This window comes from Oncorhynchus keta, chromosome 4 (genome assembly GCF_023373465.1).
Source record: "Oncorhynchus keta strain PuntledgeMale-10-30-2019 chromosome 4, Oket_V2, whole genome shotgun sequence".
NCBI lineage: Eukaryota > Metazoa > Chordata > Actinopteri > Salmoniformes > Salmonidae > Oncorhynchus > Oncorhynchus keta.
Window position 1 is genome coordinate 65,100,311 of NC_068424.1, and position 62,133 is coordinate 65,162,443.

Sequence of the window (62,133 nt, forward strand, 5' to 3'; positions counted from 1 at the left end):
ACACGGGGAAACCAGCGCTCTGAAGACATGTCACAAAACAAACAATACCTCACAGTAATGGGGTGCAAAGAACTGAACTAAATAGTGTGTGATAATGACATACAGGTGTGTGAACAGATGATTACAATTCAGGTGATTGGGATCTGGAGAGTGAGCTGCGTTCAGGGGATCTAGGTGTTTGAGAGTGTGAATTGGAAGCAGACATTGCAATGCTCGGCTTAACTAGTGGTCTTACTTCAGTATTCAATGTTTGTCCAGAGAGGGATAAACATCTATGGTGATGTGAAAGTGGGTAAGGGTTAAGGTTGACGGTTAAGCATAAACAACTCGACGATTAAATTGCTCCTAGTGGATGGTTTTAAAGGCAACTCCCAATGTCCTGGGAACCTGGACAAATGTTGAATACTAAAGTCTATCTGGTGTGATTGTGTTGCAACTACAGGGGATACAAGGTGCAAGGAGGTGCAATAACTAAGAGAATGGTGCTGAAACACAAAATAAGGGGTATACGTATGATAGGCAGCCTATAGTCTCTGTGATGGATTTGTTACTATAATGTTTATACGGGTCGTACTGGTCACAATAAACAGTGTGGGAGTTTTTCAACATTTTATTTAGCAAAAGCTGTTTCCAGAAAGGAAATAGACGCTTGGCTCAAATAGAACCCTGTCTCTAATAAGCGCCGTTGTGTTCAGTTATTGAAGCCCTGGGCTATTAACTGATTTTCCCTTTCAGTCAGTCACTCGATACAACATACTATGGAGGAGTCAATGAACAATCATATTCACCTGAAGAAAACAGAAATCACGCCCAATGGGCCAATGGATGCCGAGCCCGCCCTCGGAAGGCCCGCCTTCCTAGCTATAATACCAGGGCTCGCATCCATTTCCTCAATTCTTTGCTCTTCAGCTCCCCTGAAGAAAGAACGAATCAAGCAATTTTCAAACTATTCATGCAGACGAAGACTATGAGATTTGGCTCCGGCATAGGTGTCTTTTATTGTGAAGAGAGTACTCGTCCCCCTAATTGTTGACAGTTTTGGGTCTTGGTTTCGGTTTTTGTGTTTGCTAAAAATCCATTACTTTCTGCTCTGCTTGTGGAGCAGTGCTTCTTTGCTTGAGTAAGATGGCCAGTGGTTAAGTTCAAAAAGGCTAACCAGCCAAGTTTGAAACTCCGACCGTGCCCTAGTGCTGTCCTGTTTACCTGGGGTGGCTTTGGCTCAGACCAATTGATGTGACCAATGTCGCCCACTGGGCTCAACTTCCATTGGATGTTGGGCTGACTTTGTGAGAAAGATTGGGGCTGCTGGCGAAGGGTCTTCCGGCGAAGCAATCTCGGGAATTGGGATGCCTAAGGCCGGGAAAGAGCAGCAGCGGTGGTCGGAGTTGATAGGGGTGTCATCCCAGCCGAGTGAGGCTCACTCCGGTTTCTCTGGCAGTGTTCAGAGTCCAGATTCCAGAAGGATTACTTACCCTTACTTACCCTATCCTAGGTATTCCTTGAAGAGGTGGGGTTTCAGGTGTCTCCGGAAGGTGGTGATTGACTCCGCTGTCCTGGCGTCGTGAGGGAGTTTGTTCCACCATTGGGGGGCCAGAGCAGCGAACAGTTTTGACTGGGCTGAGCGGGAACTGTACTTCCTCAGTGGTAGGGAGGCGAGCAGGCCAGAGGTGGATGAACGCAGTGCCCTTGTTTGGGTGTAGGGCCTGATCAGAGCCTGGAGGTACTGAGGTGCCGTTCCCCTCACAGCTCCTTAGGCAAGCACCATGGTCTTGTAGCGGATGCGAGCTTCAACTGGAAGCCAGTGGAGAGAGCGGAGGAGCGGGGTGACGTGCGAGAACTTGGGAAGGTTGAACACCAGACGGGCTGCGGCGTTCTGGATGAGTTGTAGGGGTTTAATGGCACAGGCAGGGAGCCCAGCCAACAGCGAGTTGCAGTAATCAAGACGGGAGATGACAAGTGCCTGGATTAGGACCTGCGCCGCTTCCTGTGTGAGGCAGGGTCGTACTCTGCGGATGTTGTAGAGCATGAACCTACAGGAACGGGACACCGCCTTGATGTTAGTTGAGAACGTCAGGGTGTTGTCCAGGATCACGCCAAGGTTCTTAGCGCTCTGGGAGGAGGACACAATGGAGTTGTCAACCGTGATGGCGAGATCATGGAACGGGCAGTCCTTCCCCGGGAGGAAGAGGAGCTCCGTCTTGCTGAGGTTCAGCTTGAGGTGGTGATCCGTCATCCACACTGATATGTCTGCCAGACATGCAGAGATGCGATTCGCCACCTGGTCATCAGAATGGGGAAAGGAGAAGATTAATTGTGTGTCGTCTGCATAGCAATGATAGGAGAGACCATGTGAGGTTATGACAGAGCCAAGTGACTTGGTGTATAGCAAGAATAAGAGAGGGCCTAGAACAGAGCCCTGGGGGACACCAGTGGTGAGAGCGCGTGGTGAGGAGACAGATTCTCGCCACGCCACCTGGTAGGAGCGACCTGTCAGGTAGGACGCAATCCAAGCGTGGGCCGCGCCGGAGATGCCCAACTCGGAGAGGGTGGAGAGGAGGATCTGATGGTTCACAGTATCGAAGGTAGCCGATAGGTCTAGAAGGATGAGAGCAGAGGAGAGAGAGTTAGCTTTAGCAGTGCGGAGCGCCTCCGTGATACAGAGAAGAGCAGTCTCAGTTGAATGACTAGTCTTGAAACCTGACTGATTTGGATCAAGAAGGTCATTCTGAGAGAGATAGCGGTAGAGCTGGCCAAGGACGGCACGCTCAAGAGTTTTGGAGAGAAAAGAGAGGGATACTGGTCTGTAGTTGTTGACATCGGAGGGATCGAGTGTAGGTTTTTTCAGAAGGGGTGCAACTCTCGCTCTCTTGAAGACGGGAGGGACGTAGCCAGCGGTCAGGGATGAGTTGATGAGCGAGGTGAGGTAAGGGAGAAGGTCTCCGGAAATGGTCTGGAGAAGAGAGGAGGGGATAGGGTCAAGCAGGCAGGTTGTTGGGCGGCCGGCCGTCACAAGACGCGAGATTTCATCTGGAGAGAGAGGGGAGAAAGAGGTCAGAGCATAGGGTGGGGCAGTGTGAGCAGAACCAGCGGTGTCGTTTGACTTAGCAAACGAGGATCGGATGTCGTCGACCTTCTTTTCAAAATGGTTGACGAAGTCATCTGCAGAGAGGAGGAGGGGGGAGGATTCAGGAGGGAGGAGAAGGTGGCAAAGAGCTTCCTAGGGTTAGAGGCAGATGCTTGGAATTTAGAATGGTAGAAAGTGGCTTTAGCAGCAGAGACAGAGGAGGAAAATGTAGAGAGGAGGGAGTGAAAGGATGCCAGGTCCGCAGGGAGGCGAGTTTTCCTCCATTTCCGCTCGGCTGCCCGGAGCCCTGTTCTGTGAGCTCGCAATGAGTCGTCGAGCCACGGAGCGGGAGGGGAGGACCGAGCCGGCCTGGAGGATAGGGGACATAGAGAGTCAAAGGATGCAGTAAGGGAGGAGAGGAGGGTTGAGGAGGCAGAATCAGGAGATAGGTTGGAGAAAGTTTGAGCAGAGGGAAGAGATGATAGGATGGAAGAGGAGAGAGTAGCGGGGGAGAGAGAGCGAAGGTTGGGACGGCGCGATACCATCCGAGTAGGGGCAGTGTGGGAAGTGTTGGATGAGAGCGAGAGGGAAAAGGATACAAGGTAGTGGTCGGAGACTTGGAGGAGTTGCAATGAGGTTAGTGGAAGAACAGCATCTAGTAAAGATGAGGTCAAGCGTATTGCCTGCCTTGTGAGTAGGGGGAAGGTGAGAGGGTGAGGTCAAAGAGGAGAGGAGTGGAAAGAAGGAGGCAGAGAGGAATGAGTCAAAGGTAGACGTGGGGAGGTTAAAGTCGCCCAGAACTGTGAGAGGTGAGCCGTCCTCAGGAAAGGAGCTTATCAAGGCATCAAGCTCATTGATGAACTCTCCGAGGGAACCTGGAGGGCGATAAATGATAAGGATGTTAAGCTTGAAAGGGCTGGTAACTGTGACAGCATGGAATTCAAAGGAGGCGATAGACAGATGGGTAAGGGGAGAAAGAGAGAAAGACCACTTGGGAGAGATGAGGATCCCGGTGCCACCACCCCGCTGACCAGAAGCTCTCGGGGTGTGCGAGAACACGTGGGCGGACGAGGAGAGAGCAGTAGGAGTAGCAGTGTTATCTGTGGTGATCCATGTTTCCGTCAGTGCCAAGAAGTCAAGGGACTGGAGGGAGGCATAGGCTGAGATGAACTCTGCCTTGTTGGCCGCAGATCGGCAGTTCCAGAGGCTACCGGAGACCTGGAACTCCACGTGGGTCGTACGCGCTGGGACCACCAGAGTAGGGTGGTCGCGGCCACGCGGTGTGGAGCGTTTGTATGGTCTGTGCAGAGAGGAGAGAACAGGGATAGACAGACACATAGTTGACAGGCTACAGAAAAGGCTACGCTAATGCAAGGAGATTGGAATGACAAGTGGACTACACGTCTCGAATGTTCAGAAAGTTAAGCTTACGTAGCAAGAATCTTATTGACTAAAATGATTAAAATGATACAGTACTGCTAAAGTAGGCTAGCTGGCAGTAGCTGCGTTGTTGACACTACACTAATCAAGTAGTTCCGTTGAGTGCAATAGTTTCTGCAGTGCTACCACTCGGGGGCTAGCTGGCTAGCTAGCAGTGTTGTTTACGTTACGTTGCGTTAAAAGAACGACAATAGCTGGCTAGCTAACCTAGGAAATCGCTCTAGACTACACAATTATCTTTGAAACAAAGACGGCCATGTAGCTAGCTATGTAGCTAGCTACGATCAAACAAATCAAACCGTTGTACTGTAATGAAATGAAATGAAATGAAATGAAAATGTGAAACTACCTGACCGGCAAAGGTTAGCTACTTTAAAGAATCTCAAATATAAAATATATTTAGATTTGTTTAACACTTTTCTGGTTTCTACATAATTCCATGTGTTATTTCATAGTTTTGATGTCTTCACTATTATTCTACAATGTAAAAAAAAAAAAAAACTTGAATGAGTAGGTGTATTCAAATTTTTGACTGGTACTGTATATATGGATTTAAAAACATGCTCACCCATGTACCCACAATACCCATAATTTCAAAGTGAAAACATATATTTTGCAAATTTACTGAAAATGAAACACAGAAATATCTCATTTACATAAGTATTCATAACCCTGAGTCAATACATATTATAATCACTTTTGGTAGCGGTTAAAGCTTTCTGGGTAAGTCTCGAAGAGCTTCACTCACCTGGATTATAAACTTTTTGCCCAATTGTTCTTTTTAAAATTCTTCAAGCTTGGAAAATTTGGCTGTTGATCAGTGCTAGAAAACCATTATCAAGTCTTGCCATAGATTTTTGGCCACTCAGGAACATTCACTATCTTCTTGGTAAGCAACTCCAGTGTAGATTTTGTCTTGTGTTTTAGGTTATTCTCCTGCTGAAATGTGAATTAATCTCCCAGTGTCAGGTGCAAAGCAGACTGAACCAGATTTTCCTCTAGGATTTTGCCTGTGCTTAGGTCCATTTTTTTCTATTTTTATCCTGAAAAACTCTCCAGTCCTTAATGATTATAAGCATACCCATAATATGATGCAGCAAAGATGATGCTTGAAAATATGGAGATGTGTAGTGTGTAATGTGTTGTATTGGTTTTGCCCCAAAAAGTGAATTGCAATGCCAAATGTTTCGTGGAATTTCTTTAGTGCATTGTTTTATACAGGATGCATGTTTTGGGATATTTTTGTTCTGTACAAGCTTCCATCATTTCACCCATTCAATTACATTAAAAAGGGTTGAATGCTTATTGACTCAAGACATTCACCTTTTCATTTTTTATGAATTTGTACAAATAAAAAAACATAATTCTACTTTGAAATAATGGGAAAATGTTTGTAGGTCATTCAAACCATTTTAAATTCTGAATGTAACACAACAAAATGTGGAAAAAGTCAAGTGGTGTGAACACTTTCTGAAGGCACTTGGCGTGACCTTACTTTCATTAATCTGATAACTGTTACTTATTTAATCATCTGACTATGTTTAATTGTTACCCAATTAAATGAGTCATGTAACAATGACCTCATTAGGATTTGGGGCACCACGGAAGAGGTTTAAGCTCGAGAAGGTATATATCTATTACATCGATAAACAGTAATCTTATTAATCATTACCTTTTATCATATCATCATTCTGAACAGTCTTAACCTCAAGAATAAAGCAAAGCAGTTCGACACATACAACAACACAGGGTTACACATGGAATAAATAAAACATAGTCAATAATACAGTTGAAGAATATCTATATACAGTGTGTGCAAATGAGGTAAGAAAGGGGAGTTAAGGCAATAAGTAGGCCATGGTGGTGAAGAAATGACAATATACCAATTAGACACTAGAGTGATTGATGTGCAGAATATGAACGTGCAATTAGAGATACAGGGGTGCAAAGGAGCAAAATAAATAAATAGAGTATGGGGATGAGGTAGTTGGATGGGCTAATTACAGATGGGCTATGTACAGGTGTAGTGATCTATGAGCTGCTCAGACAGATGGTGCTTAAAGCTAGTGGGAGATAAGAGTCTCCAGCTTCAGTGATTTTTGCAATTCATTCCAGTCATTGGCAGCAGAGAACTGGAAGGAAAGGCGGCCAAATTAGGAATTGGCTTTGGGGGTGACTAGAGATATATAACTGCTGGAGCGCGTGCTATGGGTAGGTGCTGCTATGGTGACCAGTGAGCTGAGATAAGGCGGGACTTACCTATCAGAGACTTGTAGATGACCTGAAGCCAGTGAGAGTGTATAGGTCGCAGTGGTGGGTAGTATATGGGGCTTTGGTGACAAAACGGATGGCACTGTGATAGACTGCATCTAATTTGCTGAGTAGAGTGTTGGCGCCTATTTTGTAAATTACTTCGCTGAAGTCGAGGATTGGTAGGATGGTCAGTTTTACGAGGGTATGTTTGGCAGCATGAGTGAAGGTTGCTTTGTTGCGAAATAGGAAGCCCGATTCTACATTTAATTTTGGATTGGAGATGCTTGGATTGGAGATGTCTAACCAGACACCTAGGTATTTGTAGTTGTTCTATTCTACATCAGAGTAGTGATGCTGGGTGGGCGGGCAGGTGTGGGCAGCGATCGGTTGAAGAGCATGCATTTGGTTTTACTTGCATTTAAGAGGAGTTGGAGAGTTGTATGGCATTGAAGCTCGTCTGGAGGTTAGTTAACACAGTCTTCAAAGAAGGTCCAGAAGTATACAGAATGGTGTCGTCTGCTTCGAGATGGATCAGAGAATCTCCAACAGCAAGAGCGACATCATTGATGTATACAGAGAAGAGAGTCGGCCCGAGAATTGAACCCTGTGGCACTCCCATAGAGACTGCCAGAGGTCCGGACAACAGGCCATCCGATTTGACACACTGAGCTCTGAGAGAAGTAGTTGGTGAACCAGGCGAGGCAGTCATTTGAGAAACCAAGGCTGTTACGTCTGCTGATAAGAATGTGGTGATTGACAGAGTCGAAAGCCTTGGCCAGGTTGATGAATACGGCTGCACAGTAATGTCTCTTATTGATGGCAGTTATGATATCGTTTAGGACCTTGAGCGAGGCTGAGGTGCAACCATGACCAGCTCTGAAACCAGATTGCATAGCGGAGAAGCTATGGTGGGATTCGAAATGGTCGGTAATCTGTTTGTTAACTTCGCTTTCGAAGACCTTAGAAAGGCAGGGTAGGATAGATATAGGTCTGTAGCAGTTTTCGTCTACAGTGTCTCCCCCATTGAAGAGGGGGATGACCGTGGCAGCTTTCCAATCTTTTGGGAATCTCAGATGATACGAAAGAGAGGTTGAACAGGCTAGTAATAGGGGTTGCAACAATTTCGGCAGATCATTTTAGAAAGAGAGGGTCCAGATTGTCTAGCCCAGCTGATTTGTAGGTGTCCAGATTTTGCAGCTCTTTCAGAACATCAGCTATCTGGATTTTGGTGCAGGAGAAATGGTGAGGGCTTGGGAGGGATGCTGTGGAGGGTGCCGGGCAGTTGACCGGGGAAGAGGTTGCCAGGTGTAAAGCATGGCCAGCCGTAGAGAAATGATTATTTCAATTCTCAATAATAGTGGCATCTCGGCATATCGGTGACAGTGTTTACTAGCCTCAATGCAATGGGCAGCTGGGAGGAGGTGCTCTTATTCTCCATGGACTTTACGGTGTCCCAGAACTTTTTTGAGTTTGTACTACAGGATGCAAATTTCTGTTTGAAAAAGCTAGCCTTAGCTTTCGTAACTGCCTGTGTATATTGGTTCCTAACTTCCCTGTAAAGTTGCATAACGGGGGCTATTCGATGCTAATGCAGGATGTTTTTGTGCTAGTCAAGGGCAGACGGGTCTGGAGTGAACCAAGGGCTATATCTATTCCTGGTTCAACATTTTTTGAATGGAGCAAGCTTATTTAAGATGGTGAAGAAGGCACTTTTAAAGAATAACCAGGCATCCTCTACTGACGGGATGAGGTCAATGTCATTCCAGGATACCCCGTCCATGTATATTAGAAAGGACTGTTTGCTGAAGTGTTTTAAGGGAGCGTTTGACAGTGATGAGGGTTGGTCGTTTGACCGCAGACCCATTACGGATGCAGGCAATGAGGCAGTGATCGCTGAGATCTTGGTTGAAAACAGCAGAGGTGTATTTGGAGCGCGAGTAAGTTAGGATGATATCTATGAGGGTGCCCGTGTTTACGGATTTGGGGTTGAACCTGGTAGGTTCATTGATAATTTGTGTGAGATTGAGGGCATCAAGCTTAGATTGTAGGATGGTGCATACCTGTATAGTAAAACAGAACTCTGCAGGCAATCTCTGCAGTAGATTGCAACACCGCCCCCTTTGGCAGTTCTAACTTGTCGGAAAATTTTATAGTTAGGGATGGAAATTTCAGGGTTCCCTCAAGATTGCTCTGAATGCTTTGTCCAAAATATGTAAAATATACATTTCTTGAAATTAACTTTTAATTCCTAACTCATTTTTAACTGTCGCCAAGTATGAGACAGAGCCCCACAGTGGAGGTGTCATAATAGTCACCTTGAGGTCAAACAGGGAAATGGTTCCGATTTTTCCACCATTCATTTTTCCTATAGGGGATTTTAGAAACACTTCAAAAAAGGGCCGTGTTTTGTTTAGGCTTACCCTGGCGTGACGTTTTGATAACCATGTGCTGTAAATCTCTCTCGGTCGATATGATTTTTATCAACATTTTCGGCTCTATTTACTTTCAAAATCGAAAATGCTAATTTGCATCAAAGTAGACTTCATGCAAAACTACAAATCCCTGCAAGTTCCTGCATGTCATCTCTAGCTGACACCTTTGCTGACAGGTATTGTGTCAACAAGACAGTTCACAAAATTGTTAATTTGAAGAAATGTAGCAAATTTTTTCGTTACTACATTTAGTAACATTGATAATTAATCCAGAGATTCTTACCTTTGTCTCGATTCGCCTATGTCTCGATTCGGCAGTCTCGTCCAGATCGCCATGGCATTTGTAGTTCTTTATGATAGCCTTCACGAAACACAGCCCTGATTTGAAGTGATAAAAATGAATGGTGGAAAAACTATTGGAACCATTTCCCTGTTTGACCGCTAGATTTTATGGGTATTATGACTCATACTGTAGTACTCTATTATCATTCCCTTATACAAGATATCAGAAAAGATAAGATATCAGAAAAGATATCAGGACACCTTGCAATCATAACACAAATGTGCCTACAAATACTTGTTACAAAGTTACAGAAAGCTAAGCCAACAACCACACAAAACCACAGAAATTTGACACATTCAAAACGCTGGTCCAACGAATACATTATTATTTATTTTTTTCACTCACCACGTACTCAAACGTGGTGAGTGAAGAACATTAATTTCTCTGGTCCCTACTGTTGCAGTCATGACACATGTGGAGCTATGCTGTCAAATTCTATCTTGACCACCTGTTTTCAGCAACTGGTATTTTAAAATTTGGTTGTTATATTAGCAGGTTTTTTAGCAACAAATTCGGGCAGGGCCGACTTAGATCTTTACGCATCGAGAGAAAACGCGCATTGTAGTCTGTTCTTCTCAATGACGGGTCTGGCCGCTCCGTTGGGAACCAGTTGCCTTGAACCCTTTCCTCCCAGTTGCCTTGAACCCTTTCCTCCGGTGGACCTGATTCATTCCACCTTGGAGAGGGTCTGTCAGGAGGGTGTGTTGTTTATTCTGGTGGCGCCACTTTGGCCCAGACAACGCTGGTTCCTGGATATCATCCACCTGTTGGGTGGAGACCTGTTCAGTATTGTCAGAATCTATTGTCTCATGCACAGGGGAGAGTTTGGCACCCACAACCGCAGCAATGGGATCTGTGGGTTTGGCCCCTGAAAGGTTGCATTTGACGGCTAGGGGTTTACCCTCGAACCTGATTATGACTATACAGTTGGTGCATGTGCCTTTTATGAGAGGATTGCATACATATAAGTGGAGAACGTTTGAGGGTCGCTTTATGCATGAATGGATAGGACCAATGATATCCGTGTTTGTGAGCATTTTTGTCTGTTTCGCTAATCCAGCTCGGGATACAACGTTTTCAAAGCAACGTCTCTCATTGAATTGTGGAATCTCTCTCTCTGACGTATGACAGCGAAGCACAAGGGTTGCCTAGCGGTGTGTGTATTCACACTAGAGGTGTGGAGGCTGCTTGGGCATTATCCAGGGCATAACAATTGGTGAAATCTCTGCTGCAGCGAGGTGGGGTTCGTGAAATATCTTTGAGGTTTTATCGCTTGCATGTAACTGCTCCAAGTGTGGCTCATAGTGTTCGTATTGCTGGGCCCGGGATTGGGTGTTAGGCAGGATGCAGGTTGCACATTTATCCAGGTTACCACAGTTCCCAGTAGGTTTGAGCCTTCAAATTAAAGTTTATTCGCCACGTGCGCCGAATACAACAGAGTGAGAGTGAAATGAGTGAAATACTTACTTATAGGCTCTAACCAACAGTGCAAAAAGGTATTGGTAAGTAAAGAAATAAAAACAACAGTAAAAAGACAGTGAAAAATAACAGTAGTGAGGCCATAACTGTAGCGAGGTTACATACAGGCACCGGTTAGTCGGGCTGATTGAGGTAGTATGTACATGTAGATATGGTTAAAGTGACTATGCATATATGATAAACAGAGAGTAGCAGTAGCGTAAAAGAGGGGTTGGCGGGTGGTGGGTGGTGGGTGGCGGGTGGTGGGACACAATGCAGATAGCCCTGTTAGCAAATGTGCAGGAGCACTGGTTGGTCGGGCCAATTGAGGTAGGATGTACATGAATGTATAGTTAAAGTGACTATGAGTATATGATCAACAGGGAGTATCAGCAGCGTAGAAGAGGGGTTGGGGGAGGGTGAACACAATGCAAATAGTCCGGGTAAGCATTTGATTACCTGGTCAGGAGTCTTATGGCTTGGGGGTAAAAACTGTTGAGAAGCCTTTTTGTCCTAAACTTGGCACTCCAGTACCGTTTGCCATGCGGTAGTAGAGAGAATAGTCTATGACTGGGGTGGCTGGGGTCTTTGACAATTTTTGGGACCTTCCTCTGACACCACCTGACACTGGCGTGTCTGTGTGCATTGCCAAGTTGCAGCAGGTTCTGGTTCCTTATATGAGGCTGTGACAGTTCAGCCCTCGTGAGGCTCTGACAGTTCAGGTGTCTTGGTTAAGTATTAGGGAACAAAGTGGCTTCTGGAACCCTTTTTTGGAGCCGGTGGAACTTGTATGTGTTTGGGCTGCCATGGGTACCCTCTGAGCCGGCTTGGGGCGTGATTGTATTTCCCCATAGAATGTTATACAGAGTGACCGACTGAAAGGAAGAATATGGTTATGAATATAACCACTGTTCCTTGAAAGAGGGAATGAGGTGTAACATATTTTTGCCCAGCGCTGTCAGGGGATTTATGCTCGCTGAAATGGGTGCAAGCCTGTTGGGTGTGATTTCATGTTTGATTGGTCGTTGACTCCCCTATAGTATGTTATAACTCATTCCCTTCTTCAGGGAACAGTAGTTATATTATAACCGTATGTTTTGCGGTAATAATTCTAATGTATTGTTGCTTCAGGATTATTTTCCTGCTGTAGCAAACTGTCTCAAATTAAGATCTTATATCTGGATCCTAAAGATGTGGTTCTGTTTTGTCTTGAAGTGGAGCAGAATTTATCACATCAAAGGATCTGAATTAAAAGTTCTGATAAACTGTCAGTTATTAGCATACTGTTGATAATACAAAAGTATTGTACAATTCAAATGACTCTTCAATCTGGTGTTTTTTGCAGATTGTGTTCTTGTCTTAAGTCTGCCCATCCATGTTCAATGTATCGTGGTTTTCAAACAGGATCATTTAATCAATTGGACTTTTTCTACAATGTTGTGCTTATGAGTTTCTGTCTCGAAATAGCCAGCATTGACGTAGGCATACGAGAACAGCCTGTGTATGGTAATTGTGAAGGAGTTGTGCGGTAGTATTGTTCAGTTTCTTTAACACTGATTGCTGCCTGCCAGCATGGAAGTTCTGGAATCACATTTCTATTCCTCAAAGATGGGATGTCATCCAGAACCTATTTGAGGTTCGTAATTCACACAAACGTTTGAGCTGTATATGTTCACTCACCTAGTTTTATTGTCAATTTATCTTAAGTGAAATCAAAGTTTAGCTATTGATAGGAGTTCAAGTGTTTTACAATTCCATTAATGTAGAACTCCAGAGTGGCTCAGTGGTCTAAGGCACTACATCTCACTACAGTCCCTGGTTCAAATCCAGGCTGAATCACATCCAGCTGTGATGGGGAGTCATATAGGGTGGTGAACAATTGAGCTGTATATGTTCACTCACCTAGATTTATTGTCAATTTATCTTAAGTGAAATCAATTGTAGCCGTTATTGTAAATAAGAATTTGTTCTTAACTGACTTGCCTAGTTAAATAAAAGGACTGGAATTCAATCCAACCGCGCTATGTCAACACTGAACATTTTATAGGCAATGTTGGTAAACACTGCATATGTCAATCCACATTTTTATTATGTTTTTTCCACCTCATAATGTGGAAATATAATTTAAAAATACAGGGAAATTACGTTTTTGACTGCACTTCCCTTAAAAAAAGTCCACTCTACTCTGAAGTGTTGAAGGCAACACAATTTATCTGACACAGCTGTGATCTTTAGGGAACAGTTTGTTCATAACACCTTTTGAAATGTATACATTGGCTTTAAAAGCAGTGACACTAGAAACCACTGCAAAGAACATCTGACAAGTAACAAGTCTGATAATAAGACTACACAGAACTCTCCTCTGAAAATCCAGGTTTAGGTTATTCTAGGTGAGTTTATAGTGCCATCTATTGGGAGAATTGTACAGCGTGAACTCTCTCACAGATCTGCAATGTTGTGAAACTATCAACCAAGAACTCGAAAGGGTTCAGAATGAGGTAATACAGTACAGAAAGTGAGCAATATGAACATGTTAATCTGTCGCAGTGTGATTATAATTAAATACAAACATTCAAGTCATTTAAAAGGCTTTATTCGTTTGGTAACAGCTTAAACAGCAGGAAAGCAGTATACTGTGCAACATATTTGTTTGTTTTACGTTAATATCCTGTATGTTACTTTGTAATTGCAGAAGTTATGGCACAATTGCATTGCAATCTGGCCAATTCATTGTGAATTGATTTTGTATAAGTAACCAAAAATATTGAACTATAAACAACCATGACTATCTGCAGATCCCAGCCTAAAACCAAAACAATGTTGATCTTTCTAAATGTTTACCTTATTCATATACAACAATACAATGAGCTTAAACATGTTATATAAAGGTAGGATGTGGGTCAGGGGCAGAATTAGATAATGCCTTGTGTTGTGCAGAATTTCTCATAATACAATAAGAAGAGAGGTTAAAGAGTATGTTAAATATTTTAGCAACTATATAGATAAAGCAACTACATAGATTAAGCATCTACTGTACGTCAATCAATCACATTTATTTATAAAGCGCTTTTTACATCAGCCGATGTCACAAAGTGCTATACAGAACCCAGCCTAAAACCCCAAACAGCAAGCAATGCAGATGTAGAAGCACGGCTTATACGTAACAAAATAAAAAAGGTGAAAATTGTGGTCCATCTAGATTTCAATTTCAGTCAACTACCGGTTGCAACCCAGTCACAGTCTAGTACTCTTGGAGTCAAAGGGCCTTAACATGTACTGGGTCAAAGACGTGTAAATTTGGTGTCCGAAGGCCATTCATTTAACAGAAAAAGATAAATATGTATGAATATAATATTAAATCACTCAACTCTTACCCTTCTTTTCACCCATAAATATTTGTGTTGCAAACTATTAAATTAAGAGTTATTGAGCTCTAAACTGTCAAAATGTCCTTCAGTGTAACTGTCCGGGTAAATATTGGAATTACAAAAGTGTTTTTAAAATGTAAAAATTCATCCTAAAAATATAAATGAAAACCCATGGCATAATTGTGTTAGTGTTTGCAACAATATATAGAATAATGGGTGACATACTGTATCTAAAAAATATTTAAAAACTTTAATAACTTTTGTCCGGAATTTTGAGTTTCATCAAAGTCATTCAGTATAACAAAGGTAAAAAGCCATTTTTAAGCATATCACATGATGGTAATTATGTGACAGTGTGTGACATCACAAAGAAGACCCATTGAAGACCCTCTATCAATGTGATGAGGTGAGTAAATCTCTCTGAAATATTTTATGATTTCACCTTTCATTGTAACGAAAATGCATGTCCTTCAGTACAATACAGAAAATAACATTTTAATGTTATTATTTTATAAAAAGCTCTATTAAATATAAAAAATAAGAATAATCTTTATTCAATGTCATTAATTTATATAGATGGCCAAGGAACTGCCTGTTAAATATGTTTATTTATGAAATCCATCCTTAAGTATCACGCGTTTGTTCTTCAGCACAACAAAAGTTTCATGTTATACCACATTGTCACCATTATGCTGAATGACAGTAGCTTTGTTATCCCATGTTTTCACTAGTTTACAACATTTAATCATGCAATTGATATTTACTTGATGTTTGAAAACTGAATATTAACATTGTAAACAAATGTATGACATTTTAAGGTATTTCAAGGCACATTATATTTATACTGTAGATGCCGTTGTCTAATAAGAAGAGGGCTGCACGGCACAGACAACAGATTAATGCAGATCCAGTTGCTAGGGAGGAAAGACTAGCCAGAAGAAAAGCAAGGTATTGTTTTAATTGTTTCATGCTACTGTCAGCAACAGAATAGGATACAATAGCATATAAAACTGGGTGGATAACGCTTAACATTAAGTTGCACTATTACACTGTAGTTAATGTTTTATTGCACTGCAGTTAAGGTATAACTGATGGTGTATATTAGTTAATATAATATTACAAACACACACACGATTATGAATTAAAAATGGATTTTTGTTTTATTGCTGCTTCACATTTGGGGAATTGAAGTAGTTTGATGGCCATTTTATGTAGCTATTTTGTGTAGGTATCTTGGAATTACATTTGTGTACCTGCATTAAATATACATTCACCAGTTACAGTGTAACAATGTATAATTATAACATGAACTATTATGTAATAATTGTGTAATAATGCAATTTAATGCAACGTAAAGTGTTGCCACAGGCTAAAATTATAGTAAGGTGATTATTATTAACATTAGCAATGAAATAGTAACAAAACATGTTTGAAAGAGAAAAGGAGAGGGAGTTGATTTAACTTTTAAACTTTGATTAAGTGTTATCATTGTATTGCCTACTTTTAATAGACTACTAATAACATTTCATGGATGTGAATCCTATTCTGTCCCAGTGTCATAACTATTACATTTTAGTTTTTTAGCTATCAGAGAAGAAAGAAGGATGTCTATGCTGATCATCCACCGATCCATACAATGACAATCTCATGCTGAAAAAGAGGGAAAATGTGAGATTAAATTAGAGAAAGCACCGTGAAAGAATCGAACAAATGAATGTGGTGATGAAACTCTTTTGAGCAGCCCCCTGAACAACTTGTACATGTACAACATGAACCTGCACCTCCAGAACTGGATCAACCATCTGAGTCCTTGAAAAATACTATTGTGGCTACTAATAATCATTCATAGGATCATTATTGTTGTTGCTAAAAGGAATCACATTTCATCAATATTTTTGGGCCGTAGTGATGTGTCATTCAGGGTAACAAAATATTGTCGTACAGTATAATACCAGTATATTATATTAAAATGCAATAACTTAACTCTGATAGATAAAAACAAATCTCAAAGGATGAAGTAAAAGATATTTTCGTCGATTTTACCATTTTTACAAAGTTTTTGTAAAAGACCTTCAATAGATTTTGAGTTGTACCTGTGACACATAAAATATGTGGTATTCAAAATAAAATAATGGTCATTTTTTCTGGGTAGTTATATTACTGCCAGTCTAAGCATGAATATAACCTTGGGATTATGAAAAATGGGCATACATTTTTTTTAAACACTTAGTGTTATACTGAATGACATTTTACTAGGGTACATTCAAATGAATCACTTTTTAAAAAATTGGCTTTATTCTTGAATATAACTAATATAAGGGCATATATGACACTCCTATGAACATAAAAAGGATTTGAAGGGAATTGTAATTGCTGTTTTATTTTTTTGCTCCTTTGAAAACCTTATACGTCTTTGACCCAGTTTACAAAATAGATTTTGTATTTTAGGGGGCTCAAATCAATTCATAGAGCTGAAGATTTGCACTGTAGTGCGATTTTAAATGAACGGTAATTTCTGATCGAGCCTTCTTTGAATGCAGTCTCCGCAAATGCGGGAACATTATCTTTAAATTTCTATTGAGCTTTAGCGTAGGTCTTCAACGCTACAAATTGAATCAAGGCCTTGGTATCAGTCCTTTTAGAGTTCTCCCTCCGTCTGTCTACATGTGCTGAGAATCCATGATGTCCAGATACTTCGCCTCGATTACCCTTGGCAGCAGGTTAGTCCTGGTGAAGAGATACAGAGACACACATTAAACCCAATTAATTCAAAATCAAACTCACTACTGTAGTAAGTGTCATTGAACTACAGTCTTGGTTGTTTTCAATGGTAAATACACCTGTTATAATCTTTGTTAATAGAAAGCCACAACAATCAATTATTGGTGATCTTGAATATTTAACCATGGAAATCAACCAGGCATGTTTTTCTAACCACTAGAGGCTACTGCTACCCTTTGTTCAAAGCCAAAAGCCCCTGGTTCAGCTTCCCAGTTTTTTGTGGACGTCTCTGCCCCCTGCTGGTCAGGAGGACTATACCAATTCAATAGAGGTACAATAAAATGTGTTCTATTTAATTATGTGACTGTTACCTGATGGGAATGAGCAGGATCATCAAGAAGGGGAAGATCATCTTAATATAGGGCAGAGGGTACATGCCAAACGCACACAGGATGATCAACTGCAGTATCTGCAGGGCTGTGAAGAAGTGCACCTTCTTCTGGGGCACCCTCCGAATGTAGTGGGTGGGAGGGTAGGAAGTCTGAGGGGAGGGAGAGGAGATGGTTTAACATCATGGTTGACTAGGACGTCTGAGGGGAGGCAGAGGAGATGGTTTAACATCATGGTTGACTAGGACGTCTGAGGAGAGAGAGAGGAGATGGTTTAACATTGTGGTTGACTAGGACGTCTGAGGGGAGGCAGAGCAGATGGTTTAACATTATGGTTGACTGGGAGGTGTGAGGGGAGGCAGAGGGAGAGGAGATGGTTTAATATCATGGTTGACTAGAACGTCTGAGGGGAGGCAGAGGAGATGGGGGAAGATCTTCATAGGCAAGTGATTTATTTTATCGCTATTTCTGACTTTTGTGACACCTGTGCTGGTTTGGAAAATGTTTTTAATGCTTTTGTGTGTGGGGCGCTATCCTCAGATCATCTCATGGTATGCGTTCACCATAAAGCCTTTTTGAAATCTGATATGGCGGTTGGATTAACAAGAAGTTAAGCTTTTAAACGATGTAAAACACTTGTATGTTCATGAATGTTTAATATTACTATTTTTGTATTTTGAATTTCGTGCTCTGCAATTTCACTGGATGTTGTCGAGGTAGGACGGTAGCGCCCCACCTATCCCTTAACATCATGGGGGACGGAGAGGAGATGGTTTAACATCATGGTTGACTGGAAAGTGTAAGGGCAGGCAGAGAGAGAGGAGATGGTTTAACATCATGGTTGACTAGAACGTCTGAGGGGAGGCAGAGGAGATGGTTTAACATCATGGTTGACTGGGAGGTGTGAGGGGAGGCAGAGGGAGAGGAGATGGTTTAATATCATGGTTGACTAGAACGTCTGAGGGGAGGCAGAGGAGATGGTTTAACATCATGGTTGACTAGAACGTCTGAGGGGAGGCAGAGGAGATGGTTTAACATCATGGTTGACTGGGAGGTGTGAGGGGAGGCAGAGGGAGAGGAGATGGTTTAACATCATGGTTGACTGGGATGTGTGAGGGGAGGCAGAGGGAGAGGAGATGGTTTAACATCATGGTTGACTAGGACGTCTGAGAGGGGGCAGAGGGAGAGGAGATGGTTTAGCATCATGGTTGACTAGAACGTCTGAGGGGAGGCAGAGGAGATGGTTTAACATCATGGTTGACTAGAACGTCTGAGGGGAGGCAGAGGTGATGGTTTAACATCATTGTTGACTAGAACGTCTGAGGGGAGGCAGAGGAGATGGTTTAACATCATGGTTGACTAGAACGTCTGAGGGGAGGCAGAGGAGATGGTTTAACATCATGGTTGACTAGAACGTCTGAGGGGAGGCAGAGGTGATGGTTTAACATCATTGTTGACTAGAACGTCTGAGGGGAGGCAGAGGAGATGGTTTAACATCATGGTTGACTAGAACGTCTGAGGGGAGGCAGAGGTGATGGTTTAACATCATTGTTGACTAGAACGTCTGAGGGGAGGCAGAGGAGATGGTTTAACATCATGGTTGACTAGAACGTCTGAGGGGAGGCAGAGGAGATGGTTTAACATCATGGTTGACTAGAACGTCTGAGGGGAGGCAGAGGTGATGGTTTAACATCATGGTTGACTAGAACGTCTGAGGGGAGGCAGAGGAGATGGTTTAACATCATGGTTGACTAGAACGTCTGAGGGGAGGCAGAGGAGATGGTTTAACATCATGGTTGACTAGAACGTCTGAGGGGAGGCAGAGGAGATGGTTTAACATCATGGTTGACTAGAACGTCTGAGGGGAGGCAGAGGAGATGGTTTAACATCATGGTTGACTAGAACGTGTGAGGGGAGGCAGAGGAGATGGTTTAACATCATGGTTGACTGGGACGTGTGAGGGGAAGGAGAGGAGATGGTTTAACGTTGTGGTTGACTAGGACGTCTGAGGGGAGGCAGAGGAGATGGTTTAACATCATGGTTGACTAGAACGTCTGAGGGGAGGCAGAGGAGATGGTTTAACATCATGGTTGACTAGAACGTCTGAGGGGAGGCAGAGGAGATGGTTTAACATCATGGTTGACTAGAACGTCTGAGGGGAGGCAGAGGAGATGGTTTAACATCATGGTTGACTGGGACGTGTGAGGGGAAGGAGAGGAGATGGTTTAACGTTGTGGTTGACTAGGACGTCTGAGAGGAGGCAGAGGCAGAGGGAGAGGAGATGGTTTAGCATCATGGTTGACTGGGACGTGTGAGGGGAGGCAGAGGGAGAGGAAATGGTTTAACATCATGGTTGACTAGGAGGCCTGAGGGGAGGGAGAGGAGATGGTTTAACATCATGGTTAACCATTTTTGCTGCTCTGCTATTCACCATTACATCACTTATTGCTAAGATAGATACAGTGGGGAGAACAAGTATTTGAAACACTGCCGATTTTGCAGGTTTTCCTACTTACAAAGCATGTAGAGGTCTGTATTTTTTAAATCATATGTACACTGTGAGACTGTGAGAGACGGAATCTAAAACAAAAATCCAGAAAATCACATTGTATGAATTTTAAATAATTCATTTGCATTTTATTGCATGACATAAGTATTTGATACATCAGAAAAGCAGAACTTAATATTTGGTGCAGAAACCTTTGTTTGGAATTACAGAGATCATACGTTTCCTGTAGTTCTTGACCAGGTTTGCACACACTGCAGCAGTGATTTTGGCCCACTCCTCCATACAGACTTTCTCCAGATCCTTCAGGTTTCGGGTCTGTCCCTGGGCAATACGGACTTTCAGCTCCCTCCAAAGATGTTATATTGGGTTCAGGTCTGGAGATCAACTAGGCCACTCCAGGACCTTGAGATGCTTCTTAGGGAGCCACCCCTGTTTGTCCTGGCTGTGTGTTACGGGTCGTTGTCATGCTGGAAGACCCAGCCATGACCCATCTTCAATGCTCTTACTGAGGGAAGGAGGTTGTTGGGCAAGATCTCGTGATACATGGCCCCATCCATCCTCCCCTCAATACAGTGCAGTCATCCTGTCCTCTTTGCAGGAAAGCATCCCCAAAGAATGATGTTTCCACCTCGGTTGTACTCCTCCTTCTTCCTCCAAACACGGCGAGTGGAGTTTCGACCAAAAAGCTCTATTTTTGTCTCATCAGACCACATGACCTTCTACGATTCCTCCTCTGGATCATCCAGATGGTCATTGGCAAACTTCAGACGTAACTGGACATGCGCTGCCTTGCGTGCGCTACAGGATTTTAATCCATGACGGCGTAGTGTGTTACTAATGGTTTTCTTTGAGACTGTGGTCCCAGCTCTCTTCAGGTCATTGACCAGGTCCTGCCATGTAGTTCTGGGCTGACCCCTCACCTTTCTCATGATCATTGATACCCCACGAGGTGAGATCTTGCATGGAGCCCCAGACCGAGGGTGATTGACCGTCATCTTTAACTTCTTCCATTTTTTAATAATTGCGTCAACAGTTGTTGCCTTCTCACCAAGCTGCTTGCCTATTGTCATGTAGCCCATCCCAGCCTTGTGCAGGTCTACAATTTTATCCCTGATGTCCTTACACAGCTCTCTGGTCTTGGCCATTGTGGAGAGGTTGGAGTCTGTTTGATTGAGTGTGTGGACAGGTGTCTTTTATACAGGTAATGAGTTCGAACAGGTGTAGTTAATACAGGTAATGAGTGGAGAACAGGAGGGCTTCTTAAAGAAAAACTAACAGGTCTGTGAGAGCCGGAATTCTTACTGGTTGGTAGGTGATCAAATACTTATGTCATGCAATAAAATGCAAATCAATTACTTAAAAATCATACAATGTGATTTTCTGGATTTTTGATTTCGTCTCTCACAGTTGAAGTGTACCTATGATAAAAAATTACAGACCTCTACATGCTTTGTAAGTAGGAAAACCTGCAAAATCGGCAGTGTATCAAATACTTGTTCTTCCCACTGTATATATTTCTACAACAAGGACGACGCACAAGATATTCTCCAAACACCCCACAGGGCCGACATCCCCGTTATTTGCAAGAGGAAGTGACGCAGGTACAGAGGACAAAGAGCCGGATGCCTGGTCAGGACCCGGAGAAGGCGACAGGGAAAGCTGCCATTACTGCCAATACTACTCGCCAATGTGCAATCATTGGACAACAAATTAGACGAGGTACGATCACGAATGTCCTATCAATGGGACATCAAAAACTGTAATATCCTATGTTTCATGGAATAGTGGCTGAATGACGACATGAATATTCAGCTAGCGGGATAAATGCTGCACCGGCACGATAGAACAGCACACTCCATTAAGACCGGGGGGGGTCTGTGCATATTGGTAAACAACAACTGGTGCACGAAATCTAAGGAAGTCTCTACATTTTTGCTCGCCTGAAGTATAGTATATTGTGATAAATTGCAGGCCACACTACCTGCAAAGAGAGTTTTCAGCTATACTTTTCGTGGCTGTTTATTTACCACCACAGACACCACTAAGACCGCACTCAGTCAGTTGTATAAGGAAATAAGCAAACAGGAAACCACTCACACAGAGGCAGCGCTACTAGTGGCCAGAGACTTTAATGCAGGGAAACTTAAATCAGTTCTACCAAATTTCTATCAACATGTTAAATGTACAACCAGAGGGGAAAAAAATTCTAGATCACCTGTACTCTACACACAGAGACGCTTACAAAGCTCTCCCCCTCCTCCATTTGGTAAATCCGACCACAACTCTATCCTTCTGATTCCCGCTTACAAGCAAAAATTAAAGCAGGAAGCACCAGTGACTCGGTCTATGAAAAAGTGGTCAGATGAAGCAGATGCTAAACTACAGGACAGTTTTGCTATCACAGACTGAAACATGTTCTGGGATTCTTCCGATGGCATTGAGGAGTAAACCACATCAGTAACTGGCTTTATCAATAAGTGCATCGAGGACGTCGTCCCCACAGTGACTGTACGTACATATCCCAACCAGAAGCCATGGATTACAGGCAACATTCGCACTGAGCTAAAGGGTAGAGCTGCCGCTTTCAAGGTGCGGGACTCTAACCCGGAAGCTTACAAGAAATCCTGCTATGCCCTGCGACGAAAGATCATACAGGCAAAACGTCAATACAGGGCTAAGACTGAGTCATACTACACCGGCTTCGATGTTCGTCTTAGTTTGCAAGCCTTTCCACATATCACAGACTACAAAGGGAAGCACAGCCGCGAGCTGCCCATGACACAAGCCTACCAGACGAGCTAAATCACTTCTATGCTCGCTTCGAGGCAAGCAACACTGAGGCATGCATGAGGGCATCAGCTGTTCCGGACGACTGTGTGATCATGCTCTCCGTAGCCAACATGAGTAAGACATTTAAACAGGTCAACATACACAAGGGTGCAGGGCCAGACAGATTACCAGGACATGTGCTCCGGCATGTGCTGACCAACTGGCAGGTGTATTCACTGACATTTTCAACATGTCCCTGATTGAGTCTGTAATACCAACATGTTTCAAGAAGAACCCCATAGACCCTGTGCCCAAGAACACAAAGGCAACCTGCCTAAATGACTATAGACCCGTAGCACTCACGTCCATAGCCATGAAGTGCTTTGAAATGTTCGTAATGGCTCACATCAACACCATTATCCCAGAAACCCTAGACCCACTCCAATTTGCATACCGCCCAAACAGATCCCCAGATGATACAATCTCTATTGCACTCCACACTGCCCTTTCCCACCTGGACAAAAGGAACACTCATGTGAGAATGCTATTCATTGACTGCAGCTCAGCGTTCAACACCATAGTACCCTCAAAGCTCATCACTAAGCTAAGGATCCTGGGACTAAACACCTCCCTCTGCAACTGGATCCTGGACTTCCTGACGGGCCACTCCCAGGTGGTGAGGGGAGGTAGCAACACATCTGCCATGCTGATCCTCAACACTGGAGCTCCACAGGGGTGCGTGCTCAGTCCCCTCCTGTATTCCCTGTTCACCCACGACTGCATGGCCAGGCACGACTCCAACACCATCATTAAGTTTGCAGACGACACAACAGTTTTATGCCTGAAAACCCGACAATGACGAGACAGCCTATAGAGAGGAGGTCAGAGACCTGGCCGGGTGGTGCCAGAATAACAACCTATCCCTCAACTTAACCAAGACTAGGTAGATGATTGTGGACTACAGGACAAGGAGGACCGAGCACACTCTCTTTCTCATCGAAGGGGCTGTAGAGGAGCAGGTTGAGAGCTACAAGTTCCTTGTTGTCCACATCAACAACAAACTAGGATGGTCCAAACACAGCAAGACAGTCGTGAAGAGGCCACGACAAATCCTATTTCCCCTCAGGAAACTAAAAATATTTGGCATGGGTCCTGAGATCCTCAAAAGGTTCTACAGCGGCAACAACGAGAGCATCCTGACTGGTTGCATCACTGCCTGGTATGGCAATTGCTCGGCCTCTGACCGCAAGGCACTTCAGAGGGTAGTGCGTACGGCCCAGTACATCACTGGGGCTAAGCTGCCTGCCATCCAGGACCTCTATACCAGGCGGTGTCAGAGGAAGGCCCTAAAAATTGTCAAAGACCCCAGCCACCCCAGTCATAGACTGTTCTCTCTACTACTTCATGGCAAGCAGTACCGGAGTGCCAAGTCTAGGACAAAATGGCTTTTCCCCCAGGACATAAGACTCCTGAACAGGTAATCAAATGCATACCCGGACTATTTGCAGTGTGTGCCCCACCCAAACCCCTCTTTCTACACTGCTGATACTCTCTGTTTGTCATATATGCATAATCACTTTAACTATACATTCATGTAAATTGGGCCGACCAACCAGTGCTCCCGCACATTGGCTAACCGGTCTATCTGCATTGTGTCCCGCCACCCACCACCCGCCAACCCCTTTTTTACGCTACTGCTACTCTCTGTTTATCATATATGCATAGTCACTTTAACCATATTTACATGTACATACTACCTCAATCAGCCGGACTAACCGGTGCCTGTATGTGTCCTCGCTACTGTTATGGCCTCACAACTGCTATTTTTTCTTTTTACTGTTGTTTTTATTTCTTTACTTACTAATTGTTCACCTCATACTTTTTTTGCACTGTTGGTTAGAGCCTGTAAGTAAACATTTCACTCATTTCACTCTGTTGTATTCGGCGCACGTGACAAAAAAACTTTGATTTGATTTCACTTCAGATACATACAGTTGAAGTTGGAAGTTTACATACACCTTAGCCAACTACATTTAAACTCAGTTTTTCACAATTCCTGACATGTAATCCTAGTAAAAATTCCCTGATTTGTGTAAATTAGGATCACCACTTTATTTTAAGATTGTGAAATGTCAGAATATCTAGTTGAGAAAATGATTTATTTCAGATTTTATTTCTTTCATCACATTCCCAGTGGGTCAGAAGTTTACATACACTCAGTTAGTGTTTGGAAGCATTGCCTTTAAATTGTTTAACTTGGGTCAAATGTTTTGGGTAACCTTCCACAAGCTTCCCACAATAGGTTTGGGTAATTTTGGCCCATTGCTCCTGACAGAGCTGGTGTAACTGAGTCAGGTTTGTGGGACTCCTTGCTTGCACACGCTTTTTCAGTTCTGCCAAGGAAATCTTCTATAGGATTGAGGTCGAGGTCAGGACTTTGAGATGGCCACTCCAATACCTTCACTTTGTTGTCTTTGAGCCATTTTGACACAACTTTGGAAGTATGCTTGGGGTCATTGTCAATTTGGAAGACCCATTTGCGAGCAAGCTTTAACTTTGACTGATGTCTTGAGATGTTGCTTCAATATATCCACATAATTGTCCTACCTCATGATGCCATCTATTTTGTGAAGTGCACCAGTCCCTCCAGCAGCAAATCACCCCCACAACATGATGCTGCCACCCACGTGCTTCACGGTTGGAATGGTGTTCTTCAGCTTGCAATCCTCCCCCTTTTCTTCCAAACATAACAATGGTCTTTATGGCCAAACATTTATATTTCTGTTTCATCAGACCAGAGGATATTTCTCCAGAAAGTACAATCTTTGTCCCCATGTGCAGTTGCAAACCGTAGTCTGGCTTTTTATTGTGGTTTTGAAGCAGTGGCTTCTTCCTTGCTGAGCGGCCTTTCATGTTAGGTCGATATAGGACTCGTTTACTGTGGATATAGAAACTTTTGTACCAGTTTCTTCCAGCATCTTCACAAGGTCCTTTGCTGTTGTTCTGAGATTGATTTGCACTTTTCGCACCAAAGTACATTCATCTCTAGGAGACGGAACGCATCTCCTTCCTGAGCGGTATGACGGCTACGTTGTCCCGTGGTGTTTATTCTTGCGTACTATTGTTTGTACAGATGAACGTGCTACCTTCAGGCGTTTGGAAATTTCTCCCAAGGATGAAACAGACTTGTGGAGGTTTCCAATGATTTTTCTGAGGTCTTGGCTGATTTCTTTAGATTTTCCCATGATGTCAAGCAAAGAGGCACTGAGTTCGAAGGTAGGCTTTGAAATACATCCACAGATACACCTCCAATTGACTCAAATGAGGTCAATTAGCCTATCAGAAGCTTCTAAAGCCATGACATCATGTTCTGGAATTTTCCAAGCTGTTTAAAGGCACAGTCAACTTAGTGTATGTATACCTCTGACTCACTGCAATTGTGATTTAGTGAATTATAAGTTAAATAATCTGTCTGTAAACAATTTTTGGAAAAATTACTTGTGTCATGCACAAAGTAGATCTCTTAACCGACTTGCCAAAACTATAGTTTGTTAACAAGAAATTTGAGTGGTTGAAAAATGACTCCAACCTAAGTGTATGTAAACTTCCGACTTCAACTGTATACATACATACATACATACATACATACATACATACATACATACATACATACATACATACATACATACATACATACATACATACATACATACATACATACGGATGGATGGACGGACTTATGTATGTACAGTATGGATGGATGGATGGATGGAATAGACACACATTCACACACGCACACACACACACACACACACGCACACACACACGTACACACACACACACACACACACACACACACACACACACACACACACACACACACACACACACACACACACACACACACACACACACACACACACACACACACACACACGTACACGCACACGTACACGCACACATAAACACATACATGCCCCTATTTTCCTCACTCTCACCTGTTCTTTGAGGAGGAGGAGCATGCGGTCAAACATCTGGTTGCCGTCGAGGGAGGTGGCTGCTATGTAGAGGAAAAGGCCGTAGAGGACAGGCTTGGGGATCCACTGCAGAGGGATGGGTAACAAGAACACTGACAGGCCGATCAGGATGTTAGCCGTCAGAGCCGTGATCCGCGTCTCCTTCACATTGACAATGCTGTAAACCGACAGAAACAGAAACAGGCATTCTTGAAGAGAGAGCCTCTTGTTTAGTCTCATTAGAAACACCCACCCATAATCTTGTTTCAAGGGCCATTGAAGAATAGATTCCAAATAGAATATTGGAGATTGCACAGACTACAGGAATAAAAATGTTAAATGAAAAATCTTCATTAAAGTAGGCTTAAGTTGTCTTCATCTGGGACTGTGCAACCGTCCTTGTAAGTAACTGCTTCAAAAAATAATAAATATAAATAAGTTATGCAGAACACTGCCTCTAAATCTTTGGTCAAGCTGCCCTCACTCACGTTTCATAGAGGTGTCCCCCCTCCACGTGCAGCTCCACTTTGGCCAGCTGACGTGCGTGCAGGGAGGAGTGTGGGAATGCTGCGTGCATCCACGGCAAACCCAGGCACGACATGAGGATGTTGATGAAGCCGGTCAGCATCAGGTCCCAGTGGAATGCAGTTCCCTTCAACAACCTGAAACATTACCACATAAACACAGAACAGTTTGGCATTATACAATTCAGACAAACATGGACTAATCGTGGACCATGGATGACATCGCGCTGGATAGGCTACCAACATACTGGCTGGATAGGCTACCAACATACTAGCTGGATAGGCTACCAACATACTGGCTGGATAGGCTACCAACGTGTTGGTTGAGCTGGTCAAAGCCAGTGCTTAATTTGTAAATCGGGAGGGGCCGGAACAAAAAACTGAGCAAAAGAGTGGGGCACCGAAAAGCATTGCATGCATATCATCATATTTGTGTAGTGGCATAGAGCAGTAGAGTAGAGGCACTTACAGAAGTAGCACACATGGGACCCTAGGCCACATTTTAGTGGCCTATGGTCCAGGACATATTGGGCCTTTAATAAACTAATTTCATGCAATTCTACCTCATTTTACATGAATGTAGACTTTGGCATAATCTTTTTATAGAAATCTCAGACTTCTGACTTTAGTGCGACTTTAGAACTAGGTAATGGGGGAATTTAACACGGAATTCCAAATGGGAACTCTGGATTCTTTCTAGAGCTCCAATTTTCCAATCTGAAGATCACTGACATCATGATTCGACCTTGTTTTTTTCAGAGTAAAAAGCACCATAATACCTCCAGAAGCATTCACGCGGCTCTAGAATTAACCAAGAAGCAACTCGAATGAACTTTGATCGTGTTTGTTAGAATTTTTACATTGCAAAAAGTGACAATTTTTCATGCAACGAGAGGTACCGAATCCACCTCAAATTAAGCACTGGTCAAAGCCTTACGACAAAGTCATATTTAATGAAAACCAAATATTATATACAGAATAATAGAGTAGCGTTATAGAGTATACTATACAGTTGAGTGTGTTGAAAAAATGCATGTGCTGTGCTGCAGCAAAAGTACATCATTGTGACAAACTCTCTTGCAAGTTTGTTTGCAATCATCAAACATTAATGTAATGATTCTGCAATATTCTCCTGGCGGTGCAGTTATATCCACTTTGCAGCACACGTTCTTTACCTAGAGTATAAAGTAAAAATATGGAAGATCCTACTTTGCTTCGGGGACGTGGGTGAGTGATATGACAATATTCTGGTCGATGAAGATGAGCAGCGCCAGGAGGAAGCCTAAGCCTACAGCACTCAGACAGTTCATGCCCGTCAGCTTGTCAAACTGGGCCAGCCTGAAGATCTTCCCGTTGTGGAAGTTGAACACAGGAACTGTTTTGAAATGTTGGGAACAGTTTAGAAAAGTGGCAAGATTAGTCTTATGGCATTTATCTAGTCTTTTTCAAGGCTTGCTTGAAACATTTTGATCAATGACAAATTGGTCATTTTAAAACAGACAATTCCCTTTTATGAACAATAATGTGTACTCACGCTCTACATCAAGGAAAAGGAAGGAACCAATGAAGGAGAATATAACGACAGCGATGGGTAAGGCACAGTCGGACACCACCTCTCTCACTTTGGCATGCAGATAAGGACTGTGGGAAGTAAACCAAGCCACATAGCAGTATGTCAACTATGCATTGGGTACACAATAACATTTTGCTACTCTAAATTATATAAATTGAATTTAGCAGTAGACGGTTCGACAATGAAGTGATAGTGCTGGGCTGGAACAAAAACAATCAGCAGACTGGAGTTGGAGACCCCTGAGATAACGTGTGTCCTTTAGCCACCATTGAACGGGCAGTGGTCAGCCTGGCAGTGGTCAACCTGGCAGTGGTCAGCCTGGCAGCGGTCAGCCCACATATTAGTGCAACTTGATCTGAACTTACCTCCTTCTCAGCTGGTAGAGGGCATACCCCAACCACAGAGTCCCCAGCATGAGCAGGAGACAGAGGATAGGCCTCTCCCTGGTACACAGGACCAGAGACTCGGGCAGAAACACATGCGTGACATCCTTCACCACAGGGGCCCCATCGCTGGTCCTACTCCCCAGCCTCTCTGTTGCATTTGCAGCCTTCTCCATTAACTCCTTGATCTCTAGAAGCACCCGAGTGCTGTTATTGGTTGCCAGCGTGGGCCCGTGGTAGAAGTAATTAAAGACTATAGGGAGAGAAAGAAAGGGTAGAAATAGGGATAAGAGCAGGAAACTAAAGAGTTAACCGGGCAGCCCAAGGATAAGAATGAGACCGCAACATATGTATACGCTCGTCTGCCACTTCCTCAGCCACTGACTTGTGCTTAAGTCAAGGGCGTCCTCCGGAACACATGTCAGTTCCCTTCAGAGCCTGCCCAGGGGAATGGTTTGATTGCATGCTTCGCTAGCCTCTTAAAAAAACTGATGGATATATGCTGGGTACATTTACTGTGTAGATGACGGGTAGCCCGCCAAGGTTCCTCTACATTTACACTAAGATGGATTTCCCCGGCGGGCGGAACACCTGAATATGTTGTGTAAATGTAAGCCCCCCATCCCAAGACTCACTTTTGACAGTGCCTTTCACCGAGTCCCCAACAAAGGCTATTGAAATGAACAGGGCTATGATTTCCTCTGATGAGCTGTAAGGAAAGGGTATAAAAGAAACACAGAGTATACCCCTTTATCTGAACAGAATAAACCACAGACCAAGACATAACAAACCAAGGCAAAGTCACAACACTGATTACAAGTGAGTACCTTCAATGAAATGATGAGTACCTTCAATGATGTTTATGGGAAAAATGAAGTCAAAACAGACAGGAATGTCACATGTTTAGTGGGTTCAGTAGTCATGCTGTCAAGGTCCTTTCCTAACTACAAAGTTGAGCCAAACAGAGCTGAACCAAGCTGTACTGCAATGGCCTGCACTGGTCTGGCTATACATCCAGCAGAAGCCTGATTCACTGAATGGCTGTTTGTCCACTGACCGTTTGAAGAGCTTCATGAACAGACTGACATTCAAAAGTGCTCCCAGGATGAGAAAGAAGCTGTTCCACAAGCCAATGCAGGCATAGAAGGCAGGGAAGTCCAAATCGTAGTCATCACAGATTCCCCGGATCACTACAAACATAAAATATCAGACAAATAATTCAAGTCTACAGGATATTGATGTAGTATTTATGTTGTCCAGATGTTTCTCTAAGATCATCTTCCAGTGTAGTAGACCTACCGCTAATAAAGATGGCCAGGGGTGCAGTAGTCAGTGGGATAACCAAAGGAGCACCAGCAAACAGAGAGTAGATCACTCCTCCGATGCTCTGGCCAACGATGACTTTCCGGACATCTATCAAGAACAGACCATTATAATGTTAGTGTAGGGAAAGATTTTATATATATATATATTTTTTAAAAGATGCAGTGAGTGACTATATATATTTTCAGGATTCAATCAACAGAAAATATCATTTATTTGACTTTAATTGAAAGCTGAATTATTCAAACATTTAAGTCAGGGTCATTCAGGCTTTGACAGATAGACAGGCACAAGACAGGGGGATAGGGAGACATCCAGATGATTGTACCTATCTCTCCCCGCGTGCTCTCATCGTTCAGCGAACCAAAGGCGATGTTAGGAAGTAGAATTGCAATGTACAGGAAGATGGCGGTGGTGGTGTACTTCAGCCAGGAGCGGTCTTTGCCGTACATACCTGTACGGACCAACAGGTGAGCAGTTTAGAACTTTGCCAACCAACCAGAGAGCAGTTTACAACTCTGCTAACCAACCAGAGAGCAGTTTACAACTCAGCCAACTGTAAATACAGGTACAATCTTTGATATGAACTAGCTGTGATAATCGTAATGACAACAGCAATTGTAAGGTGAAAGATTGAGCTTTTTTCACAACACATGTGATGTGTTAAATATTATTTAAAAAACTGTATTATCTAAAATAATTATCCATGACCGGTCTAAATAGAGAGGCCGTAACGGCAAAGTATCTTTTAAAATGTAGTGACAAGAGGAAGGCTAAGCTTAAAAGTTATACCGTCTGTGAAGTCTGAGGGATAGAGTGGTAGTCGCCGACGAAGATCCTCATAGATACCTCGGCCAACTTTAAAGAAATCTGCACACTGTGGAGAAACAAACGTTTTATTGATTGGTTGAACTGTCCTGTACTATTGTGTGGTCTGTAGGTCTACTGCAAAGCACGTAGTCCTTTAGGGATAATAAAGTCTATATACAGTAATACAAGACACTAAACCAGAGGGGCCACCAACAGTTGTGTTTGTTAAGGCACACAGAAATAAAAGCCCTCTCGAATAAGTATTTGACCTGGATTATTGTGGATGTGTTGGTTGGTTATTCAAAATCATTTTTACTAAGGTACTTCAAGCGCAACTTTTCTTTAACCGAGCAGGCATTTCTGTGGTTGCGTCTCTACACACTAAGTCTAGAAATTTCCCCTTGATTAAAGAAGGCTACATAATGAAGTACTTTGTCGTTACAAGAGCCTAGATGCAGTCTGCTGCCAGGGAAATACAACATTTTGGCATACAGCTGAATGTGCAGTCCAGCTGCTTACCATTCCTGAGGACTTGATGATAGAGGGGGGAAAGGGATTAAATAAATTGGCTGAAGTATTACTACATAGTGGAGCGAGTCTTTATATGTCTGGATAAAGGAAAACCTGAGGGTGGTCCATCTCCACATGGGGGAAATCTCATAAGGGGACCACACCACTAACAGGGAAAATACTTTTATCATGCCGCTTTAAAGGAATAGTTACTCAAAGTAAAAGTAAAGTAATGCTCTTTATTTTATTTGCGTTTTAGCTTATTTTTGACTTAGTGTTTCATCCAAACCAAATGTAAGATTGTTAGCTGGTTATTTACATCCAGAATCTTTTGAATGAAACAACCCACACCCTGTGTCAAAAATAAGATTGAAAAACAGTGAACCATCCCTTTAACTAACAGGTAGTGACTTCGGAACGTATTCAGACCCCTTGACTTTTTCCACATTTTGTTACGTTACAGCCTCATTCTAAAATGGATTAAAAATACAAAAAATACTCAGCAATCTACACACAATACCCCATAATGAAGAAGCAAAAACAGGTTTTTAGAAATGTTAGCAAATGTATTAAAATAAAAAAACAGAAATACCCTTTACATAAGTATTCAGACCCTTTGGTATGAGACTCAAAATTGAGCTCAGGTGCATCCTGTTTCCATTGATCATCCTTGAGATGTTTCTACAACTTGATTGGAGTCCACCTGTGGTAAATTCAATTGATTGGACATAATTTGTAAAGGCACACACCTGTCTATATAAGGTTCCACAGTTGACAGTGCATGTCAGAGCAAAAACAAAACCATGAGGTCGAAGGAATTGTCTGTAGATCGCCGAGACAGGATTGTGTCGAGGCACAGATCTAAGGGTACCAAAACATTTCTGCAACATTGAAGGTCCCCAAGAACACAGTGTGTTGATTGATGAGGGGAAAAAGCAACTTAATACATTTTAGAATAAGGCCTAACCTAACAAAATGTGGAAAAAGTCAAGCCATCTGAATACTTTCTGACGGCACTGTGTTTCCAACTGAACAGTGAAGCTGCTACATGTTGGCCATGTCAGTCCCCGTCAGATTGATGAGGTAGTCCCTGCCTACTTTTAGTGTTTTTTTGCTGCGTGGGTCCGTTTCTGCATGGATCATCTGCTTCTCTGTAGCTGGTTTCTCATTGACTATAGAGAGATGATGACGCTGGTGCACCAGCTCTTGTTTGAACTCCTCCTGGGTCTTGGCGTCCAGCAGTTTCTGTCTGAAGGAGATGTCTGAGAACATGGTGGCGAATGTGCGGCCCAGCTCGATAGCTGTCTTGGTGCTTTTCTGGAGGAGCGAGAGAATACTTAGAGAATATTTGAGGAACATAATAGAACTATTAAGATATTAATCAGTTGCCAGTAACTTTCTCAACTCACAAAACACATAAATATGGGCATTACTGTAATATTGCCACAGACATATTGGTATTAGTGTAATATCATGTTCTGCTTGTTAAATCGTAGATGGGTCAAAGGGAGCATTACCGTTCTAGGTGGGGAGAGAATGAGGATGACATATCGAGCCTCACAACAGTTGGCTCCCCAGTTCTGTGGTCTCTCCAGACGGGCGATGCAGACGTGGCGTCTCTGGAGGCTCTTCACATTGCATCTGGACAGACGTACACAGACAGACAAATTCAGTCAAACCTCTTGTCCCTACTCAGAGGTTTGACTGTGTTGGAAACATTACTTACGTAAAGTAATAACAAGTAATGACCGATAATGCAGTACGTCAGCTGTTACTCACAGGACACAGAGCCAGGACTGCTGGTAGCGGACTCCAGTGGCAGAAGCAGTCACACCCTGAATGGTCTCGGACAACAATTGCACTGGAGAGAGCAAACAGAGGGTACTAATTACAACAAGTGTATCTTTTTCTAGTACATTGAAAAACAAAGCTAAATCATGATAAATGTTTTCACTGAGATATTAGGCCTACCTTGATATAATATTCCATCTCATTTATCACCAATACCTTGTGTGCTTCAAGGGATACTGCACGATTTTGGGGATTCTACTTACCCAAAGTCAGATATAAGTTTTATGTCTGTATGTGGAATTTAAAAAATAATTGAAGTTAGCTTATTGTTAGCTTAGCACAATTGCTGTAAGTCTCCGGGCACAGTAGCCAGCTCCTCTCAAAAGCATAGAAATTGACCTAACTATTCCAAAGCTGGGTGGTTGGTCATTTATAGTCTAACAATGCTTTACGTAGTGATCTATCATTTTTACATACGGACATTTTTACTGATAATCATAAGAAACGAGATTCTATCAACTTCCTCATTTTAGAACTACATTGGCCTCTTCCAGCAATTGCCATTTGCAAACTGCACTTTGCATTTTTTTCCCCGATGCACACCATTGTCCTCATCTCCTCCTGTGTCTGCGAACACAGTGTTCATGACCTCGTCCATGTCACAGCCCCCGTGGCCGTCTTCTGTTACATGGGTCAGCATGCACCTTAGCACCTCGTCTAGAGTGGTTGCCTTATCATCCAATAGGATACTGGCCTGGGCCAGGAAGCCATCTAGGTCCCGGTGGCCGCGCACTTCCTCCTGGAAGTTCATCGGCTTCACATACTGGTGGAGGCAAAGCCAGGGAAGATGTTGGTAGGAGTAGACTTGTAAAGGGTTCCAACACCATACAGATACACTATGCGAATCTCAAACCTTCTCATGCAAACATCCCATTGAAGTTAGTACTCGGTCTGGGTGAAAGTTTGATTTCAAATATGTCATAATTCCACTGGGATTCACTTCTCAAGTTCCTTTAGCTAATATTAGAGCTCTACAGAGAGTGTTGTAAAAGAGTAGCTTACTTTTCTTGATGTGTTCAGGAGCCCAAACCCAGGGTCATCCCCAGGGTCATCTGGAACTACGGATTAAAGGTTTTTAAGTCGGCATCGTTTTCAACAAACCACATAGGCACATAGCTCTGAAGAGCTATTATATTTATAAATAGTCAGTTCTGACAGCAGGTGGAATAGTAGAAGGACACACAATGACAGACTGTTTATTTCCTTGACTTCTGAGGAACTCTTGGCACTGACTAGTACCTCATTACTATAACAAAATGTCAAAATATGGAAGTTAGAAAATAAAGGAGAGCCACACACTCTAGGAGCTCAGATGCAAAAATGTAATATCCAACGTTTCTACAGCCAAGCTGTCTTCATCACGTTTCTACCCTGATGAAGACAGCCTGGCTGTCGAAACTTTGGATATTACATTTTTGCATCTGAGCTCCTAGAGTGTGTGGCTCTCCTTTATTTTAAAATGTTCTACTCCGCTAGCCAGCACCTCGCCTAAATAGGTGTGCGTTTCTTTTTCTTCTAAAATATGGAAGCTAGACAGAGAATAGTGGTTGTTGGCAGCCCTTGGTAAATACTATTTAATTGATTAGTATGATGCACACACACGCACACGCACACACACACACTGACCTGAAATCCCTGTTTGGATCGGAGTGTCATGGTGGTCCTTAGGTGTATTGTCATGGTTCCCCACTTTGCCATCAACACATTCCTCCCGCTCCACGTCTCGCAACTCTGCAGACACAACAACACAGCAAAGGTCAGATGTCAGGGATTAGGATACCCTCTCCAATGTCATAAATTACCATGCAGGTTCTTCTATCTCGCTAGTTTACTTCACTGGAGTGCCTTGCTTGATGTTATGGTACATTCATATATGAATGATGGAAAAGTACAGTTATATTTTCAGAACCTTGCCCTCCAAAGACAAAGCTGCAGAAAACGCATAGTGTTAGCCTAATGGATGTAGCTACTACAATATTGATTGATTCAGTCAGGACGATAACCCTGTTTTGGTCTCAAGGTTAATATTAGACAAGGTCAACACTATTTAGAGTATGAAGCTATTGGTCTGCCCTCTGGCTGTATTACCATCTGTTATAGAACACACAGTACAGAACATTGAGGTCCTATAAAATAATCCCCCTAAAACCAGAAATGGCACAATATAACAATAGACGTCCCCTCGTAAATTCTTTCATCGTATTGAAGAGAAATATGTGTTGTAGATTCATGCATGTTTTATGAGAGAGAAAGAGGGCACGAAGACTGTATCCATGAACAACAATGCAGCTTGATCTGGTAATTAGCTTGGCTGAGCTATAACTTTGCACACATGTGATATATGAGTATTCCTCCATGGCATCGGCTCATTTGTCATCTACCTAGTTATTTACTAGTTTGTTTTCTTTGTTATTACCGCTAAAGGCCTGACGGTGCTCATTGGTGTATGAAATGAAGGATTAGCAGAGGTAACCACTGCAATCAGTGCATATTAGCTTTGCTCAGAGTGATCTACAGTACCTATTCAAAATTGACACATTTTGTCAAACAAATATGAAATATCTCATCATGTGATATGTCATGTCACATCCTATCTATCATTCTATGATGTCATGTCACATCTTATCCATCATCCTATCATGTGATAGAGACCACAGCAGATGAGAGCACCGCTGAGCAAAGGGATCAAAGTCAACAATGAAACTCTGTTCCATACTCACCCATCTCCTGGAAAACATATCCATTCTTTGACCTCCCAGATGATGGAGCCTCTGTGGGGAAAAGAGAGAGAAATATGGGTATTAAAAAAGAGGAAATGGTCTGAGTTTTGTAATGTCAAAGAGTGTTTTCGATATTTTCACTTGAATCGATAAAACAATCGGTCAAGCCAGCTATAATGTGTACCAAGAGACTGAACAAATCAATGTTGTAAATGTTTAATTACTCATGACATATTTGTACTCTGGCTGTACAACATAGATAGCATAGGCCTTACAGTATACAGATGTAGGATCTTCATTTGATCACCCTGTTGAAGGAGAACTTTCCTGCAATGCTGGAAATATAAAATGTGTAGTGTAGTTGAGGTTTAAAAAGGCTTCTGAAGTTTGTAATTTCCACTTAGAAATGCCATACTTGATTTTCCCTTAAGAAATATGTATCAACCCCTACAAAAATGTTCATTAATTATAATCCACCTAATAATTCACATTTCCTTTTGCTGCAGGATTATTTTCCTGTTGTAGCAAACTGGCTTAAATTAAGATCCTTCACCTGTATTGGCTATGCTTGGTGAGATGTATCAGCAAGCGTTATGATGTCCCTTCTCTTTATACTGTATGTAAACGACTTTGTTATTTCCACATGGGATATCCTGTCCCCTACGTGTTACTAGGACATAGTGGAACCTGGCACCATACAGTGCAAAGTAAAAGGTTAAGAGTGTATGTCCCCAGGTCTCAGTGAAAATGGATCTGACACAGAGTCGATCTGACACAGAGCTGACACAGGGTGAACCCAATGTTCTTGGCATTAGCATGCCTTCAAAAACAGCTCACAGAATGCAGGCGACAACAATAAATGTCGTTCGTTAGCTTTCAAATCCACCGGCAGGCTCGTAGCACTGAAACGCCTGACAGATATACAGCAGCAAGTTGTGTGTAAAGTCATAGCATTGCAAATGGCATTGCTAACATGGTTGAAGTAAATTCCATTTAATCTGGAAGGTTTTTATTTCCTATGAATTTATAGTTTTATGTATGCGTCTGTAAGGAGAAATATTGTATTTTGTAGAATGCCAGAGCACTATGAGAAGATATTTAGGACATTGAAAGAGGTGTCTTCTCATATGTCTCTTATTTGTATCATTGAAAGTGTCAAAACATTTGATCCCCAAAAGAAACACATGAATTCAGTTAAGTTACCGTGAACCTGACCCCAGATGGTGTTTGAAGGGCATGAGGAAATGTTTGTGTGTGTAGTCAGGTATCTCATAGAGATAGTCTTGTTCCGAGCAAACTACTGGGAGAGAGTAGCCTCACAGCCTTTCTGCTATAGAAATAAAAGGACTAGAAGAGAGAAAAAAATTCAGACCATAGCACATCGACTTGAATGGGAGTGTCCATTCAATGACTTCTATTTCTATGGCTCCAGTATACTGTATCTCTATGGTGATTAGAGGGAAGATTCTCATGCCTCTCCCATTTCACAGGGTTTCACCTCATCAACTGACTGTGGACCTTACGTAACAGGGCCCTTATGTGACTGTGAGCAATGTGTGAGGAGACCCTGTGATATTTTATGCCAGCCTTTTTTGTGTGTTATATAGACGACCACTTGGCAAGTTGAAGTCTTCTGTCAATAGTGTATATTTTAGGTCATGAACATCTATAGGTATAATTATTATTATTTTATTTTTTTATTTTATTTAACCTTTATTTAACTAGGCAAGTCAGTTAAGAACACATTCTTATTTACAATGACGGCCTACCAAAAGGCAAAAGGCCTCCCGGGGATGGGGGCTGGGATTACAAACAAAAATACATGAAATTATGCATAATGATGTATGATCCCTTACAGTGTGTTATTGTCATCTCAGAAAGACAGTGACTAAATAACAGCCATTTAGTCTGTTGTAGAAGTTTCCTACGTGAACAGATGTAACAGTAAGGTGTACACATGCAGTAAAGGATGATCCCTGTGGGCTGGTAGTCTTACCAAGACATGTCAAAAACAAAATGTAGTACCAATTGAAGCCTACTGTACACCTCCCTCCACTACAGCATGTCTCCTCCCCAGGGCTTCTTCATGTGCTTGTGCTCGTGGATGTCCTGTTTAGAAGGCTGTCTGACTTCCTGAGGGCGCTGTCTCGTGGTATTGACAGAGATATACTGTCCTGCTGCAGGCCGCATGGCAACTTGCCCATTGAAATCAATCCCCAAAATAGTTACCTTCCACTGTCCTGCTCCTGGTTGTATTCAGTTGCTAAAATGTGTATCTTCCTGTTTGCTTTGGAAGGTGACATTTTTTTATTTTGTTTTTATTCAATCTGCTTTTAATTGACCACATGATCTATTTTACAGTCACATTGCGCTCTGAGGCAGATTCTTGGACTAGAAATAGAGTTTTAAATTTGACGGTTTGATATTCCCAGCATGTTTTTCATGAAAATGGCTGTCTTGTTTCCAGAAAGCCATATGGGGTCTGAGCTAACATGTCTTCAGACAACTCCTTTTATATTTCTATTCTAATGATGCTGTTTGGTTTGTATTGCCTTCCCATGTATGATAACATGTCATTCCTATGTTCTCTTTGAGGTACACAGTATGGTAAACTGTATGGTAAACGGTAGGGTTAACTGTACCGTTAATGGTATGGTAAACTGTATGGTAAACGGTAGGGTTAACTGTACCGTTAATGGTATGGTAAACTGTATGGTAAACGGTAGGGTTAACTGTACCGTTAATGGTATGGTAAACTGTATGGTAAACGGTAGGGTTAACTGTACCGTTAATGGTATGGTAAACTGTATGCTAAACGGTAGGGTTAACTGTACCGTTAATGGTATGGTAAACTGTATGGTAAACGGTAGGGTTAACTGTACCGTTAATGGTATGGTAAACTGTATGGTAAACGGTAGGGTTAACTGTACCGTTAATGGTATGGTAAACTGTATGGTAAACTGTATGGTAAACGGTAGGGTTAACTGTACCGTTAATGGTATGGTAAACTGTATGGTAAACAGTAGGGTTAACTGTACCGTTAATGGTATGGTAAACTGTATGGTAAACGGTAGGGTTAACTGTACCGTTAATGGTATGGTAAACTGTATGGTAAACGGTAGGGTTAACTGTACCGTTAATGGTATGGTAAACTGTATGCTAAACTGTATGCTAAACTGTATGGTAAATGGTATGGTAAACTGTATGGTAAACTGTATGGTAAACTGTATGGTAAATGGTATTGTAAACTGTATGATCAACTGTATGGTAAACTGCATGGTAAACTGTATGATCAACTGTATGGTCAACTGTATGGTAAACTGTATGATAAACTGCATGGTAAACTGCATGGTAAACTGCATGGTAAACTGTATGATCAACTGTATGGTAAACTGTATGGTAAACTGTATAGTAAACGGTATGGTTAATGGTATGGTAAACTGTAAGGTGAACTGTACAGTTAATGGTATGGTTTCAACTCTCCGAATGACAGCTAATGAGGGAATATTTGTGGTTTGGGGAAAAGTTATTACCTTGAATAAGGACAAGAAGCTAGGTTCATACCTGGGGCGTGGCTCGGAAAGCCTCACTATCGTTGTTTTGGGAAAAGGCTATCAGCTTGAGGCAACTGGCCTTGGGAGTTTAGAAACAGAATAGCCTTGTCCTAGTTAAGTCTTTTCAAATAGTACATTCAGCTAGTTGCAAAAAGTGGAAAATGTTATGAATTCTTTATTCTGTTTGAGCAGTTTCTTTTACCCCCTTTGGGATAAATATTATCAAGGTCATAACCCCTCTGGAAGAATGGGATACATTTGGCTAAATCAAATGATTATCTCCCCTTCTGAAATACAGTCTCCCCATATTGTATAATTTATGTGGATGAGAAATTAAATTAATGAATAAAAAATGCAGGACTACCGTAAACATGAAAAGCAACCGGCAGAAAAAATAGTCGTACTGCCTCACATGTACAGGGTGTAATAACATTAACGGCAGGTTGTGTTGTGTAATGTAGACCATGTCACTACGCCAGTGTGAAAGCAAGACATACAGCTCTTTCTACCACAATACCTTACACCGGTGAGAGTGCTTTTGCATGCCAGGTGGAGTGATTACCTCGTCAAGGTGCACAATAGGTTTGTCTCCGTAAAGATAACCGGACCAATAGTGTATGATTGTGGGGTTTCTGGCATCAGAATCTCAGATGCCAACTACTGCCATTGTGCTCTCCCATTGTTTCAATGCACTGAAGCCCTACCCTGCAGCTGTGCTGACGTTACAGATATGCACACACATGCTGTAGAAGAACAAGGAATTCAGTCAAAGTATAGCAAGTTCCAGCTTGGTGCCAATACATGAATAGTAAAAGACAACTTCAAACAGTTGCTTCTCCTTGACACCAATTCTGTGTGGCAACGAGGGATAATCCTTTTGGAGGCAAAGAATGTAACGACGAGAAAAATCAAGCTAATTATCTTCTGTTTTTAAGTGGATTAAATAAAACTCTATCTCAAGCAACTGGTTCAAAGTAAGGCCACAGGGAAGAGCGTCTTATCCGCTCCATGAAGTGCCTTATTAAATCATTCCGTATGGTCATGATATTTGTATTATTAAATAAGTCTCAACAAACCATCCCAGGTCTAATAATACATTCAATGAGTGGAAACCTTGAAATTTACCAGATTAGAACATGTGGCTTTTTTCTACTGGATAATCTTACTTAATCCCTTGCCTGAGAAAATACAACCAGAGCACATTAACCCATGAAGACCACAGAAGAGCCAATACAGGAAGTGGAAAGGGGTGGATGCCTCAATGATAACTACAGAGATTGTCTGAGCTACCTGTGTCATACATATTTTTAGTAAAAGGCTGTGCTATTCATAACTTGCCTGTTGTGCTATTCATATAGAGTGCCCTACATACTGTAACTAATTGGTTGGTGGCATGCAGCCGTCTACGTTGTTTGTACAGTGAGAGGTTTGTGTGGTGAAGGACTTGAGTTGGTAAGACGTTATAGTTCAAATTAAATCAAATCAAATGTTATTAGTCACATGCGCCGAATACAAAAGGTGTGGACGTTGTGGTTGTATGTAGTCTATATGTAGGAATAAGTAGGAGGTTATCTTGGTGTTTGGGAGGACGACTGTTACAGAGGCACATCTTCTGCCCTAAGAAAACCCATAATACTATTCACCTCAGGCAAACAGTCCTGCGCCTCAGACAAAGAGTCAGTCACCAAGCAAACAACCCGAGTCATATCAGAAATGGTCAAATACGCATCAGATGATATCCTTCTTATGTTCACCCATGGGCAACCAGATTAAATGTGTCAGCCCACTTCAGAATGATAGTTAACGGGTGCAGCTGTACTTCCCATGGCACGGCCAGGGTTCCATTTACAGTCATATTGTAAATATTGACACACACCATTTGCTTTTGAAATGTCCAGCTGTCCAGGCCAATAAAGGCATCTCATTTAGCATGAATGGTTTCAATATCAAAATGCTGGTGGAAAAATATCAAACATGATTCATTCAGTAACCAGTTGTAACAAGTTGTAAGCACACGTAGATAATGCCACAGATTCATTTAAAAACAATACTCACTCACACATTATACATGTAAAACTAGACAAAAATCAAGGCAAGTCTTGTTGAAGTGTAAAAGGACAGTCCTACCCTAAAATTCAACTTATTCACTAAACATACAAGACTTCCCTCCGGGTTGTCAGGTGTAAAGTCTAGAAGGCAAATGGTACACGCTTGCACGTCTGGCACAAGGGTTCTCGGGTTGCACAGCAGGGAAACCCTCCAATCCTGGGCAAACTGACTTACCAGATGGCACAAAATGAAGGACCTTTATGGCTTCCATAATTTCCAAGTTTTCAGGTGAGAGACCCTCCCAGGTCAACCCATCATCCTCAGAAGTTCTAGTGGGATCACCTCAGCTATACTCCCTATGCCCACAGTCTTCACTGGAGTTCACACTCAGGAAGGGAGGATATCAGTACCTCCCCTAGCACATGGGGAAGGGGGGGAGGGGGCTGTCAACTCCTGGGTCCTTGTGTCTATCTTTCATGTACAAATAGTAACATGCCCACTTTTTTGATATTTGGTAAACCTGGTTAATTTCAATGTCTGTATGGCCTTCACTCATAAAAGGTGCCTATTCAATCAAAATGGATTTCTGGGACAACGAATAATGAAAGCTTGGAAGTTAAAGGGACGTTGCATTTTATTTTTGTGTCTTCCAAAGCATGAATTTATGCAATTTGTTTCCACTAGCATTACTACATCCAAAAATAGCAGCCAAGTGACTCAAGAGATCGGTAATTAACCAGCTAACAATTTGAGGAAAATAAGATCAAATAAACTATCACTTTAAAGCTAGAATCTGCATTTGGAACATGAAGGGCGTTCGATTAAGCTGAACCACTGTGCACCGGTCTTTGGCTCATGACGTGAACGGACAAAAGCTGTGAGGGAGGAGCACCCTTCTTTAATCAAATCGTAATCTGAGTCACTCTGTCATGTCGTCAACAAGGCAGCATAATGCATTGTTCAAAACATACAACACCTTTTCCATATAACATACATTTTCATAAAGGTAGGGTACAGGGGGAAGGTAGGGTAAAGTGTTTTTTATCAAAAGCAATCACTTTTGCATGTGAAAACACTGAATACTACTCATTACTCCACATGCTTAACCCATGTCACTTTGGTTTTGAGCCGACTTTGCCGTCAGCCAGAGCAGGGTAGCTATGATTTGTCAAACGAATACGTATTGATCTTAGCATGTATGGACTATAAGAAGATAGACATGATATTTACTATCAGATTACTTTGAACCTGGTAAGAGCATTGAGAGTCTGCCTGTAAATGAAAAGTGCTCTACAAATAAAATTAATTATTGGTATAAATGGATTAGGATCAAATACAAAAAAAGATTAAATGTGACATGCAGCTTTGTACACCTGATACAGATGTTGTTGTTGTTCAATATGTCCTAGAACATCATATTGTATAAACATAGGAAAATAAAAGACAATATGCATCCCGCTACTGCAGTTTTAATTTGTTGGAATGGGTTTATATAAAATCTCCATTCAGGGTATGGCCTGAATAGGCTTACTCATCAGGGAGTGGAAGGTTGTTGTTGTAACACTGTGTACGATTGAAGACATAGAAACCGTTTTGGGCCTTGAGACCATATCTACTGGCTGGGGCCAAGAAAACCGACCTTGATAGGAAAAATAAATAAATGAAGCAATGAAATGTTTTACGCCATAGTCTGAATTTGTCTAAAGATGCATCAGAATATCTGCAGAGCCTCGTGTTTTTACTGTAGGTGCTTTGGATGCATGTGTTTTACTGATGACCAAATAGCATAATAATGAATTACCCTGTTCTGTTGGGCTGGTTGGTTATAGTTCCTCCTCCTCCTGGGGTTTGTCCAAGATGAAAAATAGATTTTGGAGTCAGTTTTGCATATCCTTAATTCCTTTTTACTTTTTGAATTTGATACGGTAAAATATTCTCAGAAAATAGTTTCAGAGGGAAAAGATAAAAGGATGGGGGACTTCAAAACCATTTCCCAACCAAATAATGAGCTTAGTGATTTTATGCTCATATTTTTAAAATAGGTCTGCTCTGTTTGAATGACCCTGTGTTATATTTCCATGGATACCTTCCATCGAATTCCTCCTATCGGGATGTAATTACAACTGTCGTACCTGCTTGTTATTTCTGCAAAGGTTACAAACCTTGTAAAACTTTTAAAATTGACATCAAAGGCAGTTCTACACACCGTAGGCTCACAGTAAACTTTCATTTCAGATAGTACAAAGATAGCATGTGTGTTAATAGACAGATGCCAAACAAGTCTAGATAGTAAAGCCTCTCGCTGAGATGCTATAGGCATCGTAATAAGGTGGGAAAGGCACTGTGTTACCTCTGTGCATGTGGTTTCATTGCTGGTTTCTGTTGCCAAGTGGGATGTAGCCTGAGGCTAAAGCCAGGGGTCGAGAGCAGCACCTTACAACGGTAGCTCTGAACTATACAAGCTGTCTGAGCATGAGAAGACAAGGTTCTGCAGGATATACATACACTTCCGGCCCGTCCTTGGACACTGTGCTATCTAACCTCCAAACGAGCTTCAACGCCATACAACACTCCTTCTGTGGCCTCCAACTGCTCTTAAACGCTAGTAAAACCAAATGCATTCTTTTCAACCGTTCGCTGCCTGCACCCGCACGCCTGACCAGCATCACCACCCTGGATGGTTCCGACCTTGAATATGTGGACATCTGTAAGTACCTAGGTGTCTGGCTAGACTGTAAACTCTCCTTCCAGACTCATATCAAACATCTCCAATCGAAAATCAAATCAAGAGTCGGCTTTCTATTCCGCAACAAAGCCTCCTTCACTCACGCCGCCAAACTTACCCTAGTAAAACTGACTATCCTACCGATCCTCGACTTCGGCGATGTCATCTACAAAATTGCTTCCAAGACTCTACTCAGCAAACTGGATGCAGTTTATCACAGTGCCCTCCGTTTTGTCACTAAAGCACCTTATTCCACCCACCACTGCGACCTGTATGCTCTAGTCGGCTGGCCCTCGCTACATATTCGTCGCCAGACCCACTGGCTCCAGGTCATCTACAAGTCCATGCTAGGTAAAGCTCCGCCTTATCTCAGTTCACTGGTCACGATGGCAACACCCACCCGTAACACGGGCTCCGGGAGGTGTATCTCACTGATCATCCCTAAAGCCAACACCTCATTTGGCCGCCTTTCGTTCCAGTTTTCTGCTGCCTGTGACTGGAACGAATTGCAAAAATCGCTGAAGTTGGAGACTTTTATCTCCCTCACCAACTTCAAACATCTGCTATCTGAGCAGCTAACCGATCGCTGCCGCTGTACATAGTCTATCGGTAAATAGCCCACCCATTTTTACCTACCTCATCCCCATACTGTTTTTATTTATTTTATTTTCTGCTCTTTTGCACACCAATATCTCTACCTGTACATGACCATCTGATCATTTATCACTCCAGTGTTAATCTGCAAAATTGTAATTATTCGCCTTCCTCCTCATGCCTTTTGCACACAATGTATATAGACTCTCCTTTTTTCTACTGTATTATTGACTTGTTTTAATTGTTTACTCCATGTGTAACTCTGTGTTGTCTGTTCACACTGCTATGCTTTATCTTGGCCAGGTCGCAGTTGCAAATGAGAACTTGTTCTCAACTAGACTACCTGGTTAAATAAAGGTGAAATTAAAAATAAATTTTAAAAAAGTTTACGGATTTATAGAAGAGCGAATAATGAAAACCCCTTAAAATATAGATAAAGATCTCTGAATCTCTTGAAATATTTTACGTGTAATGGTTGCTGTCGGTTTCACGCTTATGGGTGGCACAAATTGTGAGGGGATTGGGAATAGCATATACAAATCAAATACTGTATTATTTACTATAGCTAAAGCAGGGTGTTTTTGTTGACTGTAGTGTTTTTGCAGATATTACTGTAATATTTACTACTGTGCTTTTTTTGCTGATAATACTATTGTATAACATGGTTGAGGGATACTACAGTGTGTATTATATTATTCTACAGTACACTACAGTTTACTATATAATTCTGTAGTAAGTACTGTAGTATTCTATAGTAAACTGTAGAATGTTTTCATGTGGGAGATCATTCAAATGTAGGACTGTATGACGAACAGTTGATTTACACAAGACCTCAGGGCATGGAGAATTTTGCACCCTCCAATTTTTGTTGACGTGCACTTGAGCATTCAGACTTAAGAATTTTGGATAAATGGGTAACATACCACTCCCAGTCAGAGTAATCAATTAAAACAAGCTTTCATACAGAGGCTCCCCTCCTCCAATCCGAACACTAACCATTAGTGGGGAAAATGCTAAACTGACCCAAGATCAGGCTCGAGAGGCAATTTTATCTGACACCCATATGCAGCTGAGCTGTGGAGTCGGACTGTGTGCTTAGCATAAGGTGATGGAGGGAAAGGGAGGCAGAGTTCCCAATCACATCAACACAGCACCATCTTGTGGACCAATAGGGAACAGCCTTACTAGAGTGTGTAACTCATCTGTCGTGATCTTAACCAGAAAACTGGCTGTTCATTACTCCAATTAAAAAGTATTCTCTGCTCATATCTGGCATGTCTGTATGGATATTAAATGTTACCTTCATATAACCTCACCCAAAGTGGGATACCGCTAGGTCCAAGATCAGCTCAAACACATAAATTAAAACATATACATGACTCTATTTGCTAACATACAGTGAGAATTATACTGTTTACAGTAGTAGTTGCAGGGTCACATGTACAAAGGCTCTGTGCAGGAGCCTTAAAGAGCCACTGAATTCTGGCTAAGCTATTAGATAGATAGAAATGACCGCAGCTGTTCAGCCCATGTTAGTGGGCTGATGGACATCTTCAAATCAAACCCAACCTTAATTTACCTGTTGTGACACATGGATGTTCCAAACTCAATTTTTGCAGGGTGACTTTATGATCAAGTTATCCTATTTACACTATGTACTCAATTTTGACACTGGAATAACTGTTTCTGACTCATAGGCTGTTTCCAAAGGGGTTCCTTGCTTTTTAAAGGCAGTCGCTCTTTAAAGGTGCAATATGCAGAAATTGCTCTGCCATTTCCTGGTTGCGAAAATTCTAATAGTTCTCCTGATTTAATTTTATGTGACAAGATAATCATTGTACCATCTAAACCACTGTGAAATATATTTTCAAAAACTGCAAATATTGTATTTTCAGCTGTTTGAAGCTAGTGTACCAAACCCCAAAGCAAAAGACGCAAAAACTAAACATAACGAAATTGGGGAGAAAAAAGGGGGTAAAGTTTAAAAATGTAAAATAAATTAAAAATAAGTTATTCTAAACGGACCGTGCTGTGGTCAAAGAGGCTAGATAGCCTAGCTTGTGCTGACTAACTTCAGCTCGCATGCTTAACTTCCAGCAAGTGAAACTTGCAAGATTTCCCCAAGCGTTATGGCAGTGAAGGAAACGGGGTTGGCATGCACCTCTGATGAAGAAGCAGCCCCCCGAGCACTTGGCTGGGCTGACCCTGGAGCAAGAGGCCTTGGCACGGGTCTGAGTGATCCGTGCCCCCCTCCGGCAGAAAACAATGTGACAAAAATGCCGCCCATGTTTGGCAAACAAGGTACTATGTCAGCCATTGCCAGAGCCCCCTGTGCCCGTAAAGGTGCCAGGCTTCATGCAGGCTATACAGTCTCATGGAAGCACAGCGTATGTTGGATGCTTGTCCATGTTAATTGCTACCCCCTCTGTTCCTCCACATTCCACAGTCTTCACAGGGTTCACAGTTAAATAAAGGTTAAATGAAAAAATATACTTAAAAAATTCAAGGGGTATATCATTCTCCCCAGAGTGAAAGTGACAAGTTGGGTCACTGTCCACAAGGGGGCGCCCCTCCCCCATGGGTGGCTCATTATTGGGATTCCTTGCTGATTCCTGCCTGTAGCTCATTAGTCCCTATGAGGTGTCTAGTGGTACAGGTTATTGGCTCTATAGGCGATTAGTTGTTGGTAGCGGAGTTGAGGAAAGGAGCAGAGTTGGATACGACCACCCTATTATCCCACACGCAGTCTCTGTGGTTATATGAGCCCCCAAATAAGCTGTCTGTCTCCAGTTCAACGCTTAACCTCCATAATAAAGTTTTTTCTCTGGGTCTATTTTTAATGTGTGCGGTCCAGCACTGGGTTCCAGCCGGTTACCTGAATGCATCTTACCAACTAAACTGAGTGAGGTTAGTTGTGACAACAGTACCCCCAAGTGGCATGGTCAATCGGGGTACGGCACTGATCGCCGGAGCCCGTGTACCAAGAGTGGGCCGGGCTTTAGGCAAACCTTGCCACATAAACACAGTTGATTCAACTGAGTTCCACAGTGTTCACAGGTGTTAAAAGTGTTGTCTCCCGTATGTGAGTTCTATGAAAAGTGTTCCTTCTCCATGCTCTGACACATGGTTTTCAAGAGTGGTTGAAATGGAAGAAGAACCAATCTCCCCCAGTCCACAAGGTGGCATCCCGCCCCATCAGATAGTACTTCACAGGAGTCTCACTGTCTGCTCCGACCAGTGGAGCGCATGCGCAGTGTGGCCCTGGATCATGCTAACAGTGATGTCAGGGTACAGGCTACAATTTGTTGTGTGTCCCGCACACTTCGGCAGCGTCATCACATCGACTGTTCATGAGGCGTCAGTGCCTGTTTTGAGGAAATATCCTCCCTTCTCCAGAAGCAGGCAATCCAAGTGGTTGCTATGTGGAAGATCTGGAACTGCTGGTAAAGCCGGTATTCCTGGTTACGAAAAGGGGCGGGACTTTGCGTTGTGTTCTAGACCTACGAGCCCTCAGCAAGTACGAGCCGCCGGCTGTTACAGCGATTGGCTGGTGGCGGTGGAGTCGAGGGGGCAAGCATTGTTACACACATCCATGCTACTGTCCCATATTTAGTCTTTCGGCTTCATAAGAAACCAGAATAAGAGCTGTCTGACTCCAGCACAGTGTATTCTGTTTCTGGGTCTCGAGCTAGACTCACTCGCGTATCACACTTTTCTATTCCCACGGAGGGTGTCCGGGTTATTGCTTTGCTTAGCCATATTTTGGCTGGGTAACACTGTGCGCTTACGCCACTGCCTATGCCTACTGGGGAAGATGGCTTCTGTAAGGAAGTAATTCCCGTGTGGCTATTGTTGATACTGTGCTAGCCCCTCACCTGGACGCATCTCGCAGCCTTAGCCGATCACTTCGGGTGTCTCTGTTAGGCCTACTGGCCATGACCCAGTGGTGGGACCCTCTGTTATTGTCAGGGGGCTCCTATGGGCTGAGTTGTATCCTGCAAGGTGATCACGACAGATTATTCAGAGTTTCTGGCGCTCAAGCGCATCCCCCTGATTTTGTTGGGCCGGCTGGTGGCATGCATCAACAGATGGGGAGAGACTGCCTCCCTCCTAACCTTGGCTCGCTCCCTATTGCTGGAGAGCAGTGTGCACATGCTTTCGCTTTGGAGGATGCAGATCTTTTATTTAGGTTGGACCATCTCTCTCAGGAGTGGAAGCTCTCTCAGGTATGGGACATTATTGGCAGGAGGCGATGTAGATCTTTACGGATGGGAAATGCGGTACAACACATGTTTAGCCCCTGGGCTTGTCGAAGAACGGTATTAAATTGAAGGAATGAATCCAAGCCTCACGCTTATCACCTGTGGAAGGTGGGCTTCCAGTGAGGTGCAGATTTCATTGGCCTTGTCAGGCATGATTGTAGATCCTTCAACCGTGTGACTCCAAATAGTATGTTGTACCTCTTTTCCCTCCTTCAGGGAACAGTAGTTCTAGTCATAATGTTACGATCGGTACTTAAAACATTTACATTTTTGTCATTTAGCAGATGCTCTTATCCAGAAGTGCATTCATCTTATGATAGCTAGGTGAGACAAGCACATATCACAGTCAAATATGCAGGATATGAACCATGTATTCCAGCTAAACAATGGATATATAGCGTTTTGCAAAAAACACATACAATCAAAAAATCTGTCATATTTTACACACACACATGAAGGTAACCATAAGCAATTATAAAAAAAAAATGGTGAATATCACGTTTTGGAAATAAAGTTTTCATTTCCAGGTACAAACCAAGTGTGATGGAGAGAGAGGGTGGGTGAGTGAAGGCCGGTATATTTCTGCTTGGGAGAGAGGGTGGCCCGGAAGGGTAAGAGCGTAATTACACACACCTGAATATAATTAGCTTGGAGGTTAGGTGGTTTTAACCTGGCTTCGGCCAGATCAGTTTTTTGGTCTGGAGCAGCAAGAGCTGACATGCAGGGCCCTCCTAATACTGGGAGGGAAATTAAACCCAACTGGACAGGAACCTACCGGATGTTACTTGGCCGTAGACCTGATCCCAATAAGGGCAAGTCTGTTGGATCTCTGTTCTCTTTTGTTGGATATGCCGGTAAACAGCTTAGCTGTCCATTAGCAGAGAGGGACCGGAAGACCCATGTAGAAAGGCTCAAAGTGGAGCTAGGTGTTGGTTTGGTTTTATTGTTACTGTTACACTCCTCGTTTGGAGAATGACCGGACCAAGGTGCAGCGTGGTAGGCGTACATTTTCTCTATTAATGTTCCACCAAAAAACAATAAGCAACACAACGAATGTAAAACTTCATACTGCTAAACCTGCAACAAACAACAACAAGCGCACAGTTCTGTAAGGCTAAGAAACTATACAGAAAACAAGATCCCACAAAACCCAAAAGGAAAATGACAACTTATATGTGATCCCCAATCAGAGACAACAATAGACAGCTGCCTCTGATTGGGAAACACACACGGCCAAAAGCAAAGAAATAGAAAACATTTTCCCACCTGAGTCACACCCTGACCTAACCAAACATAGAAAATAATAAGGAACCCCCCACCACCATTTTTTGGATTGATGACACAAACCAAAATATATTTTTTATATAAAAATAAAACTATGAAAAAAGGTGACTGAGCCTTTAAGATAATTGTTTTTTGTTGTTGTTGCACAATGTCTCTGTGCATTTTACCAGTAGGCCTATGGTCTCTTAACTACCCACTGTGGATAGGCCAAGTACCCCCAGGGGTCCTAGTACCCTGGTTGGGAACCACTGTACTATAATGAGCCTTTAGCTGATCAGTGGACAACGGCCGGCCCCCCTACCAAGATGGGCCAGCTGAGCTGAGGTCATGCAAACTCAAATACAGCATCAGTAAAGAGACCTGCTGGGCCTCTGTCATTGGAAAGGGTGCCTGTAAACGTTGAAAAAATACATTCTACATTGTCACCTCACTCAAAACTTCCTTTTTTTGGGATGCTAAAACCATGATTTGGTAAAACAGTCAAGTGCATTATCCACAGGATTCCTGTAATGAAAGTGTCTGCCCTGCCCCTGCGCCCTCCCCTCCTCCCCCATCCATGCACTTGAAAGAAAAATGTGTTCCGATCATGTAACCTTTCAAAATGCAATTACAGGAAAAACACAGCCTTGGAAGCTTCGCCCCCATGTCCCTGTCGAAGAGAGGAGGGCCTCAGCTTTCTGTAGGTATAATTTGCATTTCCCAATATTCAACTCAATAGCAACTATTTTAAAACCAATATATTTTCTATGGCTTTGAGACACAGTATGTCCCAGTCCACCACTGAACATTTATCAAAATACTTCAAACTCAGTCCAAATGTCTAACTTGACTGCTGACAATTAACAAGCTTTCATAAATAACCCATATTCAGTGTTTCATAGTGTTAATCATCATTGTACTTGAACCATCATCAAGTCGTTGTTGACCGTGAGATACACAATACACTCTCTTACCTTCCAAAACACTATTCGCTGTGATGAGTACGACCCCCGGCTCCTTCTCAGTTTTCATCTCACCGTCAAGGTTGTTGTTTTCTCGTTTTGTCAGTCACTTCAGAGTCAGAGGTTGCTGGACACAGACCAGAAATGCTATGTGAAGCTATGAGACGGTGTGACAGAGACTCGTAAAGGCTTTGTGGGATGTGTAGCATGAGTGGTTACTGTCACAAAGCCAGCCAGGCCCCACAGGTAGAGGGTACAGGGGACTATCAATGAATAACATTTCACAGTCTTCTTAACCAATCACAGTGGAGTTGGTCACTTATGCTTGAGGTAAGAAGGGGGGGGCACCTTTGATATTTAAATGTAGATGACAGGTTGAACGAAGGACCTTCCACTTACCAATGGATTGTCTCGCTGTTATACTGAATGTTCTGCAATGGACCACCTTGGTTGTGGCTGCAGCACCAACTGCTGCAATGGCACTTAGCAGCCTGTGATGTAACAACTCCTAAATTCCATCAAAGACACGGGGGGGGGTGCAGCCATATATATTGAGCAAACAGTAACACCTTCAATGGCTAAGATGGCATCAAGAGATGGCACATCGCCTAGAGCTGCTAAAAAACATTATCTTTTTGTCTAGTGCTTTTCTCTAATGTGCTTACTCAGTTTGTTTTGTGCATCACTTCATACACCTGGGCAGAAATATTGGAGTATGAATATGAGTATGGGTACTCACTTTCCACCCGACTGTAACAAATTCCTGGAGACAGCAGAATAATGGTCACAGTTGTAAATATGTATATATTATAAGTATTGTTATTATTATATTTTATTTTTCTTGTTTCATTCACACCTCCACTGTTGGAGCTTGGATCTTAAGTATTTCACTGTACACTGCAACTACATTGGTGACCCTGTGTGTGTGACTAAATAAAAATCTAATCTAATGCTTTCAACATACTTATGTTGCCACCCATGGAGTTTATCTCCCACACGTGGAACATTTCTCAGATAAAACTACAGCTCTGTCAGCCTTAAATACAGTACTTTCAAATGTACCACAATTGAAGTAAACAAACAAAAAAATGTATTAGCATGAACCCAGTTCACCTCTAACCTCCTCAAAATCTCCCACCTTTCCCAGAGCCCCCCCTTGGCTCCCTTCTGCAGCCCCAGACCCTCAGCCCACCCCTACCCCTGGAGGGTAGCGCTCGTGGAAAGTTGTGCCATTGGTCTCTATCAGCTGCTTTGTAGTATTTTTAGGTCTGTCATCCCCTCGCCGTGGAAACCCTACACATCCCAGCCCCGAGGAGAGACACACAGAGTATAAAACAGACACAGGTTCGGGAGGTGAGATCTGTCAAGACATAGATGGAGAGAACACAGACAGACAGCCAGACAGATTTACCATTGCTGACAAAGCATCAACACCAGGTAGGAATAATGTATCTTTATTGGGATCCCATTAGCTGACACCATGAGGAAAACTAATCTTCCTGGGATCCATAAACGCAACAAAAATACATTACTCTCTTACCAATCCATTTTTTAGGATTTATTGAGAATATCACTTGAATATGAGGCATGGCGTGTGTGTTTACTTCTGGGCATTATTACGATTCATTTGCAAGTTATTATCTGTATAGTTCAGTTTGAGGTTATCATGAAACTCTGCAAGCAGCTGCGATAAGACAAAGGGCTCAATTCAATCTGTTGCGCTGAAGATCCACTTTATAGTGCAATTGACAAAGGCAATGAAACTGCATTCACGGTAAACGCTGCATATGTCAGCTCAATCGGAAGTTACCAATACATTTTAATGTTGATCTTCCAGGATACCTCGGCGATATGGATTGAATCCAGCCCTAACTTAGACTAACATAAGACTAACTGTACAGACTGCTGCTACTGTATATGATTAACATAGCACACACTAAGACAACATCGTCTGCACATAGCACAAATCATCTGCAACTCACATATTGCTGTCACATTTTCAGAAACACACAGAGAAAACTTGTATTTTACCTTAATTAACATGTCAAGTGCAATAGCATGGTCTCTCTTTGTAATGACTTCGTCTGTCATTTATTTGATGTGTTTACAGAAGTATATTTGTGTGTATGAAGGGCATATGAGTACAGATGTATAGAGGAAGTAGATATCATAAAGCTACTATTTACCCACACTATCAATAGCAACCATCTGTTTTCAGGTATAATTTGATGCTTATATTTTTTCTCCAGCAGCATTGCCTTGAGTGTGAACCTTCTTTTTTACACCATTGTCTTTTTTGAAAATACCAAGTTTCAGTCTGAATTTAGAATTATGTGCCCTTCACTTCACAGTGCAGAGGTGCAGATTCAAATAACTTTCACTCTTATTGCAGTGTTATTATTTACAGCTCTGTGTCCCAGGATCAGTTTTAATTGGTTTAATATTGCGTCTTTAATTAACAGTTATTTTTCTCTCTCAGTTTTCTGCTCCGATATAACCAAAACTGGAAACGATGGGCAATGTTCTTCATATGAGGTCTGTAGAGGTCCCTTTCCCAAAGAGATCCCTCAACCTCCGCAGCGTCCATTGCCCCCTCCCTACCAACAATTACCAACAGCACTACTGCTACAACAGCAACAACAGCAATAACACTAAAGTGACCGAGGAGGAGTCCTACCCTCAGGCCACACAGCAGGCCTCAGGTCAGGAGGTCAAAACTGGGGAAAGTGGTGAAAAGAAAGCCTCCAAACCCCAAGATGGCCACTCTAAAGACACCTCAAAAACAACGTCAAATGACAAAAAAGGTTCGTCAGTTGTCCAGCAAGAGTGGAAGCTGGAGGTTCTGTCACTAAATAACAGCAATATCATGAAAAGCCACAAAACTGTAGCGTCAACCGTAGCAACCAAAACGACAGTGGCAACTGTTGCCGGTGCGGCCCAGTCCAAGACTAGTTCTGTGTTTCAGAAATGGGCTGCCATGGAGTTGGAGGTCCAGAGACCCATGACCAACCGACAGCTGTCAGATGAGTGCGCTGCTTACTCCCTCAGGGTGGTGAAGAAGAGTACAGTGAGGAGGGAGGAGGGGGACATACAGAGGAATGTGGAAGGACGAGCCCCGGTGAAGCCCAAACTCCAGCCAAGACCAAGGGAGAGCTCCAGTACAGTGAGGAGTGGAAGCGTCTCAAAAAAAAAGCTCAAAAAGGAACTCTTTGCCACCACAGAAGTATTCAGCAGTGTGGATAACCATGCCATCAATACTGGAAAAGTCTGTTTCTAATAGTGTATTATTTTTGTGTGTGCATGTAGGATACCACTGTGTGTGTGTGTATGTGTATGTGTGTCTATGCATATATTTGTACATCTCAGCGTGCGTGTGTATATTTGTATATGCTTTTGTATATTTGTGCACTTAAATGCTTGAGTGAGTGAGTGTGTGTGTGTGTGCATTTAAGTTTATTTTTCTCCATAAATCCTGTTTGTTTTGCAGTTGCTCAGTCAAAAGATCTTAGTTCCGACCATCACCCAGACCATCACCCAGACCATCACGCAGACCATCACAGAAGGAGCACAGAATGAGCTGGAGAAACTGAGAGCCATCTGGATCTGGCTCTGCCACAACATCGGTCAGTAACACACACACACTTTTAACAGCCGTACACTCCTACACACCTTCTCAATTGTCCAACCCACGGCTTACTCACGACAGCGCAGCGACACTGAAGCAACCTGCCAATAACATAACACCACTTAGAACACTGTGCATCAGAGAGCTTTACTCTAGAGCCCCATACTAAAAGGTAAGAGTTGGTCTCATTAGGCTCTTTACCATACTAGATATACATCCCAAACTTTCCATTCCTACACAGCTGTCCTAACAATGCTACCCTAAGGTCTTTCCACTGCGTATATACAGGGATCAGCTGTTGGTGGATGGGACCTTGCGGTTCAACCTAACGAGGACAGACGTTCATTAAAATAGACATTCATTCATCTCACTCTGGGTCCACTGGAAATGTTAATGAAATAGCCGCACAGTTTCAGTCTGACGTGATAAGTGGCCTCGTTATCTAATTAAATGGGCAAGCAGTCCCGTGGTTATAGTGGGGGATTAAATCCTTATAATTCAATTTAAGTTACACTGTGTCTTTTTTCATATGTCCCAATGTTAGACATGGAGTCTTTCCAGGGAAGTTGATTGCAGAATACCTTGATCGTGACATTTTGAGTTAGTGGCATAATTCTCGACATATCCTTCCCTAAATGTTATGGGGTGGGCGGTTCTTTTTGCAGAGTACGACGTAAGTGGCTACCTTGGCCTGACGGACAAGTTGTGCTCCCCAGAAAGGGTCATTGAGACGGGTCGGGGCGTGTGCTGTGGGTACTCCAGCGTCTGCATGCAGATGTGCCAGTAAGACAGCATTTGGTCCATTGAAAAATAATTTGTAAAAATCAAATAAAAACATCAAACACATTGACAATTGAGTGGTCTAAAATTGAATGCCATTGTCAGTAATAAACACATCAGGCACTCCACCCTTACATGTTTCCTGCTTCATTGCAGGGAGGCAGGAATCGAATGCCAAGAGGTGTCTGGCCATGGCAAAGGTATTGGGTACAGGCAAGGCCAGAGCTACCAAAACACCAAGTCCCTCCACATGTGGAACGCAGTGAAACTGGGAGGCCACTGGTATCTACTGGACGCATGTTGGGGAGCAGGGAGAGTAGACATGGACAACAAAGCCTTTATTAAGAGGTGAATATGAGTTCCAAGTAAAGCAATTGGCCTACATGATTGGTAACTGTGCTAGCACAGAGTTAAGTACATGCTATACTGTTGAGCACAACATTTATTATGTTGACAAGCTGCCAATAGATGCAATTGAATCACTAAGAATAGCAAAGAACTAGTGTCTGATTAGCTATTCTAAAATAAACCCTATGGGTTATTCGTGCATGGAATGTCAAGAACCGTGTTACTTGATAATGATGAAAACAAGTAATGATGATTGCCACTCATTACAAAGGTTATTTTTGTAATGGACCAATTCTAACAAGGTGGTCTACAGGACCATACATACAACAGTACTAGTGCCAAATACGACTGGAATTATCCCACTACAATCATATAAAAATAGAGTTCCAAAAAGGATTCTCCGGCTGTCCCCATATGATAACACTTTTTTGGATCCAGGTAGAACACTTTTTAGTTCCAGATGTGTGGAAAGGGCTTTACAATGGAACCTAAAAGAGTTCTACCTGGAACCAAAAAGTGTTCTTCAAGGGGTTCCGCTATGGGAACAGCAAAAAAAAAGACTTTTAGGTTCTAGATACAATCTTTTTATCAAAGAGTGGACTTGTGGAATTTATTTTAAAAACACTACTACAACATCTCCCAAATGTTGTCACTTTCGATTAGCATTAGCTTTTCCGCTATTAAGCCATCCTCCTTGTCGTCCAGGTACGATGACTTCTACTTCCTGACAGACCCTGAGGACTTCATCAACTCCCACTGTCCAGATGAGAAAGAGTGGCAGCTTCTGGACGATCCCATCCCACTGGATGAGTTTGAGAAGAGGGTTCTAAAGACCTCGGAGTTCTACAGACTGGGTCTGACCCTCCTCCATCCCAAACACTTCCTACTGGTCACAGGTCAGTCCCGCATCCATATAAAACTAAAATGGCGGCACAGTCCATAAAGAACTGGAGACTGGTGCTCAAGGTTGAATTATACAACATAAATGGTAGGCTAACACGTTGTTGAAAGTGGACACTGTTCACAGAAGTTATTCACAGTTAGTCATAAAGTAGTTGTAGATGAATATGTAATTGAAGAGTTACCATTGAAGAGGTACCATCATTCAGGCCTACACTGTACAATATGTTGATTTTGCTAATTGCTGTTTCTGTTTCTGGTCAGAAAATGGTGAGGCCTCGGTGTCCATGAAGTTCACCAAGCCTGTCGACTTCACCTACCAGATCTCTCAGCGGAGCGGCTGTGAACCCAAAGCGGTCAATAGCTCATCTGGCCTGCTCACTGTGACCCGGGAGAGCATGAGGTTACGACTGCTGCCCCCTACAGGTGGCACATATGATGTCATGATCTTTGCCCGGTCAGGCAACAACTCAGGGACGTTCAGCTGGATCTGCTCTCTCCTGGTGGAGTGTCCAGAACAGGAACCAACTGAAGAACTCCCTGAGAACCCCTTCTTGTCCTGGGGTCTGCAGCGGAGCGCAGAGAGCCTGGGGGTGAAGAAGTGCAGCAACGGAGCAGAGGCTGCGGTGTCGGAGACTGGCTCCTTCGAGCTTGTCCTGCACACCTCCAGACCACTCATGATGCTGTGTGAACTGACCCAGAAAGACCTTGACCCGTCCATAGCCAAGAGGTGTCTGGCAACTCAAATCCAATCTGACCGCCTCACCTGTAACGTCCTCTGTCCCTATCTAGGTTACTATCGGTTGTCTGTGTTTGTTCGGAACTACGAGCGAACCCAAGACGGCTTCCAGAATGGAGGCAACTTCCTCTTGCACTGCACAGGAGGCGCTATCAACCTCAATGAGCTCTTTCCCCCTGCCCTTAGCACTGCTTGTGGGCCTGGCATCCGGACGCAAGACGCTGGCCTCTCCAAGTTCAGCCACACGGGGGCGCTGGTGAGCACCCAGCAAGGAAAATGCAACATTACCTTCCAAAACCAACAAGACCTGGAGCTCCACGCTGTGCTGTTCAAGGAACAACGCAAGAGACTGGGGCACCCACTCTGCCGGCACGTCTTCTTCACCTACAACAGCAGCAAAGTGACCATCAGCGTGGCCCTACCCGAGGCCGGAGTCTACAAGCTGGGCCTTTACGCCAAAACCTCCACTGACCAGGACTTCAGTCTGCTATGTGACTTTGTGCTGTGCAACAGCTCAGGGAGCAGCTGGCCTCCGTTCCCCTGTACCTACACAGCCTGGCAGAGGGGCAGCGTGCTATTCGAGCCCCGCGGGGGTCTCCTGGAGCCCCTGTCCTGGGTGCTGTTCAGGGTCAGGGTGCCTGGGGCCCAGAGGGTGAGCGTGGTGGGAGAGCAGCTGATGGAGCTGCAGCTCAGTAAGAGCCGTGTGTGGGAGGGAGAGGTGTTCACCGGGGCCAGCATGTCCCAGCTCAAACTGGCAGCCAGCGGGGGTGGAGGGGGCTCCACTGACATGGCCATTATCATGTCCTTCGATGTGCTGAGCCAGCAGAACGAAATGTAAAGCGATAAGCAGGTGGGCGGGGAGGCGAGGGATTAATAAGAGACTGTATAAACAGGTCTTTTACCATAGCCTTGTTGAAGCACAGTAAAGCACGGATGGGTTAGGCTCAAGGAATAAGGTGCTCCATCAGAAATACCTTGGTTTGACAGAGGTACTGAATGGCATAAATGTGAAATTATTTGTAGCTTTCGTTTCTGGTTCTGATTTGTTTGTTTGTTTAGTTCATCAGAAAATTATATCTGACTATGCCTCAAAGTTTCCTTGCAAGGTGCTGTATGAAACACAAATGCAATCTTCCTGTGTATAATAATTATTAGTATGGACATTGCTGCTCTGTATAAAAATGCATTTAGAATCATTACAATTTGTCAGAATCCTATTAAATTAGTAGTAACATGAATTGCTGAATGCTTTATGAGCTGTGCAATGATGGATGAAACCGTTATTATACTTACAGTACCAGTCAGAAGTTTGGACACACTCATTCAAGGGTCTTGGGTTGAGGTCGGGTGATTGTGGAGGCCAAGTCTTCACTATTATTCTACAATGTAGAAAATAGTAAAAATGATAGTTATTTTATCCTGTGCAATACTTTGATCCTATATTGTCTGTTATACGTTATTGACTTGTGTTTTTACTGCTAAAGAAGGTGCTAGTGGTTAGACTTTCAAGTTTTCAAAAGGTTCTGTTCTCTTGAAGGTTAATAAAACCCTTTTAAATCACAAATCATTGTCATTTCCTTTTTTATTCAAGTCTTTTTTGTCTAGATGGGTGTTTATCTCTATATTAGTGTCACGCCCTGACCTTAGTATTCTTAGGTCAGGGTGTGATGTGGGTGATGTATGTGTTTTGGTGTGACGTGGGTGATGTATGTGTTTTTGTACTGTCTAGGGTTTTTGTATGTTTATGGGGTTGTTACCATCTAGGTGTTTTATGTATGTCTTTGGTTGCCTAGATTGGTTCTCAATTAGAGGCAGCTGTTTATCATTGTCTCTGATTGGGAACCATATTTAGGCAGCCATCTTCTTTGGGTATTTTGTGGGTTATTGTCTATGTCTAGTTGCCTGTGTTTGCACTCAGTATATTATAGCTTCACGTTTGTTTAGTGGTCTTCGTCTTCATTAAAGTATCATGTATTCACATCACACTGCGCCTTGGTCACCTCTGTACAACGAACGTGACAATTAGACTCCCGTTGTATATGATTTTTTTCATTATTGACAGCTTATATGAAGGTGAAATCAGTGTCTAAAGCCCTTTATACCTTTAGCTTGTACTTGGCCTCTAGCACAGAAACTCATTTCTTAATGAACACTATGTACTGATACTGTATGTAATAATAATAATAATAATAATATATGCCATTTAGCAGACGCTTTTATCCAAAGCGACTTACAGTCATGTGTGCATACATTCTACGTATGGGTGGTCCCGGGAATCGAACCCACTACCCTGGCGTTACAAGTGCCATGCTCTACCAACTGAGCTACAGAAGGACCATGTCTAAGTAATGCAACACTATCTCATGAACAGTCTTCTTTATAAGCTGTTATGAAATCTGAAGAGGTATGAACCCTGGCTCTGTGGACATTGTCACCACCTCACCATCAACTTATTTTTGGTTTTATTTTACATCTGGGCTGTGGATCTCACCTTCTTTACTGTTGTGTCAGTTGCTATGTCAACAGCGAGCTCAGCATATTTTCCATTAGTCAGCCTGCCTGCTAGATGATGTCACCCCCTGGCTAAAGCCAGACATAGTCTTTTAAATGTGTAGGAGCTTAATTTGAGCCATTTTGCTATACCAGTGAATTATGTGGATTATAATAAATTGACATTTTTGTAGGGGTTAATATTTAATACTTTTAAATCTCAGATACACTACATGTTTTAAATGTTTAAAGTTCTACTGCAACAGGGTGATCAAATTAAGATCCTACACTTGTAGGCACGGATCATGTTCATCCCTGTTCGCAACATTCCCTGTACCTGCTGCTCGCTCACGCAAATCAAAGACCCTTTTTCCCCTCTTGCACTTTGCTTCACACCTTCAATATTTATACACCAAAGAGAATGACAAACATTTGTTCAGCCAGTCTGTAGTTGTGAACATTGCTTGGCAACATCAAAGGTAGAGGCTAAGGCAAGGAGTATGAGACTGCATGTGTTAGAGCCGATTTGGACATATTTGTATAAAGACCGAACATATGGAGCTCCATGTATATTTGTGTAAATATATTAAATATGAATGTAAATGATGAAATATTAGGTACGTACCGTTATGATTTACCTGAGATATATTCATTTGTTTTTAGTGTAACTCAGTTTTTGCCCCCCCTCTTGCCTATTCATTGTATTGTGGTAAGTGTGTTAGGATAAAGGCAGGAAGTTGGGCCTTCGGGGGAGGGAGTCCTTGCAGTCCTTGCTAGATGCGGGAGCGGTATAGTTTTTTGACCATACAGACATACAGACAGGTCATAATATGTATTTTCCATATCAAGTATTCTATGCTTTAAGTTGATTGGAGAATCATTTATTTGTTAGATATAAGAAGAATAAACATTTTTGTTGCACCATATCCCTGGATGTCATTGAATGTTTGGTCGTTTGGAAACCTTGAGTGTGGACTGTATGCTTACCAAACAACCCCGCTTCAGGCTTGGGCAGTGGCTATGGTAAAGACGAAAGGAAGCCACTACAGCATGTTTGAGACCTAGCAATACACTGATCTCCATGAAATTGCTATTTTGGTACACAAGCAGACCATTCATGTCTAAGAGTGGTCTAGTCAAAGCCGCACAGTCCATTGTGATACACATCCAAGACTCGATAACAGCCAATTACAGGAGCAACATGTAATATTTAGTTACACTTTCTATGAGATTTACACATATAATGCCTTACACAGTAAGTCAATTTATAATGCCGTATAATACACTTATAGTTCCTTATAATACTCGCTATAATTTCTCATAAGTAGTTATAGTATCATTATAAAACATTGATATACATTATAAGTGCAGAAAGCATAATTCATT

General features: G+C 42.6%; 2 protein-coding genes across 5 annotated transcripts; one reads left to right on the forward strand and one right to left on the reverse strand.

The window, feature by feature from the left end:
* Window positions 1-13,567: 13,567 nt before the first annotated feature.
* On the reverse strand, window positions 13,568-52,061 carry slc4a11 (solute carrier family 4 member 11). 2 transcript variants are annotated; one of them, XM_035767638.2, is made up of 20 exons: window positions 51,878-52,061; window positions 36,457-36,507; window positions 35,363-35,467; window positions 34,739-34,794; window positions 34,280-34,499; window positions 33,665-33,746; window positions 33,403-33,526; window positions 32,984-33,202; window positions 31,358-31,442; window positions 30,894-31,019; window positions 30,542-30,655; window positions 30,300-30,432; window positions 29,878-29,951; window positions 29,225-29,495; window positions 28,821-28,927; window positions 28,496-28,661; window positions 27,251-27,424; window positions 26,745-26,940; window positions 17,451-17,620; window positions 13,568-17,085 (listed from the first exon to the last, which is right to left on the reverse strand). In XM_035767638.2, the coding sequence occupies exons 1-20, from the start codon at window positions 51,933-51,935 to the stop codon at window positions 17,019-17,021; spliced, it is 2,598 nt and encodes an 865-aa protein (XP_035623531.1). In that variant the 5' UTR covers window positions 51,936-52,061; the 3' UTR covers window positions 13,568-17,018. The 2 variants fall into 2 exon arrangements, with proteins under 2 accessions (XP_035623531.1, XP_035623538.1); XM_035767645.2 differs by lacking the exon at window positions 51,878-52,061 and adding an exon at window positions 42,294-42,438.
* A 1,109-nt stretch (window positions 52,062-53,170) lies between these two features.
* On the forward strand, window positions 53,171-60,240 carry ky (kyphoscoliosis peptidase). Of its 3 annotated transcripts, XM_035767654.2 has the most exons (7): window positions 53,171-53,302; window positions 54,345-55,130; window positions 55,353-55,488; window positions 56,156-56,273; window positions 56,427-56,618; window positions 57,324-57,514; window positions 57,783-60,240. In XM_035767654.2, exons 2-7 carry the CDS (start codon window positions 54,378-54,380, stop codon window positions 59,093-59,095), a joined length of 2,703 nt encoding a protein of 900 aa, XP_035623547.1. In that variant the 5' UTR covers window positions 53,171-53,302; window positions 54,345-54,377; the 3' UTR covers window positions 59,096-60,240. The 3 variants fall into 3 exon arrangements, with proteins under 3 accessions (XP_035623547.1, XP_035623560.1, XP_035623553.1); XM_035767667.2 differs by lacking the exon at window positions 54,345-55,130 and having other exon boundaries at window positions 53,172-53,302; XM_035767660.2 differs by lacking the exon at window positions 53,171-53,302 and having other exon boundaries at window positions 53,309-55,130.
* Window positions 60,241-62,133: the final 1,893 nt, after the last annotated feature.

What these genes read in the sequence shown, in the direction of transcription:
- ky (XM_035767654.2), top strand. Translation starts at nt 54,378, where the DNA reads ATGGGCAATGTTCTTCATATGAGGTCTGTAGAGGTCCCTTTCCCAAAG. An exon ending in ATGCCATCAATACTGGAAAA is followed by an intron (nt 55,131 to 55,352) that starts GTCTGTTTCTAA and finishes TTTGTTTTGCAG; the next exon opens with TTGCTCAGTCAAAAGATCTT. An exon ending in AACAAAGCCTTTATTAAGAG is followed by an intron (nt 56,619 to 57,323) that starts GTGAATATGAGT and finishes CTTGTCGTCCAG; the next exon opens with GTACGATGACTTCTACTTCC.
- slc4a11 (XM_035767638.2), bottom strand. Translation starts at nt 51,935, where the DNA reads ATGAAAACTGAGAAGGAGCCGGGGGTCGTACTCATCACAGCGAATAGT. An exon ending in ATATGTTTTCCAGGAGATGG is followed by an intron (nt 35,468 to 36,456) that starts GTGAGTATGGAA and finishes TTGTGTCTGCAG; the next exon opens with AGTTGCGAGACGTGGAGCGG. An exon ending in TCCTGAACACATCAAGAAAA is followed by an intron (nt 34,500 to 34,738) that starts GTAAGCTACTCT and finishes TGCCTCCACCAG; the next exon opens with TATGTGAAGCCGATGAACTT.